Source organism: Nicotiana sylvestris, chromosome 2 (genome assembly GCF_000393655.2).
Source record: "Nicotiana sylvestris chromosome 2, ASM39365v2, whole genome shotgun sequence".
Lineage (NCBI taxonomy): Eukaryota > Viridiplantae > Streptophyta > Magnoliopsida > Solanales > Solanaceae > Nicotiana > Nicotiana sylvestris.
In genome coordinates, this window is record NC_091058.1 from 2,810,287 (window position 1) to 2,882,375 (window position 72,089).

Below are 72,089 nucleotides of genomic sequence, written 5' to 3' on the forward strand. Positions count from 1 at the left end.
TATCTTGCACGATCTATTAATTTGTCTGTATCCTCTTATCTATCCATAACTAGGCTCTTCCTGAATCAACTACTAACCATTCGTTGTCCCATTCTCATATCAATATTTTGTGTAATCTTTCTTGGGTCATTTCCTTTGTCATAACTTACCTCTCGCACTGACTCCTTATTTAACAATAACATCCCAAGCAGAAACCCTTACTTCCTTTCCTTGATGTCGTGTTTGCATAATGTTCTGGATTCGTAGCATATCTGTAGGATTTGAATAAGTGCAATTTCATCCCTTTCTTATTTTTGTCGCATTCTTTCTTTACCATTCCATAGTTACTTGAACCACTTAATTCTGACTTAATATCACGTCATTCCATATACCCCCCTTTAGGGGAGTACTAAGAGTTGGAGCTACGATAATCTGCCTATAGATGTTCTACCTTTTCATTTTTGGCATCCTTTCACGTCATCGATGACCCTTACTCTCCTCGCAGAAATCCTTCTGTACTAAGGATAACGAAATTCCTTACTCGCAAGGTGACAATTACTATAATTGGCACATACAGTCTCTTAAGCTTAACTTTGCTCACATTGCTTTCTTTAGGGAAGCATCTTCCTGAAAGACCATTCTCTGAATTTCTTATGAATCTTCTTCTGTTGTCCATTCTATTATTGCCGGTATGAAATCTGAAATTCTCATGATGTCGACCATTATCAAATCACAAAATCCCTAATCCATGTTTACTTTATCTTGTTCACCAGCCCATACTGATCTCTATTGTTCTGGGGTCTAGTTTTTCCTATTGGTAATCACGTTAGAGTCACGAACTTTCTTCTTGAAATGAGGATATGACTTTATGGCCTATACTCTTTTGTTGTCTTAAGGCCTATCACCTCTCGTCTCTTCCTTTACCTGGCTATGGACCCGGTAATACCGTCATCTTTTGGTCTACCATTGTCATCCATGTATTGCATCTTACTCATAATTCTTCCTTATCCCTTTTCTCATTACTCTGCTAATATTTCTGCCTATCTCTTTCTTGTGAAAAATTCAGCAAGACATTCTTTTACTTTTTGCTCCCCTTGCTTCATCCATCGGCTCTTTGGGTTGCTCAACGTCCTTGCTCTACTAGGGACGAGAGTCACACTAAGGTAATATTTATCCCTTCCAGGTTTTCTGTGCTTATCTACTGATTTTTTTTATCATGCTATTATTCACATCTAATTGTAATATTCTAGAGTGCACCATCTGGGTGTCTCACAAGAAGATCTATTAGCACATTTGTAATATCCTTCGGAAATGTCAACTAACACAAACAATCCATTCACCATGTTGGGTTAATCTAACCCCAGCCAGATCCTAATGTTCCGTCCTTTTCTTAACTACACCTGTTAGCCCCCATAGGGCATAACTGAGATGGGTACGACCAATTGTACATACCTATGTTACTGTTGAATATAACTCAAAAAGCTTATATTCCTTTGCCTGAATTATAAACATTGTTAACCTTCATTAACTTGGCGCCTCATACTCTTCTTCATCTTGCTTCTTTTGCTTGTTGAAACTTGTATTTATCTTCTGAATCTCTCATTGTCTTTCATCATTAAGGTGGATAGGTATTCTTGCCTGAAGACTCCTTATCAAGAGGCTTACACCATTCAGTACGCACATGATCTGCTGAAAACCTCACATTTACTTATCATAAGCATGATGCAAAGTCGAGTTCCTCTTAGTCAACTCTTCCATAGCCATGTCTTTTACCAACCATCTTTTTAGATGTAGGTATCATCTTATTATGAATAAAATAGAAGTTAGGAATTTGAATTCTTACAATTGAGCTCTACCACATGATCTAGAGTAAGAAGAAAGAGTGACAGTCCTAAATGCCCTATAGCCTCCTGCTTATAAGTGTGGTGCACGACACACCCATAAACATGACTCTACTAGACATGGCTTGTAGACTCCCTAGGATAGTAACTGCTCTGATACCACTTTTGTCACGACCCAAATCGATGGGCCGCGACGGGCACCCAATACCTTACTTAACCGAGTACCAACATAACATATCTTTCATATCATTCTATCATAGGTAAATGTATCGGAGTAAATCATGAGGGAATAAAAATTTATACATATGAAAAATGGGCCTATAAGGCCGGTATGATTCTTTATATACTTGAAACATAGGCCGACAAGGCCATACAAGTATCAGTATACATGACATCTGTCTACAAGCCTCTAAGAATACATAATATCATAAAGGTCGGGATATGGTCCCGCCATACTAATCATACTGATCAAATAAGCAACTCCGAAGCAAATGGAGCGCACCAACACCTCCCGCTGAGCTGATAGCCTACTTGGAGGGCTCTCGACCTGTCTATCAGGACTTGCGGGCATGAAACGCAGCATCCCCAGGAAAAATGGACGTCAGTACGAATAATGTACCGAGTATGTAAGGCACATAAATAAGTATATAACAGACATGAAAGGAAAGATAGAGTAAATGACTCAACCTGTAAGTCTGGATAACTTTGTAAATTATGAACTAATTATAGTGTCATGCATATGCGTATGAATGTCATGTCGTGCATATGTACATGTTTCATAATATCATCAAGCCTCTGAGGGTATCCCATCATATCATCTCGGCCATTATGGGCAACATCATCAACGTATACCAGCTGATCAGGTGGTGGTACGTATATAACGTTGCAACCTTTTTCCATATCCCATATACATATAATATACATATATACGCATATATAACGTCATCTGGTCATGGTCAATGTACATATATAAAGGCATAAAATGCATAAGAAATACGTTAATAAGATTTTCTCGGAATGCCATAAAAATCAATATACCTTTCAGATAAACTTTATCAAATACATATTTTTTTAGACCCATGAACAGAAGGTATAATAATAATTCACATGGGGAATCAAGAATATAGACACCCCTAGTATTTCTATGAATAAAGTCATTTATGAAAGTTGCGTATTTTGCTCATTTCATTGTATTATTTGGATCGTGCCAAAAAGAAAGAAGTGATAGCCTTAACATACTTGGAGTAGGGAAAAATTCGCATGATATTCTTGAGAAAGATTGCACCGTACTTCCTTAGAATCATATAATCCCGTTGCTATTATGCTAAGATGTCTAGTATGAATTCTTGTCGAATCAAATCACGTTACTATGAAGATAGATGTATCTATCTTTTGAATTTAGTCCTAATGTTGTATAATCTTTCTTCGTTGAAGCTCACCCCTCACTTTTGAAGATGATTTCATATAACTCACTATTTTGGAGATTTCCACCGTCCCTTTCTTTTGAAATTTAATCTATATCCCTCAAATGAATTAGGGAGGTAGATTTTTAATGTTGAGAGTGGGCCCCACTTTAGGGATTACTTAGCCACAAATTCTCCTAAAATATGCCACTAGTAACCTAAGATCAATAGTCACCAATTAATTTTTGAGCCTTATTTTACTTGCTGCCATGTGGGTTTAAGAGTTTATCCCATAATACCTTAATTAGTTTACCAATTTCTTAATTAACTTGGTAATTCCCCACTAATCCAATAATTAACCAATTAGCCACATAATTAAGAATTATCTCAACTTACTTAAAATATAACTAACTTTTAACATACCTTGTACGCCTTACTATCATGATCATGTAGTACCTTGTATGACACTAGTCCATAAATATCGGGTATTATCGCTCGGACCGTATTTTATCCCAAATCAACAACCTCCAAACTCGGGCTTCGAATTCAAACCCGGATCCAAATATCCAAAACAGAAGGAACGGACAACCGGCCTTGGGCCTCAAAGGGCCCAACACAATTGGGACGAAGACTCTTGTGAACGCAGGCGTTGGGCTGGAATGGCCCATAGCAGTTGAGCTTGCAGAGGTCTGGGGATCGATCCCTTGGATTGACAGACCACCAATTTGGACTCATCTCTTAATTAAATACATATTACATACCCCCAGTGAACTAACAGGCTATTACACTACGAATGACGAAATGCAGGCAACCATTTAACTATTCCACTATTGAGTCAACTTGAGCATTATTAAAATGATAAGTTAAGCCAAATGTAATCCTGAACTTATCATACTGATTCAAATCATATCACTAAGGCACTAAAACTCACAAACTAGTCATTAACAAACACCTGTTAAAATTAACAATTGCAACAAAGACATTGTTTAAAAATACTACTGTTTCGATGCCTCATTTTTATTTTTTCTGTAACCCATAATATACTATACTAACAGCATTCATTCTAAAACTAAAGTTAACCATCATGATAACTTAGTTACAATACACCATGTCTATATGCCATATATCAACTATACAGTTATACGACCCAGTTAGATGTCTAGAATATACAATTCAATTAATACAACTGTGAATATCAAACAGATGTGGAAATATCTAAACTTAATCTGTTTTTGTATTGCAATTCCAGGACAACCATGAACATAAATTGTATTCCATGTTCAAATTACATCAACACAGGCTGAGAACGTGTACCTGAGATTTGAAAGGAAACAGAAGAAGAATGGATCAGAAGCTGCAATGCGACAGTGCAGTTCAGGAGCAAATTCAGCAATCCAAACAGAGGAATCAACAACCCAGCAACTCAGAATCCAAAATTTTGACTCAACACTGAATTTTTAAATAGCCATAACACCCCAAACTCGAAAACGCAACAAATGGAACCAAAACAGACTGACTGAAACCCCAATATTACTTGAAACAACCAGAAATTTCTCTGAATACTCAAATCACCAGAAAAGGAACTGAGATTTGTAACTCAACTACTAAAACTAGAAAATCAATTTCATAGTTGAATGAAACAGTACATGTTTTTGAATTTTTATGAATCTATTTGCTTTTTTTTTTTGGTTTTTGAATTTCTAACTTCTACTTTGAATCTGGAACTAGAAAGGAAAATTTTCTGGAAGCTAAACTAGCTATGAAATAGTGAATTTTTTGTCTTCCCCCCAAAAAGAGAGACCCCTCCTCAAGGCATTTGATGCCCTTTTATAGGTGACAAAAGAGGGTAAATCAAATTTTAGGTTTTCTTTTTTAGTCCCTCCCCTATTTCCGTTTAGTCCCTCTATTCTTGACTTGCTAAACAAGTAAATGCATCACAATTACTGAAATCTACACTTGTACCCCATTCTAGAAGGTCCTATACCCATTACAATTCCTAAACTAATCTTTCCCTACTTTGAAAATTACTATTCTTAAAGAAACTACCCTTTTCCCCTTCCCAAACTACCTTATTCCCTCCCTGAAATTACTACCCAAACAAGCTAAGCTTCAAGCCCCTAACTAACTGACTCAAACCCTCTGTTAGCCCTAAACGGACCAATTATAGTTTCCCAAAGAATCCAAATCAGCCTTAATCAGACCAAAACAAATTAAACTAATTAGAACTAGCTAGACGACTAATCCACTGAAGCCAAACATGAACTAATTATTATTTAACTAAAAGAAAAACAGAAACTAATTCAAGCAAAACTTAACTTAATTAACAAATTATAAATCGAACTAATATCAAGAATTGGAACATATTCAAATAAACAGTTAATTAAATCGGGATACAAGATTAGAGCAATATTGACAAAAATTAAAACGTAAATTAACTAGACATTTAAACAAGGAATTCACACATGCAGAAATCAGAAAAGGAAAGAGAAATTTAAGATGAAAGAAAAATACCAATATGAACTCACTGACCACGAAGAGCTCCGGCCAGTGATTTTTCCACATCCCCGAAATTTCTGACCCTTAACATCCCTAACCATGTGTTTTCATAAGAAAACACCTGGTTAGGGTTGTTAGGGTCCGAAATCATGGAGATCCTGCCGTAGGTTTTTGGTCAGAAACCCTCGATCTGAGATTCGAGCCTTTTCAGATAGATTCGAGATACAAGGCCACGAGGGTTGGGGTAGAGGAAGCCCAGGCGGTCACAGAGTGTTAGTTCGGGGTTATTTGGGGTAGGTCTCGTCGTGGCCGGAGAATCTTTCATCGAAGATCCGAGGAGATAGGGAAAGATTCGAGGGAGATGACCATGAGGGTTGGGAAGAGGAGGGGAAGGAGAATTTACGGCAAAATTTTGGTGGTCAACGGCATAGGTCATGTTCGCCGGCGGGCGAGGGGGGGGGGTTCCGGCGGGGCTTAGAGAGAGTACGAGGAAGAAGCTGTCTGTCTCTAGGGTTTGTCCTGGCTTCAGACATTTATAAGGGGATAGGGAAATGATTGTGGACCGTAGGATTATGATGAACGGACGGCTCAGATCAAATAGGGAAGGGAAACGACGCCGTTTGGATTTCTTGAAGATCCAGACCTGGTAAGTTGGATTGGGCTCGGGGCGTGGGAAGGAAGAACAATGTTGGGCCCGGGTGAAATGAATTGGGCATGGCCCAAATCGTGGGCAACCCTTTCTCTATTTTTTTAATTTTCTTTTTCTTTTTCTTTTTTTTTCATTTGTTTCTTTTATCTATTTTTTGTATATTTTTTCTGATTTTGTAAAATTGCAACAATTAAAACTAAAGTCCTAATATCTCACTAATTAATTTCTAAAATTATTTTAAAAACTATTTTGGGATGAATTCACAATTAAACCATTAAAAATGCAAAAATGAATTATTTTTGTTGTTTTCTTCATATTTTGTTCTAAAACAAATTAACCTCTAATTAATACTAAAAATATGGAATTAAATCCTAAACGCAAATGCATATTTTTGTATTTTTCATATGAATTAGAATGCACATATAAATGCGACAATTAGCAGAAAATGACACCAAAATTCACAAAGACTATAAAATAATAAAGAAATTGTTTTGTTTGAATTTCTGGGAATAATTTGCTTTGGGCAAAAATCACGTGCTCACAGCTGCCCCTCTTTGCTCGGAAACGTGAAAAGTTTTCGGGCAAAGATAAGTGAGCAAATATGAGCGATTTTTGCCCGTTTGAATATTCCGTATAAAGCATTTTGGAAAAGCTGACCGCACCCTGCTTCAGAGGTTGCCTACATATCCTGAGCTGAACAGGAATCAGGTCAGTGTAGTTTGGGAGTGTCTGGTAGCTGGGACTACCAGGAACTGTGGTTTTACTGCGATTGTTGCTGCTACTGCTTGCTGACCTTACTTATTACACCATGGCAAAATAAAAGAAGCTAAACTAAACTATGACCTATGAATTACAAAATCCTATCTAAATTCTTCAAACTTGTTTTTGTACTTCCTCGCTGCCTTGTTGTGTTGTGTTTTCTCGGTAAAATCCCTTGTTGCCATTGCAAACTACAAACTGAGGTGTTGCTCCTTTCTTCAAATTGCTGAACTTGAATGTATCCCCTTATTGTACGGGTGGGCTCCCGATTACTGAAACTTGAACCGTATGTATTCCTCTTTTATCCAGGCGGGCTCCTGACTTCACAAAATGAACCAAACAAAGAAAACTTTTTGCCCCAGTTTGGAAAACTGGGTACATGTTACCATATACTAATAAGAACTTGAATTGCGATAAGAATGAAGTGTAACTTAAATTTTAAAGACTGAAATGTATTCCTCTGTTATAGGGGCGGGCTCCCCACTTCAAAACTTAAAATTTAGAAACTGAAATGTATTCCCTTGTTATAGGGGCGGGCTCCCCACTTCAAAACATAAAATTTAGAAACTGAAACGTATTCCCTTGTTATAGGGGTGAATTTAAAATTTAGAAACTGAAATGTATTCCCTTGTTATAGGGGCGGGCTCCCCACTTCAAAATTTAAAATTTACAAACTGAAATGTATTCCCTTGTTATAGGGGCGGGCTCCCCACTTCAAAACATAAAATTTAGAAACTGAAACGTATTCCCTTGTTATAGGGGTGAATTTAAAATTTAGAAACTGAAATGTATTCCCTTGTTATAGGGGCGGGCTCCCCACTTCAAAATTTAAAATTTACAAACTGAAATGTATTCCCTTGTTATAGGGGCGGGCTCCCCACTTCAAAACTTAAAATTTACAAACTGAAATGTATTCCCTTGTTATAGGGGCAGGCTACCCACTTCAAAACTTAAAATTTACAAACTGAAATGTATTCCCTTGTTATAGGGGTGAATTTAAAATTTAGAAACTGAAATGTATTCCCTTGTTATAGGGGCGGACTCCCCACTTCAAAACTTAAAATTTACAAACTGAAATGTATTCCCTTGTTATAGGGGTGAATTTAAAATTTAGAAACTGAAATGTATTCCCTTGTTATAGGGGCAGGCTCCCCACTTCAAAACTTAAAATTTAGAAACTGAAAGTATTCCCTTGTTATAGGGGCGGGCTCCCCACTTCAAAACTTAAATTTAGAAACTGAAAGGTATTCCCTTATTATAGGGGCGGGCTCCCCACTTCAAACCTTAAAATTTAGAAACAGAAACGTATTTCCTTGTTATAGGGGCGGGCTCCCCACTTCAAAACTTAAAATTTGTCCTAAACATGCAAACTTTGAGACTCCCCTACATTTCCTATATTACTCCTCATTATATTGTATTTTAACCATACCACACTTGCGGTCAAACCTGATTAATGCTTGCTTTTCCCTCATGGAGATTTCCTCCTGAACTCACAGCTCTTCTTCCCCTATTTCAATCACAACAAATTCTGTTAGTTTAAAATGGTGGTTAGTTGATGACATTCTTGCTGATCAATCCTTCCACTGCCTTTCTTGGTGTCTACTGACTTTCTCTGAACCGCTTGACTTTCTGACCGACTTTCAAATTCCCCAATCTCTGATAAACTGAATATTTTTGTACCCGTGATGTTGTTTCACTTTTCCGATCCTTTTTGCCTGAACTTTTACATTTTCCCCAACATTTCCCAATTATTCCATCGATAAAACTTCCTGCTACTTCCCCTATTCCACCTTATATCACATTGTTGTCGACATGCTCTGACCACTTTACGCTTTACCATTTTTGGAAGTTGGTAGTGGGCTTTGAAGTCCTTTCTACTTGCGTTGAACAAAACTGACATTGGAACATCTTAGACAGACGAAACCCCCAAAAGAGAATGAAATGCCATGATTTAATGAGTTAAGGATAAGAAAAATCCAAAACCAGATGAATGTAAAGAGGAAAAAGAAAAGAGACTTATCTGATCGGAACAACTGGCACCAATGATCATGACATGCATTTTGGACTAATCGGCCCGACCTGTCCAACTACCCAGCTTCCAGTTGCCATACTTTATTGCCCCAGAATTTCCATCACTTGGTTACTTTGCCCAAATCTTAACCTTGTTCATCCTCCGGTGCCTCGAAATAGTTTTTCACCAACAGACCTTTCTCCATTAACCATTTCTCAACTCACTTTCGCCTCAAGGTGCCCGCGAGGATTTTCACCAATAAGACTCTCTCATTTTATTCTTTCTCTCAACTCCCGTCGCCTTACGGTGCCTGTGCAGGTTTTCACCAATAAGACTCTCTCATTTTTATCTTTTGCTTTTCTTGCTTGAACCAGAGTGTTGCCCCGGACATGAATTAACTTTACCTGCTTGACTTGGCATTTCTCAAAAATTGATCAGAAGGTCTTTCTTTGGACTGTAATGTGGGCGTTGGACGGGGTTAGAAAGAAAGAGTATGAAAGGCTCAAAATAATTTCAAAATAGGTAAAAATTACAACTTTCGAAATCAGATTTCTTACAACAACCACGACCTCTGCCCCAGTTTCTTTGCTTGGGGATTTTTGGGTTTTATTCTGGTATGACTGAACCTCAGAGAGGCTGCCTACGTACCCTTTCGGGATCATGTCAAACGTAGTTCGCGACACAGGAATTACTTTGTTGTTGTGATTTTCTCTTTTCTCTTTCTTTTCTTTCTCTTTCTTTTCTCTTTTTGTTGTTTTCCTTCTTTTTTCTTTCCTTTTTTCTTTTTGCTTTTCTCTTTTCTTTTCTTTTCTTTCTCTTTCTTTTCTCTTTTTATTTTTCTTCTCCTTTTCCTTTCTTGTTGATTCTTTCTTTTTCTTTTAATTTTCTTATCCTCCGCACTTGCGTTTCTGAATTGTGTCATTGATCCCGAAAGAGGGGTATGAAAGAAAAATAAATAAGGCTCAAAATGGGTGACGAGGGATAAAGTATTTAGATAGCAGAACAAAATGCCTTCGTCATTCCAACCTTCAAAACATGCCAAGTACAAACAACACAATTAAACAAACCAAGGAAAACATTCGTAACATCTTTTGGTTGTGCTAGACTTGATGACCGCATCCACACATTTGCCTTCTACATTTGTCATATCCAAAGCACCATTGGACAACACTCTCACTCTCATTACCACGAACGACCCCCTACAAATTGGGGCAAACTTGCTTTTATATTCAAATTGATGTGGCATGATGCATTTCAATAGGGGTTCTTTATGTTCTATCTGCCCCAGTTTCACACAATTCGGGCTTGAAGTGATCTCAAAATGCCTTTATTTATTTCCCTTAAATATCCATACATCTTCAACGTTGTTTCATTGCCTCATGACTAAATTAACTTCTTAAGACCAGGCCGAGCATTACGCGTGCATGTCGTGTCACTAGAGTCAATCAGGAAAACAAATATAAAAGAAAAGAGAACCAAATGAAAATGACTAGAAATTACAGAAAACAGAAAGTTGCATTAGACAGATGGTAAAAGGGTTTGAACAACAAAACAAACAAACTAAACTGGGGACACAAACCTAGAACAAACCTAGACAACACTAGACGGGATACTATGACTAAACAAACTAGGCAAAATAAAAGGATAGAAGGGTTTGAGCCACAAGACAATGTCTGGATTACAACCCTAAAAATAACCCGGACAGCAGAAATGACAGCAACATGGACCACCAAAGCTCCTCCCCGGCTGACCTAGGAATGGAGCGTCTTTCCAATTACCAAGTACAACATCTTAGCCACTAAATTCTGCTTTACCAACATTAGGAACTTTACAAACTTTCATCACATCGTCCTCAACAAGTTGTTTTTGGGACTCCGAGGCTCTCAGAGAATCCTCACATTCCTTTTCAAAACAAATCATACCCACCATGTCTACCTTATTATGCGCAGGCGATGGATTTTGGCTGGTGTCCGGTGCATCCAGATTTTGTACGATGATGTTACCTGCGTTAATAAGCTCCTGAATTGCTTTCTTCAGCCTCCAACACTTTTCCATGTCATGCCCCAGAGCATCTGAGCAATATGCACACTTTAGAGAAAAATCACATTTCAGAGGGTTCAGCATTTTTATCTGAATCGGCTTCAGCATGCCCACTTGCTTCAACTTCTGGAACAGACTGGTATATGACTCTCCAATAGGGGTGAAAGCCTTTTCTTGTTTCAACAACTTCTCGTTCCTAAACGCCTGATTTGGCCTAAAACCTGACCTAGGGAGTTTCTGGTATGCTCGTGGGGGAGGATAAGCATGTTGCAGAGGTATTTGGAAAATGGAGTCTGTCTTTGGGAGTCCCATGGAGAGAAGTAACGTTGGGGAGGGTCATCCGGTGCCCGAGGATATTCACAGGTACGATATTCACAGGTACGATATCGGGGCAGCTGTTATAAGCGGGTAGAGATGGGGAGTATGGGGGATCATCCGGCATTGTGTTTGGGGTTTGGGTAAGGACAGAGCCGAGGAAGCTGGACGGTGGTGGGGGTAGTGCTTTCCCAGTCATCCATGCCCGATACATGTCTGCCACATGCTGTCTCAACATCTTAACCTCTTCCACCAACCCGTCGACCTGTTCAACCAGCTGCTTTTGGGTATTGGTACCAACCTACTTGGTTCCGTAGTTTTCTGCCATTATATTTGGTGTTGGAAGGGGCGTTACCTTAGAACCACAAACCAACCACCTTTCTCAAGTGACATGCCAAAATGAAACCATCATGTTAGCGTTAGGGCATTTAACACATTGGTAATCGCACATTTGGGGAATGAATGCACCTAAGCAGTTGACAATTTCTATTATGCATTTGCTCGGTTGCTTGCGTCATCCCGGCCTTTTCCCTATTTCTAATTGCAAAATTTCTCTCTTTTCTTTTCTCTTCTTCTTTTTTTCTTTCTCTTCTCTTTTTTTTTTCTTTTTTTTCGTTCCTGCCTTTGCTTTATTTTGTTCTTATTCTCTCATTCCCTCCTATTTTGCCGCAGTCCCTTTCTTTTGGTTTCTGTTTTCCATCGTCTGTTTTTCTTTCCTCTCTTGTTTTTTCCCCTTTCTCAGCTCCTCTCTTTTATTTTTTCTTTTTTTATTCTGACTTCTTTTGCCGTGATTTTCTTGGCTTTCTCATTTTCTCGCTCTTTTGTTTCTTTTCTGTTTTTCTTTCATTTTCTTCCCTCCCTCTTTTTGCTTTTTCTCTTAAGGTTATGGTCGAATCCGATGAGGATTGCCTACGTATCGTGACCCCGCACGAATCAGACTGAGCGTAGTTCGTGCAAATAAAAGGTAAATGACAATAAAACATTTTTGGAATTTTCATAATAAAACAAACTTGATTACAAAGGGTTTTTTTTAAATAAAAAAAAAACTGACCCTACTAACAGACTTTGACAAAAAGACGACCTACAGACTTGAAAATCAAACATACTTCATACTTTAATCAAAAGAATTACGAACTCAAAAACCAACGGCCAAATTCCTTTCCCTATTTGCCAATTTTAACCAAATGACTGTTTTGCAAACGTGGCCCCTTCCCAATTTCACATGAATTTCGAGAGGATTATTTTATGACACTTCACAAACTTGTCCATTCTTTTACGATAATAGCCTTTTGACAACTAAAAGATACTCTAGGGCTATTTCGGCAAGAACGGTTTAAGACGCCGCCGAAACTGGATCGGCTTATTTTGACCAAAATCCAAACGGTATTCACTTGACCAACGACTCTTTCTCTTGTTTTTCAAATTAAAATAAAAGACCTGGTTTTGCAAACACGGCCTTTCAGTACCCCGGGGACGAAGATTTTAAGGTGTGTGGGTCAATTGGCTAAAATCTAATAAGTGCCTCAAAAGGTGGCTGTTTATGCAAAGTCAGCCTTCAGGCGTCCCTTTCGGGAACGTTCGGCTGTATTGACAAAAACAGCATCACCCGATTTATTTATGACACAAAAATAAAAATTTTGACATATTTTGGCTATTTTTGCAAAGGGGAGGTTGGACCTGATGAGGGTTGCCTACGTATCTCACGTCTTGTGAGAATCAAACCTACGTAGTTCGAGCCAAGAAACTAACTATATTTTTGAAAACAAGGCTCTTTCTTTTCATTTTCCATGGCAAGACAAACTATTTTTCCTTTTCTATTTTTTGAAAACAAGACAAAATAACAACTCTCCTTTTTCTTTTTCATTTTCAATAAACAATAAACAACCTATATTTTTTTCCAAACTAAAACAAGACTCTTTTTCTTTTCTATTTCAACAAACAACTTTCCAAAAATAAAAGACTCTTTTTCTATTTTTCCTTTGCTTTTTAGTAAAACAAACTATTAAAAATAAAACATTTTTTATTTTTCCATTTTCTCAAAATTTCGGCAGAGTTTCGACAGTATTTGGTCATTGATTTTTCTAAAATAATCAATTAACTCCCTAACTGCTATTTCTCTCTTTTTCTTTTTTCCTTTTTTTCTCAATTTTCCAACATTCCCGAGATTCAAAAGCCGGTCAACATGCCGGTTCGGAACAAATATATGTACAAGTAGGATGCATCATGATGGTCTTTTCATTTCAGGTTGCTAGCCCTAGACGAACCCAACCCCTGTGTTGAGTCCCCTAAGTCGAATGCAGCATGATGCAATGAAGCGCTCCTACTAGGGATTCGGCATGAAGTCAAGTTATTCTAGGTTCAAAACCTCGGTATGTGTTCTAAACAGTGCACCCGAGCGGACAACTCGAGTCGAGGAGGGGGCAGCGTACCGGGGACCCGCGAGATCGTCCGGCTTTGCAACTTATCCGAGCCTCTTTTTTATTTCAGGATATGACACTAACAGAATAGGGAGTCTCAACCAGTAAGCACATCCCCGGAGGTGAGAAGAGAAGGGTTTCGGCACAGTTTATATACAGTTCAGATAATATCAAAGCGGTAAAGCATTTAGCACATTTAGCATGAAACATGTAAGGAGATCAGATAAAGCCAACACAACATTTAATAAGATTTTCTCGGAATGCCATAAAATCAATATACCTTTCAGATAAACTTTATCAAATACGTATTTTTTTGACCCATGAACAGAAGGTATAATAATAATTCACATGGGGAATCAAGAATATAGACACCCCTAGTATTTCTATGGATAAAGTCATTTATGAAAGTTGTGTATTTTGTTCATTTCATTGTATTATTTGGATCGTGCCAAAAAGAAAGAAGTGATAGCCTTAACATACTTGGAGTAGGGAAAAATCCGCATGATATTCTTGAGAAAGATTACACTGTACTCCCTTAGAATCATAAAATCCCGTTGCTATTATGCTAAGAAGTCTAGTATGAATTCTTGTCGAATCAAATCACGTTACTATGAAGATAGATGTATCTATCTTTTGAATTTAGTCCTAATCTTGTATAATCTTTCTTCGTTGAAGCTCACCCCTCACTTTTGAAGATGATTTCATATAACTCACTATTTTGGAGATTTTCACCGTCCCTTTCTTTTAAATTTTAATCTATATCCCTCAAATGAATTAGGGAGGTAGATTTTTAACCTTGAGAGTGGGCCCCACTTTAGGGATTACTTAGCCACAAATTCTCCTAAAATATGCCACTAGTAACCTAAGATCAATAGTCACCAATTAATTATTGAGCCTTATTTTACTTGCTGCCATGTGGGTTTAAGAGTTTATCCCATAATACCTTAATTAGTTTACCAATTTCTTAATTAACTTGGTAATTCCCCACTAATCCAATAATTAATTAATTAGTCACATAATTAATAATTATCTCAACTTACTTAAAATATAACTAACTTTTAACATACCTTGTACGCCTTACTATCATGATCATGTAGTACCTTGTATGACACTAGTCCATAAATATCGGGTATTATCGCTCGGACCGTATTTTACCCCAAATTAACAACCTTCAATAAAACTCTTTTTTTTTATTCGTTTACCCTTTATCTTTCATAGCACTTACTTATTGCTTGTTATGAATAGCATAATACTTATAATCCAAAAATAATCTCATTCCCAAGCTTACGTCGATTAACTTACGACGAAACTTTAACGTACAAAAACATGCAGGCTGTAACATCTCATTTTCGAGCTCTCATCAATTTATTTATGGTGTACTTTCACGTATGAAAATATGGGGTGTAACATTTTAATACTGAAAAGAACATAAAACTTTTCTCCGAAAATTTAAAAATAACTCTCCCCAATGTTGCTATCCTACATGTCAACCTTTGCATCTCTTTTTTGCTCGTCCATATATCCGGTATCTCTTCGATGGATTTAGTCTGCGTTGGATTTACTTGAATTCCTCTATTAGAAACAAGGAAACCTAAAAATTTACCTGAAGACACACCAAATGCACACTTCTCGGAATTTAACTTCATATTGAATTTTCGGAGAATCTGAAACGTATCTAATAGATGTTGGATATGATCCCCCGCCTGTTGTGACTTGACTAGCATATCGTCGATATAAACCTCCATGATTTTTTCTAGATGTTCTTGAAACATCTTCGTTACAAACCTTTGTTACATGGCTCCAGCATTTTTTAGGCCGAAAGGCATAACTTTATAACAGTAAGTCCCCCTGTCTGTAATAAAGGAAGTTTTTTCCTCATCTGAAGGATCCATTTTTATTTGATTATATCCTGAATAGGCATCTAAAAGACTCAACAATTCATGTCCTGTAGTAGCATCAATTAGTTTATATATGTGTGGCAATGGAAAAAAATCTTTAGGGCAAGCTTTATTCAAGTCAGTGTAGTCTACACAAACTCGTCACTTACCATTCTTTTTGGGTACCACTACAGTATTAGCTAGCCAATTAGGATATTTTACCTCACGAATAGACCCGATTTTTAAAAGCTTTTGTACATCATCTTTGTCACAACTCCTTTTTCACTACACCCCGCAAGGACGTAAAAGAGTTTTTCCACTTAAAGGACAATCGGAACGGGATTTAATTATTATTATTCAGAGTCGCCACCTAGGAGATTAAGGGTGTCCCATGTCACCAGTTTTGATCCCGAACCGAGGAAAAATATGACTCTGTTACATTCTGCGAACCAAAAATCCGAGTAAGGAATTTTGTTAATCCGGGAGAAGGTATTAGGCATTCCCGAGTTCCGTGGTTCTAGCACGGCTGCTTAACTGTAGCATTTAATTTTATCTGATTTTAATACATGCTAGCTTATGTGCCTTTTATTTGTAAACCACTTTTTATCATCGTTTATTTTAAAGAAATTGCGACGTCGTGAAAATGCGCTTCGAACCACGTCGCAATCAATGCACCCATGGTAGTCAGCACATTTTGACTTCGTCGAGACTTGGATTTGGGTCGCACCAATGCACACCCGAGTTTAAGGAAGTAAATTTTAATCAAATCGCGTCTAAAGAGTTTAACGCAATATTATTTTGGGGAAGGCCATGAAATTCACTAAACGACCCTCCCGAATTCTAAGTATTTTAATAACCACTTATTGAGGGCCCCGCATTTGTAATTTTATTCGGCGAGGCTTGTCTCATCATTTTTGTTAAAAGGCCAACCTAAAAAGTGACTATAATTTTCTATTTTTGGTTCTGTCTCTAAAAGAAAAAGAAAATCCTAATTGATTATTATCCAAACTCGGGCTTCGAATTCAAACCCGGATCCAAATATCCAAAATAGAAGGAATGGACAACCGGCCTTGGGCCTCAAAGGGCCCAGCACAATTGAGACGAAGACTCTTGTGAATGCAGACGTTGGGCCTGGAATGGCCCATAGCAGTTGAGCTTGCAAAGGTCTGGGGATCGATCCCTTGGATTGACAGACCACCAATTTGGAATCATCTCTTAATTAAATCCATACTACATACCCCCAGTGAACTAACAGGCTATTACACTACGAATGACGAAATGTAGGCAACCATTTAACTATTCCACTATTGAGTCAACTTGAGCATTATTAAAATGATAAGTTAAGCCAAATGTAATCTTGAACTTATCATACTGATTCAAATCATGTCACTAAGGTACTAAAACTCACAAACTAGTCATTAACAAACACGTGTTAAAATTAACAATTGCAACAAAGACATTGTTTAAAAATACTATTGTTTCGATGCTCATTTTTATTTTTTCTGTAACCCATAATATACTATACTAACAGCATTCATTCTAAAACTAAAGTTAACCATCATGATGACTTAGTTACAATACGCCATATCTATATGCCATATATCAACTATACAGTTATACGGCCCAGTTAGATGTCTAGAATATACAATTCAATTAATACAACTGTGAATATCAAACAGATGTGGAAATATCTAAACTTAATCCGTTTTTGTATTGCAATTCCAGGACAACCATGAACTTCAATTGTATTCCATGTTCAAATTACATCAACACAGGCTGAGAACGTGTACTTGAGATTTGAAAGGAAACAGAAGAAGAATAGATCAGAAGCTGCAATGTGACAGTGTAGTTCAGGAGCAAATTCAGCAATCCAAACAGAGGAATCAACAACCCAGCAACTCAGAATCCAAAATTTTGACTCAACACTGAATTTTTAAACAGCCAGAACACCCCACTCGAAAACTCAACAAATGGAACCAAAACAGACTGACTGAAACCCCAATATTACTTGAAACAACCAGAAATTTCTCTGAATACTCAAATCACCAGAAAAGGAACTGAGATTTGTAACTCAGCTACTAAAACTAGAAAATCAATTTCATAGTTGAATGAAACAGTACATGTTTTTGAATTTTTATGAATCTATTTGCTTCTTTTTTTTTTGGTTTTTGAATTTCTAACTTCTACTTTGAATCTGGAACTAGAAAGGAAAATTTTCTGGAAGCTAAACTAGCTATGAAATAGTGAATTTTTTTGGCTTCCCCCTAAAAAAAGAGACCCCTCCTCAAGGCATTTGATGCCCTTTTATAGGTGACAAAAGAGGGTAAATCAGATTTTAGGTTTTCTTTTTTAGTCCCTCCCTTATTTCCGTTTAGTTCCTCTATTCTTGACTTGCTAAACAAGTAAATGCATCACAATTACTGAAATCTACACTTGTACCCCATTCTAGAAGGTCCTATACCCATTAAAATTCCTAAACTAACATTTCCCTACTTTGAAAATTACTATTCTTAAAGAAACTACCCTTATTCCCTCCCTGAAATTACTACCCAAACAAGCTAAGCTTCAAGCCCCTAACTAACTGACTCAAACCCTCTGTTAACCCTAAACGGACCAATTATAGTTTCCCAAAGAATCCAAATCAGCCTTAATCAGACCAAAATAAATTAAACTATTAGAACTAGCTAGACGACTAATCCACTGAAGCCAAACATGAACTAATTATTATTTAACTAAAAGAAAAACAGAAACTAATTCAAGCAAAACTTAACTTAATTAACAAATTATAAATCGAACTAGTATCAGGAATTGGAACATATTCAAACAAACAACTAGACTTAATCAAATCGGGATACAAGATTAGAGCAATATTGACAAAAATTAAAACGTAAATTAACTAGACATTTAAACAAGGAATTCACACATGCAGAAAATCAGAAAAGGAAAGAGAAATTTAAGATGAAAGAAAAATACCAATATGAACTCACTGACCACGAAGAGCTCCGGCCAGTGATTTTTCCACATCCCCGAAATTTCTGACCCTTAACATCCCTAACCATGTGTTTTCATAAGAAAACACCTGGTTAGGGTTGTTAGGGTCCGAAATCATGGAGATCCTGCCTTAGGTTTTTGGTCAGAAACACTCGATCTGAGATTCGAGCTTTTCCAGACAGATTCGAGATACAAGGCCACGGGGGTTGGGGTAGAGGAAGCCCAGGCGGTCACAGGGTGTTAGTTTGGGGTTATTTGGGGTAGGTCTCGTCGTGGCCGGAGAATCTTTCATCGAAGATCCGAGGAGATAGGGAAAGATTCGAGGGAGATGACCATGAGGGTTGGGAAGAGGAGGGGAAGGAGAATTTACGGGGAAATTTTGGTGGTCAACGGCATAGGTCGTGTTCGCCAGCGGGGGGGTCCGGCGGGGCTTAGAGAGAGTACGAGAAAGAAGCTGTCTGTCTCTAGGGTTTGTCCTGGCTTTAGACATTTATAAGGGGATAGGGAAATGATTGTGGACCGTAGGATTATGATGAACGGACGGCTCAGATCAAATAGGGAAGGGAAACGACGCCGTTTGGATTTCTTGAAGATCCGGACCTGGTAAGTTGGATTGGGCTCGGGGCGTGGGAAGGAAGAACAATGTTGGGCCCGGGTGAAATGAATTGGGCAGCCCTTTCTCTATTTTTTTTTCATTTGTTTCTTTTATCTATTTTTTGTATATTTTTTCTGATTTTGTAAAATTGCAACAATTAAAACTAAAGTCCTAATATCTCACTAATTGATTTCTAAAATTATTTTAAAAACTATTTCGGGACGAATTCACAATTAAACCATTAAAATGCAAAAGTGAACTATTTTTGTTATTTTCTTCATATTTTGTTCTAAAACAAATTAACCTCTAATTAATACTAAATATGGAATTAAATCCTAAACGCAAATGCATATTTTTGTATTTTTCATAAGAATTAGAATGCACATATAAATGCAACAATTAGCAGAAAATGACACCAAAATTCACAAAGACTATAAAATAATAAAGAAATTGTTTTGTTTGAATTTCTGGGAATAATTTGCTTTGGGCAAAAATCACGTGCTCACAATCTTGAATCACCTGGTTTTTGAAGGATCCTTGCTTCCTTTTCTTCTGTTTGATAAGTGGATACGTTGGATCTTCATTCAGCTTATGGGTCATCTCCTCCGGTGGTATATCTGTCATATCTGAATGCAACCAAGCAAAACAGTCTGAGTTAGCTTTTAAGAATTCAATTAACTTACCTTTTTATCTCTGGGCTCTGGTTGGTGCTGATGTATACTTTTATGTCTGGCCAATGTATAAACAGCATCACCTCTTCTAGTTCCTCAATTGTTGTTTTGATGTTTTCATTCTCTTCTGGCTCTTGAATAGTATCAGGCCTTGAGTCTACATCTGTTTGTTCATATGCAGTTGAGGTTTGTGTTGCTAAATCCTCAACTGAATTCTATAATTGCTATTTTTCATCTGCAACGTCATTTTTTACTCTTGAATCTGCCACTGAGTTAATGCTTCAAAAAGCCTGTTGATCACTGGATTTGTCTTATTCCCCATTGCAAAGGGAACTTGATAACCTGATGTAAGGTAGATGGAACAACATCCATCTCATGAATCCAAGGTCTGCCAAGGATCATATTGTACGTCATGTCCATATTTATTACTTGAAATTTTATATCTTTGACTACTCTTTCTGCAAATGTGGTGAGCATTATCTCCCCTTTTGTAACAACGCTTGAATTGTCAAATCTAGATAAAGTACGTGCTTTGGGTACCAACTTGCCATCGGCTTGCATCTCACTTACCACTCTTGAAAGGATGATATTTACAGAGCTACCTGGATCAATCAAAACTCGTTTCACACATTGTGTGGGATTATCACGCCATCTGCGTCTGCATCATCAAATGTGATACCGTCTTCTTCCAAAACTTGGCGAACTCGCTTTCCTTGGGTAACACTGACTTTTGACATCTTTTTTGCAGTCGTATATGTCACACTGTTGACTTCCTCGCCTCTGGTTATCACGTTAACCGTTTTTTCGGAGACGGAGGTTTTGGCGGCTCTTGTATATTCTTCATATATGCTTACTTACCCTTCTCACTGAACAAATCGGTTAAATAGCCTTGTTTTAATAAGTGCTCTACTTCACCTTGTAGCAATCTGTAATCTGTCATTTTATGACCGCGATCATTATGAAACTCGCACCAGAAATTTAGGTTTCTTCGGTTGGGGTTCGATCTCATTTCTTTTGGCCACTGCACCTTATCTCCCATGCTTCTTAAAACAAATACCAACTCAGATAAGCTAACGTTGAAACTATAAACACCAATCTTTGCTTTTGTGCTTCTGTCGCTATCCCGTGTGTCTCGTTCCTTCCCAAACTTGGATGACGAACCTGCGTCTCTGTCCCTTGATCTGGAACCGTACCTCAGGTTCTCCTATTTAGATCGTGAATCTCTTCTTGATGGTTCCATGTAAGACTCATACCTATTTTTACCGGACCTTTTTTCGTTTCTGGTCGCCTCAAACTTACTCTTTCATCTCCCCGTGACTGAGTGATAGTGTCTTCTTCAATCCGCAACTTTGTGTTATACCTATTGTAAACATCATTCCAAGTTGTTGCAAGGAATTCTTGTAAACTTTCTTTGAGTCTCCCCATGGCTTCTGAGTTTTTTTCATTTAGGTTGCTTGCAAATTCCATAGCCACCCAATTATCAAGTATATGTGGTAACGTCATTCTTTCACACTGAAATCTATGCTTGAATTTCCTGAGTATCTCCGTATCTCTTTGTTTTATTTTGAAGATGTCTTCCATTCATTTTTCGACTTTTTGAGCTCTCTAGAGTGCTTTTATAAATGAATCTGCAAGCTCAGCAAAAGAATCAATGGAGTTTTTAGGTAAAAGAGAGTACCATGTTAATGCTCCTTTTGTGAGTGTTTCACCAAATTTTTTGACCAGTACTAATTCAACCTCTTGTTTTGTCAGATCGTTGCCTTTCATGCCAGTTGTAAATGCAGTTACATGATCTCGTGGGTCGGTGGTCCCATCATACTTCGGGATATCAGACATCTTAAACTTTTTTGGAATCGGCAAGTGAGCGACACTTGGTTTCCAAGGTTGTTGAGAATATTTATCAATATCCACTCCTTTGATTACGGGTGGAACACCAGGTATCTGCTGCTCTATGCGATCGTTTTTCTCTTTGAGCTGTTTCTGCAAAGTTAGTACGAAACTTTGTAAATCAGAATTAAATGGGATACCTGACCCTCCATCGCGAGATTCACTGGGAGTTCCTCTGCTGCCCGAATTGGCGCGTCCTGAGCGTGGATTCTCTATGGTTGCGGTGTTGTTTGGTGGAGGAGTTGGTGATACAGTTGGTAATCCGCTAACGAAAGCTTGAAGAGCATTGTTCACATATTCTGCAATTAGTTGTTTTGATGCCTCATCAACATTTTGATCGTCCCTTTGTTGATTATTCACATATGATGTTGATCTATCATGTGAATTGTCTCGGGAGTGTCGAGGAAAATTTTGGGGTGAAGGGATTAGGGTGGCATTCTCTTGTTGATTCTGCTGGTTTAGCTGATCTTGCTAGTTTTGTTGGTTTTTGTCGTTGGTCGACTTGATTTTTTGACAAAAAAATGAATTTGGAAAGTGAACAGATTATTAGAGTCTCGGCAAAGGAACCAATTTGTTTAACCAAAAAATAGGTATTTCGGTCAAAGCCTATTTTTAGAAGTACTCGGACTACTGATAATCAAGAAATTCAATATTCTCACAGTGATAAAAAAGCAAATCAGAATAAGAAATAACAAAGTATTCAATAGAAAGCAAAAGAAAATAATTATATTCCAATAATAATCAGAACATGTTTGTACAAATGATATCTCTTTCCCTTAAATAGGAGTCTGTAAGTACAACGTCTTTCCCTTTTTATGACTGAGTCATTATGAGCATTAATGAGATATTATAATAGCTGTTTATGAAGATTCTGTAACGCTTGAGACCATTCACACTCATTAATTGATGATTCATGAACCTTTCCTCTTTATTGTCTTGATTCATTTCGCCGGTGCCTCTTCATGTAATCATTTAAACTTGAGTGGCCGTACACTTTCTTCTCGTGGGTGATTTGCCCATGTCCATTGTGACCCGTGCCTCTTTTAATGTACCTTTCCAGTTGTCGCTTTCTTAATGATCCACATGTCTTGTCATATCAACCACTCATATAAATCCACGTGTAATATTTATTTTTACCAATACAACAACCAATTTCTAAAACATAATCGAACTCGCTCGAAGCCTCAAATCACATCAAATAACACAAAAATCACAAATCGTACATCGATTCAAGTCTAATGAACTTCCAACTTCTAAAACTAATGTTGAATCATATCAAACCAAATCTGAATGACCTCAAACTTTGCACACAAGTCATAAATGACAAATGGACCTACTCCAATTCCCGGAACTAAAATCTGAACTTGATATCAACAGAGTCAACTCTCGGTCGAATCCCTCAACCTTGCAAACCTTCAACTTTCTAACTTTTGCCAAAATGCAACAAATCAACCTACGGACCTCCAAATCCGCGCATACGCCTAAGTCCAAAATCACCATACGAAGCTATAGGAACCATCAAAACTCCATTCCGGAGTCGTCTACAAAAGTCAAACTCCGATCAACTCTTCCAACTTACGCTTCCAACTTTGAGACTAAATGTCCAATTCACTCCAAAACACCCCAGTACCAAACCAACCACCCCAGTAACTTACATAACCAAAAATGAACATAGAAGAAGCAATAAATAGGTGAATGAGGCTACAATATACAAAACGATCGGCCGGATCATTACATTATATTAGGCAATTTAAGGGAACAAGAAACTCCACATTATAAAAGATTCCTTAGTTACGTTGTCTAAGTTCTAATTTGAACTTTGAACCAGCGAGAATTGTCACTGGTGCTTATCGTATTTGGGAAGGCATATTCACTTCGACCTTACATGTCATGTTTGATTTGTTTATTTTTGAGAGTCAAGGATTCAAGTTCATAAAATATTTAACAGACCATAATAAATTCCTAACTAACAAAAGCACTAAACATAATAATTGCAATGATTATATGGTGTATCTTCTGTATCTTACCTTTAGTACGAGTCCGTTGAATTATACTGGATGGACGGGAAAAGGAGTTGGCCTCAACGACAAAACTAGCCAGCTTTTAAGGGACCAGGGGCATCTCATCAATTTGAGTATTAAAATAAAAGATACTTTAGTAAAGAAAAAACTTTAGCAATTAATATATAAGCCTAGAAATTTCTAAATATGAAATCGGACTGACCTACACCTGTTGATATTATGGTAGCTCTCTTTCCCTTGATTAGGGTTTATTTGGTTTGAGGTAAAAGAAAATGACTACCGGAAATAGTCTTTCTGTCTTTTTAAAAGCAGGGATAAGGTCAACGTACACTTTACCCTCCATAGATCCACTTATGGGACTACACTGAGTTTTTTTATTATTGTTGTTGTTGTTGTTAGATATAAAAAAATGCAAAATCCCTATAAAATTTTATATTTACGTATAGGATGTTTGATTTTCGGTATACAGCTCTGTATAACTAATATAATCTCTGGTGGTATGGCTAATACATCATTTGATTTTCGATGCTAAACTCCGCTTAAGTTATGCCAAATTTAATTCCAAAAACCAAACAATTTATTACCAATTAATTTTGATATAACTTATACAAGAATAATGTATTATTTTGTACGAAATAAAACATACATAGGATAAAATTGCATTAATACTATATGGATAAGAGTATTTAAAGACAAAATGCCTTAAATTAGATAATCCCTACATAACAATTTATGTATTCTTGTTCATCGTATAATTAAACAAGCACAATCGACCCCTTAGAGTTTTAAAGGAAAAAGCACAAAGAGAAGATGACTTTTGTCAATTGTTTTTTAATATAAATGATTAGCTAAGAAGCTGCCATGGCAATGTTGAAAGTGATGGTGGCTGTCCACTTTTTATTAATTATATATAAACACATCCTCCATGCGCATACCTTTACAATTTTTATTCCCCATTCAATCATGCATTAAGCAAGAATATCTCTTTTGTTATATGTCCCTCGCTTATCTGTTGGTATCTTTTATTTGTTTCGAATATAAATTCCTTTTCTTGAAACAAACGATTGTAATAATTATTAGTACCTATATATGTTGGCTTCTTCTTCTGTTTACTAGTTTCATCTCCAGTTTTGAAATAGACTTAAGAGTTGAAAATGGGAAGGCAGCCTTGTTGTGATAGAGTTGGATTGAAGAGAGGTCCATGGACTATTGAAGAAGACCATAAGCTCGTCCATTTTATTCTCAACAATGGCATCCAATGTTGGCGAACCATTCCCAAGCTTGCAGGTTTTCTATATATTTCTACTCTCTCTATATATGTCCCCATTTTGTTATATCCTTTGTTTCGGTTTTCTGTTTGCATTTCTTGGTGTTAGTTCCGTTAGTATTTTCGATTCGGTGTCAGATTTGGTTTGCTTGTTATTACCCTTCCATTTATCTTTCCTGAGCCGAGGGTGTACTGGAAACAACCTCTCTGCTTTCTTAAAGGTAAAGGTAAGTACTGCGTACACTCTACCCTCCCTAAACTCCACTTGTGGGACTACACTGAGTTTGTTGTTGTTGTTGTATATATGTCCCTATATTTGTAAGAGTACAACTATTATACACAATTAGGGTAATTTGATCAGCATAGTCAAATTTTTTTTTTTTGTATAAGCTATTAAAGATAGTACACTTGTAGTTGAGTACTTAATAGTGTTTTCTACGGGCTCCTCGCGTGTCAGTCAAACTATTTTCTTGAGCCAAGCACATAGTAATTCTATTAGACAAGCTATACTTGAACCCAAGGCCTCTATCAACATATTGAACTGCGTGACCATCTCATCTAAAAGTTTAAACGGTTAGACGGTAAACATTTTTAATTACTTAATTATATCCTACATGTCATGAAATGTGTGGTAGGTTTGCAAAGATGCGGAAAGAGTTGCAGATTGAGATGGATTAATTATTTGAGACCTGATCTCAAAAGAGGGGCACTATCTGAAGCTGAAGAAGATCAGATTATTGAGCTTCATGCTCGTTTTGGTAACAGGTCTTTATTAATTTTTCAATAATACCTTTGTTCTTTTAACCATTCAATATTCAAAATTCACTAGCACGAGCTGCACGACTAACCTTTTTTTTTTTTTTAATTCTTCTTATTTAACCCTTTAAATATTTTTTTTTTTGCAGGTGGTCTAAGATAGCATCACATTTTCCAGGGAGGACAGACAATGAAATCAAGAACCATTGGAATACTCGAATTAAGAAGAAATTAAAGCAAGTGGGAATAGACCCTTTAACTCACAAGCCAATTGACCAAGAAAAATACCAACAAGAACCAGATGATACAATCATGGAACTTAACTTACCAAATCATTATAAAACAGAGACATATGATAAAAGCAATGAAGCAGAGAATTGTACTGAAAATGCTACTGATTTTTCAGTGTCAAACAATGCATACCACAATATGTTGAGTGAAAATTTTGATGTGGATTTATGGAACAAAAGTTGTAAAACTATGTCTAATTGTTACAGCCCTACACTTTCTTTAGAAGCTGAAGAATCCATCAAATTTTCAACAGTATCAGCTGTTACTGAATCCTCAAGTAACATTGCACCTGCAGAAGAACAAGATTCTCTACAACAATGGATGGATTCAATTTTCTCATGTGCTGTCAATCAACTCGAAGAAGACCTTTTTTTCTTGAGAAAATACAATTAATAATTGTACAACTTTTCTTTCTCCCTCCTTGTTCTTCATTTTTCTTACTAATAGGATTGTTCTCCAAGAATGAAAAAGGAAAATTTTTTAGAGGGAGGCAAGTTTCCTCTTGTGTTATTACAATTTCTTTATGCTTCTTAGTCATTAAAAATTTGAACATGTTATTTTATCTAGTAATTTAATTTCTTTTTTTAGACAATAGGGAATATATATTATAAAAACTACGGATATTGTTTGTTACATCACCAGAGATACTATATGTCCTAAGGAAATTAATATTGCCCAAGTTGGCAAGCTTACAACATACTTCAGTACTTAGTTTTTTAACAAAATAAACATAGCCAACCCTATATGTTTCCAGCTTATTTATTACATAAGAATACGGCCTGTCTAGTAGTAGATGCTTCTTCGGAAGATTGAGAGCTTCCTTAGCCAGCTTATGGGCTACTTTGTTTCTTTCTCTAAAGTTATGTTGGATTGATGATTGCTTCAGCTTCAGCTCGAGCACTAACCGCCTGCAAAAGCAAACAATCATGTCATGAGATTCACATCTATATTAAAAAGCTTTGATTACCTTTGTTGCATCTGTTCTATGACCAATGGAGTAAATCCCTTGGTCATTGCTATGTTAAGGCCTTCTTTGAGCACTTCTAGCTCTGTTTGTAGGGATGATATGGCTGGGTAGTGATGTTTAAAACCTGCTATCCAGTGACCACTACTGTTCTTGAATACTCCATCTAATCCCCCTAAATATTCTTTTTTTCTAAAGGCATCATCGATATTGAGCTTATAAAAACCTTTGTGGGGTTTGTGCCATGCAACATTGATTGCATGGGTTTGAACAGTAGTTAGTTCTTTTTGCGTTAGTAGCTTGTACTCGACCGCTAACGCAGTAGAGTTCTTAATAATGAAATTTTAAGTGGTGTTATCATCATTATTTTTATTACGGTTGAGCCAAATGCTCCATAGAACAAAAAGGTATAAATCTACCCATGAAAGGTAGTTAGGTCCTTTATATTAGTGAGCCAGTGTGAAGTGTTATGATGAGGAGGGATCTTATAACCTATCATATCCTAGAATTGGAGAACTACATCACATCTAATAAAACTGTGGTCGACAGATTCATTCTCTTTTTTGCAAACATGACAAATGGGGTCTATATTAATCCTATATAGTGAAGGTAGGATCGACTGAGAAGTTTATTGTGAAGACATTTTCGCAGAAAAAACTTAATCTTATTGGGGCAGCGAAGATCCCATATCCAGCTAAAATCAGTGTTATTTTTTCATTGGAGCTAACTAGCTTATAGCAACTTTTCGAAGAAAATTTACTATCTCCTGTTAGGGCCCAAGTCAGGGTGTCTTTGATGCAATCCCTATGGTATATGGATAGGATACTATTTCTTATGGGTTGAGATAATTCGAATGAGATTTTTCCCAGATCCCATTTGTTATTGACCAAACTATCACTAATGGTCAGGCTACTATTCATCTTTGTGATAGGACCTTCAACGATTAGTCTAAAATTTGGAGATTTGGGAATCCAGCTTGAGTGCCAAATGTTTATAGTCGAGTAAGTGCTTGGAATCCATTTGATCCCCTTGTTAAATATATCCCAACCCTTGACTATGCTTTTCCATATGAAAGAGGAGTTTTTAAAGTTATTTGTCGAGCTATAAATTGAAGAGAGGATTATGGCCCAAGGTTTATTAGTGTTGTGAATTAATCTCCAAGTAAGATTAGCCAAATTTACTAGATTTTTATCTTTAGCTACATGGATACCAAGACCTCCATTTTTCTTGTCGTTAGTAACAGTTTTCCAATTAATGAGGTGAATTTTTTTGAAGGTATTGGTCGAACCCCATAAGAAGTTTATTTGAATCTTGTCAATATATTTGAGAATTTTTGTAGGAAGGTAATTGTATTATATGATATGATTGGGCATACTATTTAGAGAGGAAGTGTCCAGTGTAGTTCCACCCGCCATATTGAGAAAATTTGATTTCCACGAAGCTAACTTCCTAATCATGTTATCTAGGATGAATTGGTAGTCAGATGGTTTTGGTTTGGTGTTAGTGATCGGAATCCCAGACATTTTCCAAAGTTGTTGCTAATTTTAATGTTAAAATGTTTAGCTAGGGCTTTTGAGGTGGTGTTGGAGCAGTTTTTTGAAACGATGATTTTGGAATTTGTGTAATCTATTTTCTGCCCTGATATTGAGCAAAAATTCTTGAGGCAGGTAAGAATAGTAGTTGGGGATTTTTTGTCAATGTTCCACATTAAAGTAAGATCATCCACATAGAATAGATGGGATAAGAAGCATTAATTTTTTCCCCATTCTAATTAGAGTCCAAGTTCTAATATCAACATTATAAATTATTTGGGTGGATAGCATTTCCATACAGGGTATCAATATGTAGGGTGACAAGGGATCCCCTTGTCTAATACCTCTACTTGGATAAAAGAATTGACTTCTACTACCATTCACTAGTACATAGATTTTGCTAGTAGTGATGCAATTCATGACGAGTTTGGAGATCTTAGGAGGAAATATCAAGTGGCGGAGAGTTCTATAGATAAAAGACCATTCCAAACGATCAAAAGCCTTTTCAAGATCTATTTTCAGGACCATATTAGCTTTTGATCCTAATTGTTTATGCATTTTTATTATAAATTCCTCAATGATTATAGCATTGTTACTAACTCGTATGAAACTAAATTGGTAAGGGCTGTAATTGTTACTATGATTTTAATCTATTAGAAATGATCTTTGTAACCACTTTATAGATGGTGTTACATATTGGCCAAAATTTTTTAAGGTTGTTAGCATTTGAATTTTTTTTTGTATAAAACAAAGGTAGGTATCATTGATACCTGTTGGGAGAGTGCCTGATTCAAAAGCTTGTAGGCAAAGATTTGTTACATAAGAGTTGATTATATGCCATTACTTCTAAAAGAAACTAGGTGGAGTTAGCCCATGCCAGCACGGGCCCAATATGATAAAAGTTGAAATTATTATTTTTTTTAACTTTATTTGACATGAAGTGACAGGAAAGGTGATCTGACGCATATAAAGGATCACTAAATATGGACAATATCACTGGATATTAGTTAGATATAATTTGGAACAATTATCCACTCTCGGATATTGTATGATCACCAAATGACACATTTTACATCTATGAGAGCGCAACTACAATACTGAAATGATAGTTTTCTTCCATTATAATCAGCCACAATAGTAAAAGAGGTAGATTAGACTTGTTCAAAGTTTAGGGAGTTTTATTGTTTCATAGGCAAAAACAGAAGGAACAAAATCAATAAAGAGAGTTATAAGAAACTCAGAGAAAAAAAAAGATGTTAATGGACAACAACAACAACAGTGAAAATGCAGTCTTATGTCCTCCTGCAATGATGATGATGCCTCCTCCTCCTATAACTAATAATAATGCAGAAAGCAGCAATAATATTGGTGGCAACAACAACAACAACATCTTGTTGGACTTGCTCAAAGTTTAGGCTTGATGATCTTGACAGTCTTGCACTGAACATGTTACCTTTAATGTTTATGGGAAGCTTCCTCTCCTCAGTCTTGCACTGAACATGTTACGTTTAATGTTTATGGGAAGCTTCCTCTCCTCATCATTCTTTCTCTTCTATGCTTGACGCTTTCTCTATCATCACGCAAATCGTTCTTGTCATCCTTCTTTAATTTTGACATGTTCCTCCTTGATAAATAGAAAAGAATAACCGAAGTAAGACAGTCATCAAAGAAAAGAATTTACATGGATAATTATATTCTACAAAAATCACCCAAATTCAAAAAAAAGATGACTTTAAACTAATACAATACACAATCCACACATGGGATTTGCACTCGGTGAATAAAATCAAATTTGAGTTTCTGGCAAATCTTTTGTATGCGAGCGAAGTTCTTATTCTTCCCATGTTATTATTATATTGTAATCGTCATGTTATGTATTTTCAGTACAATTTTTATCAGCATTATGCTCTTGTGGTTTTAAGGGATCGAAGTGAATGTCTTCCAATATACTTCTATCAGATTCATACTCTTGTGGTCGCAAGGAATCAGTAGTAGCCATGATCAACTCTTCCGTCCACAAGGTCAACAATAGTCATGATCAACTCCTCTATCTAGTTCTATTTTCTGAGGGGAATCCCTCATATCTCAATATAGTTAACTACTCTATAAGATGAGAGTGTTTTTCAATATGTTTAGTTGTATTGTTTAGTTATACTTCTACGCGTACACTGAAGATCTTTCCACATATTTTCTTAGAGACAACAATCGTATGTGTTTCCCTTTCTTTCAAGAGTTTCTTTCTCTCGGAAATCTCCACTTGCTCTTAAAGCTCTCTTTGTTCTTGCTGGGTGTAGCTACAAGTGTGTTCCGCTTTTAACTTTGTCCCAGATCTTCTTCTCTTTTCTCTCTTTTTTTCCTTTCGTAATATTTTTGGGTTGTCTATACTTTTTCTTTTCAGTGTTTTTAGGTGCTTTTTCTGATTCTCTGAATACTTTTTAGTTTTGCAATTTCATGACTGTGGTGTGCTAAATCCGAGTGTGTTAGCGCTATAATTTTACTTGTTCATTTTTGTTACTTGCAGTACTAATTAGCAGCAAATTACCCAAGAAACAGAACCGCATGGTTATACATCCCTTAATGTCACTTAGAGCTCTTACCACAAGAGCATTATTATTTGCAACATCAAGAGTATGACAACAAAAGCATGAGACTTCATAAAAGAATTTAGATTTCATAGTTTCTATAAACTCAACAACCTGAGAAACCTCATCCACAATCTAAGAATAGTGTAAAATAAAAGCTGATAATTTAGCAACTTGCTTCACTATCGGACTCCTTCTAATAAATCATCTCTACACGATGACAGAAGATAAATTTATGGCTTCATGTCAAGAGAAAACAATTATAATGAATGTTCATTCATTTGATCATACTACACATAAAAAAAACAAGATAAATATGGGGTGCAGACTGTTCATTCTGGTCTCAATTTGGACCAGGGAGATTGGTATTTAGACAATCGTTCTAACACCTCATGAATTAAAAGGAGTCGCCTCATTATGATGATGAATATGTAAAGATAAAGTGAAAGTTTCATTTAAAATAGATCTGTACAATTATTTCGATTGATATTTTTCAGTTTTTTTCCATAATTTCCTTAAAGCAACACATTTTTGATCTCCTCCACCTTCAATTCTCCCCTAATAAGAAAAACAAATTAGATCCATTAGATAGCTAATATATAAATTATATAAGTCACCTGGAGTTATATAACAATAGGCGTGGCTAAGAAAGAACGGAAGGAAGATGCGTTGGATGCAGAAATAGTAGCCACATTATCTAATAGATTTAATGACTAAATTGCCCTCAAATCTTAATTAATTTCCACTAAACACACGTGTCGAAACCACTAGCTCTTCTAAAGAAGAGAAAAAAGAAAAATGGCGGGAGCCCACCTGGGCATGGTGATTTAAAAGGTTTAAAGGAGAAAATTGCGTCTCTTATTTCAACAACAACAACCCAGTATAATCCCACTTAGTGGGGTCTGGGGAGGGTAGTGTGTACGTAGACCTTACCCCTACCCTAAGGTAGAGAGACTGTTCCCAAATAGACCTCCGGCATCCTTCCCTCCAACAACTTCCCACCTTGCTCTTGGGGAGACTCGAACTCACAACCTCTCGGAGGGGAATATAATATTATGAAGAGATGAGAGGTCAATAGATTTATGGCTAGGGGGATCAGATTTAATAGATCTCCGATTTGAGTTGTCATGGTTAGTAGTAAAAGCATGGAAGTCGGAGTAAGTGTGATCCATTACTTTAGGAGGATCATCAATCCAATTTTGGTTATCAGAGCCCGATCTTTGGCATCCCAAATAGTTGACAAACAACGAAATCAGTCCAGTGATGACGGAATTTTGAGGGTGGAAGCTCAGCTTCAGGCGTTTATCGAAGAATCGGGAAGAGGATAGATAAAATTGAAGAAAAATAGGAGAAATACGATACGCAAATGGAGGAGCACAAAAAGGATTGAACTAATGTTGATAGATGAATACATCGAGCGGTACGGATTTTTCTCCCAGCAAATGATACAATTCCCCGACCATTGGAGGCCAATCTTCTGTAGCAGGTATTTGAGAGATAATTCTTCCCTAGTCACTCCTAATGCCTCTTTTTCACTTCGTAACACTCCCATATCAGCCCCAGTCCACTCGACTAGCTCTTTAGTGCATGCAATGGTCTCTGCTGGTGCTGGGCCTTCAATGAACCCACCCCTAAACCCTTCTGCAACAGCTTTTAGACCCTTATCGAACCCATATCCAATGTTCACCTAACTTTATTACCCCAATTTACCAGTTCCTATCCCATATCAACTCAACCATTTTGTTCTCAGAGTATGCCTTTTACCTCAGCCCAGGACTACACAAACACCAATAATCCTTGTGCCACTAACCTTTTTCCCATACCTCTCATATATCCCCTATCCTTACCTGTTTGTTCCCCTGTACCGTTTGGGTCAATTCAACCCATGAATGTTGGGTGGTCTCCGTCGAGTCACGGCGTGACAGAACCCCAAGGAGTTTCATTTTCAAAACTTTCCAAAGCTAAATTATCATTCCTAGACTTTGACGAACACAATCCTAGGAGCTGGCTGAGGCGCTGCACTAAGTCTTTTGACTTGTACCAGGTGGAAGATAAGGAGAAAATGACATACATGGCAATCCATTTGAAGGATTATGTTGATAGTTGGTTCGATAGCTATATTATGGACCATGGAGGAAGGGTCTCTTGGGCCCAATTCTGTTTTGATGTGTGTAAGCGATTTGGTAACACACGACCCGTTGAGATAGTGGCTGGATTTAATCATTTGGAAAAAACTACTGATGTTGAGAGCTATAAACGAAAATTTGAGGAATTAAGATGTTTAGTGGTTTTGATTAATCCCATGTTTCAAGAGTCCTATTTTGTTTATTGTTTTGTCGGTGCACTTAAGCCCGATATCTTACCCTTAGTACAAAATGCTAATCCTAAATCATTGATGGAGGCATATAAATGAGCAAGGTTGCATGAAAAAAAATCATTCAACGCCATTTACCAACAAATAACCTCCCAGCTTAATTCCAATATGATGCCCATGACTTTTTCTAATAATCCCAAGCCTGCATTACCCCTGATAAACCCCAGAAACTCCACTGTTGTGAACACCAAAATCTTGCAACAAAGGAACATGACATTAGATATGTTGAGGGAACAGAACATTTGCTTCAAGTGCTATGAAAAATACCACCCTAGGCACCAATGCAAAAATAGAGCTATCAACAACCTGGAGGCAAAGGATTTCGTGGATGCTAATGATAAAATTAAGGAACAGGCCATAGAACCAGAAGCTGAAGCCCACGATCAAGGGGAGGTCAAATTGAATGCTATTATGGGCCATGGAAAGGCCTCGTCTACTATCCGGATTGAAGGGAGAGTTAAAGGGCTAAAAGTGATGGTGTTGATTGACTATGGATCCACACATAGTCTTGTGGAATCCCAAGTGGCAAAATTGGGCTCAACAACTATTGAGGAGCTAAAAAGGCCCTTGAGAGTGAGGGTGGCCAATGGTCAATTCCTATACAGCAGGCAAGTGTGCAACAAGTTTAAGTGAAGGATGCAGCAATTAGATTTCAAATTTCAACTAAGACTACTCAAAGTGGGAGGTTGTGATATCGTCGTAGGGATGGACGGGATAGATTCTATGATGCCTATCCTATTGAGTACTCGGCCTAAATGCATCTCTTTCAACTATGGCACTGAGAGGGTCACATTAATGGGCGTTGAGGATGTTGGCAAAATGGCCCAAATAGATGTTAAGGCTTTTTCCAAGGCAGTACAAAAGGGGCCAATAAAACTTTGTGACTCAAGTATTTTTGGTTGAATCAACTGATGTCACACCCCAACCTTGGGATGTATGGCTGGCACCCGATGTCCGAAGGCCCGAGCGAACCAACCATGAGATATGATCTGAAATATAATAACCTGCAGGCAGAAGAGCCCAACACGACATATATATATATATAAAAAAAAAACTAGGCCAACAAGGCTGTAACAACAGTATAACAGCTATCCAGAAGGTCGATAGGGCGATACGAAAAATATATATATAAAATGACCGCTAGTCTGCAAGCCTCTAAGAGTGTAAGACAATCTCAACAGGGCGGGACAAAGCCCCCGACATGCCCAAAACCACACATATACATCTGTAATAGTACCTATGGACTCAAAGTCAGCAACTCCGAAGAAGTGGAGTGCGAAACCCAACGCTGATCCTGGGGGTCCTACTGAGGAGGCACGCCACTCTGTCTATTCGAACCTGTGGGCATGAACACAGCGCATAAAAATGCGTCAGTACGAAATATGTACTGAATATGTAGGGCGACAAGTGTAACATGAAAAATGTAATTAACAATAGAAGAGACATAGAGATAATTTGAATTCTGAAACTAGCCTCGGTAGGAAACTAAAATTCAACATGGATATAAATGTATGCTCGTGACACCGTCGTTCACTATCGCTACTTATAATATATCACATTATATAATAATAAATCCCTCTGTGGGGCTATAATATCCATAACATACCCGGCCATAATAAAGGCTCGGTAGAATCGTACCCGGCCACGTGGAGCTCGGTAATCCCAACTGATCAGTGGTTACACAATATGTGTCATACCCGGCCGTCTATAGTGCGGCTCGGTAATGAAAGTAAATACATACATGTACTAAATCATGAATTATATAGGTGCAATGCGAAACCAACCTTAAAAGACGTATTCTAAGAAGAGTCGAAGTGGCCTATCATCATTATTCCTCAACTATCATGGTTGTTGCTAAAATATATAATTTTTCAACTACGAGCCAACAAGTACTAAGAACATGAGAGTTATGTATTATGAATACCTTTGAAGTAAGTGTTCCTTATTCATGATTTATATGAATGTCGAAATGAGAACGAGTAAAAAGGCTCTAGTTCTTTTTAAGCAAGGAACAAGGAAATCCGAGAATTCATAGATATCCTCTAGAGTAAGCAATCTATGAGAAAAGATCAGGTCTAAGCATCTTTATAAGCTGAAGGTGAAATAACTCGAATCCGACGAGACAATTCGATAAACGTTTATTCGAATTCTAGTCATGCCGAAAAGTATAGCGAAAGCCCCACATACCTTGTCGATGGGGTTATATACTGTTTCCAAGACCTCAAAAGCCTTAGGAATGATTTCCTACATAATACAAACCATTCAAAATCAAATTCAAGCTCATAGCTTAAATAATTCTTCATTTAGACATTTACGCGAACAACTTGTGGCCATGAATTTGTAGACTCTTTTGTAGATTAATTTCCCCCCAACACACCACCAAATTTTTCTTTACTACATCTCCTCATCAACAGAATTCCATCCATGTCTTCACAGATCAAAACAACACAATAAAACCATATAGAACAGCCCCAACAATCAAGCCATATTAATAGAGGTTTCTTAAGAAAAATCAAGAATATTTCTATAGAGGTTTCAACTATTTCTTAAGAATTCTTATGGTAGAAGTTTACAAAGATCAAAGAGAAGTTAAATCATACCTTACGTGACCAGAATTACTCAAAATTCGAAATTACTTCAAGGCGGAGTCTTGCTATGAAAAGTGAAACACCGAAGAATTCACGATTCCGAAGCTACCATGGTGTTCTCCATCTTGAGGATGACTAAATTGTTGTTATGCTTGGCTAGATGGATGGGAGAAGTTTGAGAGAAAATCCCTAGGTTTTTGGTTCTGTTTTGGAGAGGATAAAACGCAGGGGTTCTGTTTTAAAAATTGACTTAAATAAGGAAATTTTGACTAAACCCGACTAGGCACACTGTTCCCGTAACAGTGTGCACCCCTGTACGAAAATGTTAATATCTCTCTACTCCGAAGTCGTATTAATGAACGGTTTGTTGCGTTGGAAACTAGACTCATAGACCTTCGATTCGGTAGGTAGAACACACCATAACTCCCAGTTTATTGAGAGAAACGCTCATCAACAATTTATCCAAATTCCAGTAAAATTTAAACCCGTAACTTGCGCGCGATCTTTGTCGAATTTTTAATCACAACTCAAATGACTTCCAATCTTAATGTATAACTATCACATCATTAAAATATTTCATAGAAATTATCTTCCTATCGAATTAGCCCATTTACAGCATGATAACGTCGAATACACAAGGTGTAACATTCTCCCCTCCTTAAGAACATTCGTCCTCGAATGTTAACGGTTAACCTAACTTCTGAATTTTTTTTTTAAAAAAATTTCGCCAGAGTTTCCCCTATAAATAGAAATATCCAAAACCTGTCATCAGCCCTAACATACATATCTAAGGCCACACAGGGCTACACATCATAATAATAACATCAACTTGGCCTCACACGACCATTTACTTATACAATAATGATAATAAGAAGGTTAGCCATAACTTAATTACCTCAACTGTCACTGGTTGATATATGTGCAACACCTGCCATATTTGTCTCAAGCATATCGCCTGAAGACTCAAATAAATGGGGGTATCTGGACTTCATGTCCTCCTCGGCCTCCCATGTCATTTCCTCTATATTATTACTCCTCCAAAGTACTTTTACTGAGGCTACCTCTTTAGTCCGTAGCTTACGGATTTGACGGTCAAGAATTGCAACAGGTATTTCTTCATATGACAAGTTCTCAGAAACTTCAATATCCTCGATAGGGCTGATGCAAGAAGGATCACCTAAGAATTTCCGAAGCATGGAAATGTGAAATACCGGATGGATTGCTTCTAATTCTGGTGGCAGGTCAAGTTTGTAGGCTACTCGCCCAATTCTCTGAACAATCTGATATGGCCCAACATATCTAGGGCTGAGTTTTCCTTTCTTACCAAATCTCATTACACCCTTCATAGGCGACACTTTCAAGAATACCCAGTCTCCCATAGCAAATTCCAAGTCTCGACGTCGGTTATCTGAATATGATTTCTGTCGACTTTGAGCTGTACACAACCTTTCCTGGATCAACTTTACCTTTTCTACAGCTTGCTGTACCAATTTAGGTCCTAGCAACTTTGTCTCGCCAACATCAAACCAGCCAATAGGAGATCTGCATTTCCTCCCATATAGTGCCTCATAAGGTGCCATCTGAATACCTGCATGATAACTGTTATTGTAGGCAAACTCAATAAGCGGTAAATGATCTTCCCAACTTCCCATGAAGTCTAAGACACAAGCTCGTAACATATCTTCGAGTGTCTGAATAGTGCGTTCGGCTTGTCCGTCGGTCTGCGGATGAAATGCTGTACTAAGGTTAACAAGAGTACCCAAACCTTCTTGAAAAGACCTCCAGAAATTAGCTGTAAATTGGGCACCTCTGTCAGATATAATAGAAAACGGAACTCCATGTAGCCGAACTATTTCCTTGATATACAGGCTCGCATAGTCTTCAGCTGAATAGGTGGTCCTAACTGGGAGAAAGTGAGCTGATTTCGTCAGCCTATCCACAATGACCCAAATAGAATTGAACTTACGGCGAGAATTGGGCAATCCTGTAATGAAATCCATATTAATCGATTCCCATTTCCAAGCTGGAATCTCAATATTTTGAAGTAGCCCTCCAGGTTTCTGGTGTTCAGCTTTAACCTGCTGGCAGTTAGGACACTGAGCCACAAATGTGGCTATATCTTTCTTCATGCCGTTCCACCAGTATAGCTGACGAAGATCGTGATACATTTTGGTTGAACCAGGATGAACTGAGTACCGAGACTGGTGCATCTCTGTCATAATTTGCTTACGAAGCTCCCCAACATTAGGTACACACCATCGACCTTTATATTTTAGAATTCCATTATCAGATTGGTCGAACAACTGCTTCTTCTGAAAAGGGATACTCTCTTTAATTTTGAGTAACTCCGGATCCTCAAATTGACGCATTTCTACCTCAGCTACCAGTGATGACCCCGCAATATTTTGGACTACTACACCCTGGTCACCTGTATCATGTAGCCGTACACTCAGGTTAGCCAATTGATATATCTCTTTAGTCATTTCTAATTTCCCAGCTTTTACATGCTTCAAGCTGCCCATGGATTTGCGACTCAATGCATCAGCTACCACATTCGCTTTGCCCGGATGGTACAAAATATCCACATCATAGTCCTTCAGCAATTCAAGCCATCTTCTTTGTCTCAAGTTCAAGTCTTTCTGCTTAAATATATATTGTAAACTTTTGTGATCTGTATAGATATCCACATGAACACCATAAAGATAATGACGCCATATTTTCAAGGCAAATATAACGGCTGCTAACTCAATATCGTGAGTCGGATAATTGTATTCGTGCTTCCGCAACTGCCTTGAAGCATATGCAATAACTTTTCCATGCTGCATTAGAACACATCCCAATCCAACCCTGGATGCATCACAATATACCACATAACCTTCAGATCCTTCAGGAAGTGCTAGAACAGGTGCTGATGTTAAGCGTTTCTTCAACTCATAAAAGCTCCTTTCACATGCATCAGACCATTGGAACTTAACGGCTTTGTGTGTCAATTTTGTCATGGGAGCAGCAATAGAAGAGAAGTTCTCAACAAATCTCCGATAATAACCAGCTAAGCCCAAGAAACTACGAACTTCCGTAGGAGTTGTGGGTCTAGGCCAGTTTTGTACTGCTTCAATTTTCTGACCATCTACCTTAATACCTTTATCGGAAACGATATGCCCAAGGAAAACCACTGAATTCAACCAAAATTCACATTTGGAGAATTTAGCATATAATTTCTGATTTTTCAAAGTCTGCAACACCACACGCAAATGATCCTCATGTTCTGCTTCTGATTGAGAATATACCAGAATATCATCAATGAAAACAATTACAAATATATCTAGAAATGGCTTGAAAACCCGATTCATTAAATCCATAAAAGCTGCTGGCGCATTAGTAAGACCGAAAGACATCACAAGAAATTCATAATGGCCATATCTAGTCCGGAAAGCCGTTTTCGGAATATCTCTCTTCTTAACTCGCAATTGGTGATAGCCGGATCGAAGGTCAATCTTTGAGAAATATTTGGCACCTTGCAACTGATCAAACAAATCATCAATTCTGGGTAAAGGGTACTTGTTTTTGATAGTCACTTTGTTGAGCTGGCGATAGTCAATACACATTCTTAACGAACCATCCTTCTTACGAACAAACAATACTGGTGCACCCCAGGGAGATGTGCTGGGCCTGATAAAGCCCTTATTTAGAAGATCCTTCAACTGGGCTTTCAATTCTTTTAACTCAGCAGGAGCCATTCTGTATGGAGGAATAGATATTGGTTGAGTATCTGGAAGCATATCAATAGCAAAGTCGATTTCTCTTTCTGGAGGAAGACCAGGAAGTTCATCAGGAAATACATCAGGAAATTCATTCACGACGGGAACCGATTGAAGGGTTGGAGATTTCACCTCCATATCATGCACTCGTACCAAATGATAGATGTACCCTTTCAAAATCATCCTTCGAGCTTTAAGGTAAGAAATAAACTTTCCCTTAGGCGCTGCAGCATCACCTTTCCATTCAATAATAGGCTCACTTGGAAAATTAAAACGAACAATCTTTGTCGAGCAATCTACATTGGCATAACAAGAAGCCAACCAATCCATACCCATAATGATATCAAAATCAACCATTTCTAGCTCATGCAAATCAGCTAACGTATGGCGGTCATGAATCTTCACGTCACAACTTCGATATACCCGTCTAACTACAACAGACTCACCATTGGCGTAGATACCTCAAAGGACTTTTGCAACAATTCAGGCTCTCTATCCCATTTACTAGCAACTAAGGGGGAGATATACGACAATGTAGAACCAGGATCTATCAAGGCATACATATCGATAGAAAAGACGGATAGTATACCTGTAACCACGTCCGGAGATGACTCTAAATCCTGACGACTCGATAAAGCATATATGCGATTCTGCTGACCTCCTGAACCAGAAGCTCCAAATCTTCCCCTACCCCTGCCAGCTGATGTCTGCATACTCTGTCTAGGAGGACGTACCGAGGAAGAAGAAGCCCCTGCAGATGCCGTCGGCTGAGCCATACCCCCTCCACCTGTCATCGGACAATGTCTCATAATATGACCTGGCTGTCCACATGTATAACATGCATCAAAACCCTGGCGACATGGTCCAAAATGATTTCGGCCACATCGATCACATCTAAGAAACTGAGGCCTCATCTGACTGAACTCGCCTCTAAACTGTGGACCTGGGGTCCGTGAACTCTGACCTGGACCAGAATAAGTGGTCCGATCCTGGCGCTGTCCCTGAAACTGTGGCGGTGCACTGGCTGCCGGATAAGACTGGCGCCGGGAAAATTGTGGCCTAAATCCACCTCGAAACTCTCCTATGTTACCTGCGAACCGCGCCCTCTTCTGTTGCCCTCTATCATGCTCTCGATTGGCTCGTTGTTGCCTCTTGCGATCCTCTAGACCCTGTGCATATGCTTGAATACGGGCAATATCCATTCCTTGATTTAGAGAAGCTGTAGTGCACTCATTTATCAAGTGTGCCCCCAAACCACTAACAAACTGGTGTACCCGATCACTCATATCAGCAACAATCGTAGGAGCATACCTAGCCAAAGAGTTGAACTGCATGCTATATTCCCGAACGCTCATATTACCCTGTTCTAAGTGTAAGAACCTATCTCGTCGGGCTCTTCGAAGCTCGATTGGCAAATATTGCTGTAAAAATGCCTCAGAGAACTCCTTCCATGTCACTGGTGGCACATTAGGCCCCCGAGTTTGCTTCCAAGTCTCATACCATGTCACAGCAACATCACGTAGTCTATAAGAAGTAAACTCCACTGACTCAACATCCGTGGCATGTATAATTTGTAAGGTCCGTTGCATAAGATCCAGAAAATCATGTGGGTCAGCATTATGATCAACCCCTGTAAATACTGGAGGATCCAAGTTGATAAAGTCTCGAACTCTCGCACTCACGGACCTATCAGCAATACCGAAGGTCTGGTGTTGGGCCTGGGAGGCCACTATTCGAGTCAGCAATTGTACAGCACTCCGCATGTCTAGGTCCTGATCAGGAACAACTGGGAGAGGGCCTGGAGGTATGTTAGCTCCTCTACGCTCTTCCGGGGGTGGTGGGGGTACTGCCCCGGAAGCCTGAGAATCAACCTCATTCTGTGGCTCATGTTGATCTACATTAGCAGGTGGCACCTGACTTGTGCCCTCTCCCGCCTCCTCATCCAACCTCTGAATAAATTTCATAGCCACTTGTCGTTTCCTAGTGTTAGGCATCACTGAGAAGGTAAACAAAAAGAGAATTAGGAATGAACACTTATGATTAGGCTCTATTGCACGATCTAGATCAAGAAGAAAGTAATAATCCTAAATGCCCAATAGCCTCATGTTTATAAGTGTGGTGCACAACACACCATAAACAAGACTCTACTAGACACGGCTTGTAGACTCCCTAGGACTGGCCTGCTCTGATACCAAGTTTGTCACACCCCAACCTTGGGAGGTATGGCTGGCACCCGATGCCCGAAGGCCCGAGCGAACCAACCATGAGATATGATCTGAAATATAATAACCTGCAGGCAGAAGAGCCCAACACGACATATATATATATATATATATATATATATATATATAAAAACTAGGTCAACTAGGCTGTAACAACAGTATAACAGCTATCCAGAAGGTCGATAGGGCGATACGAAAAATATATATATAAAATGACCGCTAGTCTGCAAGCCTCTAAGAGTGTAAGACAATCTCAACAGGGCGGGACAAAGCCCCCGACATGCCCAAAACCACACATATACATCTGTAATAGTACCTATGGACTCAAAGTCAGCAACTCCGAAGAAGTGGAGTGCGAAACCCAACGCTGATCCTGGGGGTCCTACTGAGGAGGCACGCCACTCTGTCTATTCGAAACCTGTGGGCATGAACACAGCGCATAAAAATGCGTCAGTACGAAATATGTACTGAATATGTAGGGCGACAAGTGTAACATGAAAAATGTAATTAACAATAGAAGAGACATAGAGATAATTTGAATTCTGAAACTAGCCTCGGTAGGAAACTAAAATTCAACATGGATATAAATGTATGCTCGTGACACCGTCGTTCACTATCGCTACTTATAATATATCACATTATATAATAATAAATCCCTCTGTGGGGCTATAATATCCATAACATACCCGGCCATAATAAAGGCTCGGTAGAATCGTACCCGGCCACGTGGAGCTCGGTAATCCCAACTGATCAGTGGTTACACAATATGTGTCATACCCGGCCGTCTATAGTGCGGCTCGGTAATGAAAGTAAATACATACATGTACTAAATCATGAATTATATAGGTGCAATGCGAAACCAACCTTAAAAGACGTATTCTAAGAAGAGTCGAAGTGGCCTATCATCATTATTCCTCAACTATCATGGTTGTTGCTAAAATATATAATTTTTCAACTACGAGCCAACAAGTACTAAGAACATGAGAGTTATGTATTATGAATACCTTTGAAGTAAGTGTTCCTTATTCATGATTTATATGAATGTCGAAATGAGAACGAGTAAAAAGGCTCTAGTTCTTTTTAAGCAAGGAACAAGGAAATCCGAGAATTCATAGATATCCTCTAGAGTAAGCAATCTATGAGAAAAGATCAGGTCTAAGCATCTTTATAAGCTGAAGGTGAAATAACTCGAATCCGACGAGACAATTCGATAAACGTTTATTCGAATTCTAGTCATGCCGAAAAGTATAGCGAAAGCCCCACATACCTTGTCGATGGGGTTATATACTGTTTCCAAGACCTCAAAAGCCTTAGGAATGATTTCCTACATAATACAAACCATTCAAAATCAAATTCAAGCTCATAGCTTAAATAATTCTTCATTTAGACATTTACGCGAACAACTTGTGGCCATGAATTTGTAGACTCTTTTGTAGATTAATTTCCCCCCAACACACCACCAAATTTTTCTTTACTACATCTCCTCATCAACAGAATTCCATCCATGTCTTCACAGATCAAAACAACACAATAAAACCATATAGAACAGCCCCAACAATCAAGCCATATTAATAGAGGTTTCTTAAGAAAAATCAAGAATATTTCTATAGAGGTTTCAACTATTTCTTAAGAATTCTTATGGTAGAAGTTTACAAAGATCAAAGAGAAGTTAAATCATACCTTACGTGACCAGAATTACTCAAAATTCGAAATTACTTCAAGGCGGAGTCTTGCTATGAAAAGTGAAACACCGAAGAATTCACGATTCCGAAGCTACCATGGTGTTCTCCATCTTGAGGATGACTAAATTGTTGTTATGCTTGGCTAGATGGATGGGAGAAGTTTGAGAGAAAATCCCTAGGTTTTTGGTTCTGTTTTGGAGAGGATAAAACGCAGGGGTTCTGTTTTAAAAATTGACTTAAATAAGGAAATTTTGACTAAACCCGACTAGGCACACTGTTCCCGTAACAGTGTGCACCCCTGTACGAAAATGTTAATATCTCTCTACTCCAAAGTCGTATTAATGAACGGTTTGTTGCGTTGGAAACTAGACTCATAGACCTTCGATTCGGTAGGTAGAACACACCATAACTCCCAGTTTATTGAGAGAAACGCTCATCAACAATTTATCCAAATTCCAGTAAAATTTAAACCCGTAACTTGCGGGCGATCTTTGTCGAATTTTTAATCACAACTCAAATGACTTCCAATCTTAATGTATAACTATCACATCATTAAAATATTTCATAGAAATTATCTTCCTATCGAATTAGCCCATTTACAGCATGATAACGTCGAATACACAAGGTGTAACAACTGAGGCCTGAGAGCTAATCCCAAAAGAGGTGTCCAATCTGTTAGAACAATTTGAAGATCTATTCCAAGAACCAAAAGGACTACCTCCCAAAAGAGAATGCGACCATGCAATTGAATTACAAGCTGGTTCCCAGCCCATTAATTTGAGGCCCTACAGGTACTCATTTGAGCAGAAAAATGCTATTGAAGAAATGGTTGCTGAAATGCTCAAAGCCCGGACTATTACTAAGAGTGTCTATCTTTTCGCTTCACTTGTCTTGTTGGTGAAAAAGAAGGGCTCGAGCTAGAGAATATGCGTTGATTATCGCAAGCTAAATGAGATCACAGTAAAAAACAAGTATCCAATCCCAATAATAGAAGATTTGCTAGATGAATTACAAGGTGCTCGATTATATTCGAAATTGGACTTGCGATCCGGGTACCACCAAATTCAAGTGAGGGAGGGGGATGAGTTCAAAACAGCTTTCAGAACCCACCACAGCCTCTGGGAATTAGTGTTAGAGATTTTTACCTATCTATACCATATATCAAATCTTATTACCAAAAATGTTCATAATTTGTTATTTACCCGTGTAGTCCACACTTTTACTACAAATTATATACCAATCCAAAAATAGGTAGATTTTGCCATTAAAAAAAGCCCTAAAATGAAGGCACCAGATCTGATGTGATTCTATCAACGATTTTATTCAAATTTTGAAACTGAAGGAGATCTCTCTTCCTGATGAAGGCACCAGATCTGATGAAGGCACCAGTTGCGTAATTCTCTCCTTCCTCAACAGAAAGAGATCTCTCTTCTCTCACGGGACTACAATTCTCAAAAATCGCAAGCTACTGAAGCTCAATACAAATTGTAGAATACAAAATTGCTCTTTGTCGATATCAGTACTCAAATTGTAGAAACTATATCTGTTCTTCGTCTTTTTTCCTATCAACTACACGAAATCATGTCAAAAATCCCAATAATGCTGAAATCGAATGGTAATTGGGATAACTATGGCAGATTTAGAGATTTTGAAGTTGATGCCATTGTGGTAGATGATAATGCAAGCTACGGAATTCTCAGTTCTACAATTGCAGAACAATTATCGATTGATACATCGGATAAAATTATAGAAATCAAATACATTGTGAACGAGAATTGTCCTCCAATGGAGATTAGGAATGATATGGGGGTTCGTGTGTACATGGAAACCAAAAAGGAGAATAAAAACTTAGGTTCGTATCCTTTATGTATAAGCGTAAGAGATTTCAATATGGAATTGGCAATCAACAATGAAAGCACCAGTGCAGGTATGTTTGATTCGACATTGCAGAGAGTTATGGTGTTACTATGTTATCTACAATATTACTACAATTACCTACAATTAAACTACAAAGCTCACATAGTACTGAAAAGGATAAAGCAATGTTGCTTTCAAAATTATCTACATAGAAACTACATTTATGAATTTATTGTTTGCAGGTTCGTCTGGATCCCTAAACTTACTTGAATTTCCATCCTCACCAGCTATAGAGGAATATCAAAGTGAAATAATAACTGAATCTACGCAAACATATATTGAAGAAGGACAAGTTTATCAGGACAAGCAAACAGTAGCTGCTGCAATGAAGAATTATTCAGTGATGCACAAGTTCCAGTTCAGAGTAAAAAGATCTAGTCATAGAAGGTATGTAGTTATTTGTGGATAATATATCAGCAAAATCAGTGTATGATTGAATATAGGTGGGTTTTATAAATTGTAGATAAATTGTAGTCAGTTTGTAGTTAATTGTAGTTTTTCATAAATTTGTGTAAATATTGTATTTCTTTTGTAGCTATTGACTTATATGTGTTGCTGAAAGCTGTAAATGGCATTTCAAGGCAATGTCAATTAATGATTCGGCAATGTTCAAGATAAGAAGTTTCAGCCGTCAACACACATGTTGCCTAATGGACGAAACATTCATACAGCGCAAACGTACTGCAGCAGTACTTGGTAGCATGGTCGTTCCAAAGTATTGTGATCCTAAGACTGTTTACACACCAAAGGACATACAAACTGACATGTTATCCGAACATGGACTGAACCTAAGCTACATGCAAGCATGGAGAGCAAAGGAAAAAGCTTTACAGTTTTTGAGAGGGAATCCGTGTGACTCCTACAACAAATTACCCAAATATTTTTATATTCTTGAGAAGAATTATCCTTGTTCTGTTGTTAAATTGAAGAAGGCAGCAGATGATTGCTTCTTATACGCATTTGTTGCTCTTTGTACATCAATAAATGATTGGCAACATTGTAGGCCGGTAGTAGTGGTTGATGGGACATTCTTAAAGTTAGCCTACAGGGGGGTTATACTGACAGCAAGCACCATGGATGCAGCAGGTAAATAATGGAATAATTTTGTACTTATTTTGTAGACAGTCTTTAAAATGCAGTTAAATTGTAGTTATGTTGTAGTTATTTTGTAGTTATATAAAAGAATGTAGTTAACATGTCTATATTTCTCAATATATATTGTAGTTGTTATTTAATCATATTTTATGTCTTAAAAATGTAGGTACTATTTTTCCCTTGGCATATGCTGTGGTTGATTCTGAAAACGACGCGTCTTGGAAGTGGTTCTTTGAGCAATTCAAGGAGGCATATGGTGAAAGACCTTCAATGTGTGTTGTTTCAGATAGGCATGAGAGTATACTGAAGGCAACATCAGTTGTCTTATCCGGGCATGGCACACTACTCTTGCATGTGGCATATATGGACAAATATAAGGTCAAAATTCAAGAAGGGACATCTACAATTACATGAATTGTACTTTGCTACAGCACGGTCATACACTCTGGATGAATTTAATGAAAGGATGTTGAAGATTGAAGAGGTAGACCTGCGTGTAAAGTCTTACCTATATGATATTGGCTATCATAGATGGTCAAGAGTACATGCAACGGTGAATAGAACTTTTACTATGACGTCAAACATTGCCGAGTCGTTGAATGTTGTAACAAAAGATCCAAGAGAGCCGCCAATATTTGATATATTTGAGTATATGAGGACTCTTCTTGAACGTTGGACAAAAGAAAAGTTATCGAAGGCAAAGGGTACTTTCACATACCTTGGTCACAAATACAACAAAGAAATGGAAGACAACAGTACATTATCTCAGAAACTAAGGGTAAGATATTTTTTTTTTGGTGCAGGAGAATCAAAAAAGTACTAGCTGCAGTGTTTCCAGATTGTAGTTAAACTGTAGTCAAATTGTCGGTAATAATAGTTTGTAGATGAGCTGTAATATATTTGTTGCTGATTTGTAGGTAAATTGTTGATAATCCATTTTAATGATTGATGTATTATTATTTCTGTTTGGTCTTCAATTGTAGGTGAGGGCTTCAACAGATCATATACATACTGTGTTAGATGGTGTGAAGCGGTACATTGTGTGTCTAGAAAACAAGAAATGTAGCTGTGGACAATTCCAACTTGATGAACTTCCATGTGCGCATGCTTTGGCAGCATTAAGGCATAGGAATGAAACATACGAAAACTATTGCTCTCCGTATTACACAAGGAAGAGCCTTCTGCTTACCTATGAAATGCCAGTAAATCCTCTTCCTGATGAAGGCAAATGGGATGTGCCACAACATATTTTGGATGAGGTAGTAAAGCCACCGGCGGGAGATAAAAGGCAGCCAGGGAGACCTCACAAGGAAAGATATAAAACATTTGATGAAATAAAGTCAAAGAAATACAAGGTGTCATGTGGCAATTGTGGAGGTGAAGGGCATAACAAAAGAACTTGCAAGAATGCGCCGAAAAAGAAATGAATATCATGTAGTTAGAATAGTTATTCAAAATAAATGTTAGTGAGCTCAAATTATCGGATTTTCTTGTGTAATTGTTTAAGTTTTTGAAGATGAATAAGAAGTATAAACATCAATTTGTGTATCTGCACTATTTATGTTTTTATGTATTCTGTCAAGCATCTAAAGTTGTCTTTTTTTATAGAATAGTTAAACTTTAATATTTACTATATACAAAAAAACTAATATTAATAAAGAATGCATTCAACGTTAATTGTATCCAGATTGTAGTGAATATGTAGTTTAACTGTGTTAGAACTGTAGTCTTGTTATTCATATGTAGAGGAGTTGTAGTTAAAATGTAGTTTAACGTAGTTTAAATGTAGATAAATTGAATTTTTTTGATAAACCTTGTTGATAAAAGATGGCTAAATTATTTATATGATTCCTGTATTTATTTTATCTTTATGTTGTGTAACAAATGACAGTTATATACAGATATTACTTGGCACTTGAAGGTATTTATAAAAATAACTTGAAGATTAAAGTCAAATTGTAAGACAAAGTTGTTGCTGTAAAAATGTAATCAGAGTACTCGAGTATAATGTAATCAACAAAAAGTGTTGTAGAAAACCAAAACGACATATTTCCTACATTGTTTTCCAATTCAACTACCAAATTTCACAGACCAAACTAGGAACACAATAGTCTATTTCTTCTTTCGTTGCACTCTAGTCCTCTCGTTTTTTGCCGGAGCACCCTTCCTCCTTGCTAGCCTGCCAGTAACCTCACTCTCACTGATTGACCCATCTTCTTGCTTCTTTGTTGCATAGTCCCACAGTAGAGCTCCATAGCGTCTACGGTGTTGGTCAATATCAGAAAGATCTTCCTTTGGGATTGCCAAATCTCCAAGGCTAACATACTCCGCAAATGCAGCCACAAATACACCACAATCGCTGCATAAGATGAGAATTTTTTATTATATAACAAATGATTAAAATAAAATAATTAAACATATAGAAAGGGAGATTATTTTTTTACATTGAGCCTTCCTTTTGTTGTGGAATCTCAGCAACCATCCATTGTATGTCGAGAGGGTCCGTAACTGGTTTCTTGATGTATGCCTTTGTGGTCTTGAAGTTAATGTCTTTACGTTTACCATAGAAACCAGTGCATGACAAATACAGAGGGATAATGATTGAAAACTTGTCAACCAATGTCTCAACTGTTTTATGACGGTTTGCTCTCACCATGGAATCATAAACATAAAGTTGTCTGTCCTTTATGTCAAAAACTAGCAACAACCAATGGAAGTTCTCTACAAGGTTCACAGGTATGAGCACATAGTCAACAAGATCCCAGGCAACATTAGCAAGAATTCTGTACCCAAGAATATATTCTCCAACATCATCCTCGGGTTTAACAACCGAATACCTTTGTTCCGGTGGAGAACTTATGAACTTGTCATAGATTCTTTCAATCTTTGTCTTGAACAAGCAATCCGTGGTTGTGAACCTAGTATTATTGTTGGGCCCATATTTGCCTCTTTTTCGCAGATAATACATAATAACATCAATGTGCTGCCAAAATAGAATAAACATATACAATAAGGTACGGTGTAACCACACTTGTCTACAAAACAGCTACAGATTAACTACAATTTGAATTTATTAAAAACTCTAACAGATTGCTGCAAATTAGCTACACTATAACTACAGAAATATAACAGTTAGTCCAAGTACCTCACAAAATGTAATTTAATTGTAGTTTGTATGAACCATAGTGAACAAGTACTATATGTACAATTGACCCATCAGACTACAAAACAACTACACATTAACTATATTTATGCACTTGTCTACATTTATTCACTATACAGAGGAACAAATGAAACATACCACCTAACTTAAGGTCCCAATAATCAGCAAGTTCAACCTACAGTTAATATTAATAGGCACAATCACAAGCTCTACAATATTACTACAAGGTAACTACAGTTGTGGTACACAGAGATTCCAAGTCAGTCAAAAGTACCAAAATTCCAGTTTGTACATACAATCATCATCACATATGATACATAAGGTCCATAAAAAGCAAAATTTCACAGCTGAGACATAAATATAGTAACATATATATGTTGTCTACAATATTACTACAATTACACATCATAGCTGAAAAATAAACTACAATTACACTACACAGCTGAAGACAAAACAGATATTGTGAATGATTATGTTCTTTATACTTACTGTGTTATTGATGACTTGTCCAGGGTGAGCAAGGGCATAAAACCAGTCCTTCTTATCAATCTTTTCACAACCAAAATCCAACCAAGGCTTGATTTGGTTATCCTTCTTGGAAAAGTAATATTTCCTCCTGTAATAACAAAAAAATATCAAATACAAAAAATTGACAAAATGAATTACAATTTTAAAGTATAAAAATGGTGAACAGACAGTGTAAAATGAAGCATTCATACCTCCTAGATACTTTATCACTACGAATGTATAACCAGTTGGTGAACCTTTCTGTCAATTCAGGATCTACATTTTCACCTATGACACTTGTGAAGGGGTGCTTGAGGTAAAAAAATTTAGGTCCGCCAGATGTGCTGCCTCCAGAACTATACAAAGATGTGAAAGGTGATCGTGCATGTTTTCCCAGTTGCCTGGTTCTACCGGGATGAACAGGGGTTGATTCATCTGGTATGGGCTCGCCATACATGTCCAACTGTGATAAGTTTTCTGGCAACTCAAAGTCATCCAATGTCAAACCTTTGTTGTCAATGCCTCTAGGAACAACTTTTTTATCAATGCCTTCAGGAACAACTTCAGTCACAGTCACACCGTGAATTGGCGACTGTGGAACTTCACCTTCTGTAGATAAGTGTAGATCTATGTAGATATGAACAATATTATGGAGTTATAGAGAATATAGAGAATATATTACCTGCTTGTTGTGCCTCAGCTACTTCATCAATTACTGGTTCTTCCTCAATATTTCCTTGTAGATGTTCTGCTGAAACTTCAGCTTGAATGAATAATTGGAAATGAGAATTGTAGATATATGTAGGAATATGTAGTTAAGGTGTAAATTATTAAAATTTTGCATAAAAACCTTATTGTAATGAAGGAATGGTTCTGTACCTGCTTTATATGCCTCAGCTGCTTCTTGGAAGTCAGGATATAAGTCAACATATGGTTGAAAATGTTCTGGAGAAATTGTAGCAGCAACACATAGTAAAAAAATGATTAGTATAATTAAATAATGCTGTCTTGAAATTTGTAGATATGTATGTAGGAATTTTGTAGATACCTGTATTGCTTGTGCTTCCATGCAGTTGATCACCAGCATTGAACTGGAATTGCTGGTTGTTCTCTCCTTGATGTTGGTAATTATTTTTTGTTGAACTACCAGCAAACTACAATTTTGGGGAATATTTGAGACTACTTTATTCATATGTCTTAATTAGTCTTAGTACAAAATTATATGTAAATTCTTACCTTTGACTCGTCCAAATCAAACCTCTTGTTTATCACATTCATAACACCCTTCAAAGATTGATCTATGAGCTCTCGAAGGCTTGAGAGTTCCTCAAAAACATCCTTCCTAAAGGTATCTAACTTTCCATCAACCTAAAAATTAAATATATAATTAGTTGGTAATCTTATTCTAACTGCTACAGTTACACTACAATTCAACAAACTATAATTGTTATAGATTTATACCACAAATTAACTACAATGTATAACATACTATAATTGTTATGTAATGAAGTCAAAATGTAGCAAATTATGTCAATATATTGTAGTTATTCATAATACCTGCACAATCCCCTTTTCCAACTTCCTGAGCTTGCTACTGACAGATTCAATGTCCTCTTGACAATCTGTATATTTGGGTTCAAATGATGGAGAAGCAGCAGTTGGAACATGTGATGGTTGAGCACCATGTTCATCTTCATATTGAATCTTGTCTGGCAGATTAAGCACTCCAAGCTCTTCTCCAGATTCAATCATGTTTGTGAACTGAATGATGAAAATAACAGTTAATTCAAGTGACAAAAAAATGTAGATTCAATGTAGTTATTATGAATGTAATTGTAGCATCATACAAAAGTGGAAAAAAATACCTTGATCCACTCAGGCTTGATCATCTTCTCTTCAATTGCAGTTAACCAAATCTGCCCCTTTGTAGCTGACCATCTTAAAATGCGAGGTATAGATTCAGAACATCTCGTAGCAAGCTCGGTGCTGACGGACGAGCAACACTCATATAGCCACACTTGCAAGGCTAATGAGCATCCCCGTATCAGATAAGAATGTACATGGGGATTAAGACGATGTCGGACAGATTCAATAACCTGCTTGAAGGATTTGATACCCCATGGGTATGACTCAAAATTACCAGACTCTATTAGAAAGAACATAAACTTGTCTATGAAAGTCACATGGTCTTTATCAGAAGGACAAACAAAAAATTCCAACATATAAAGAATGCACAACTTCACCGCATCCACATCGTTTGCCCATGCTTTATTAGTCACTACATTTTTCAAATGCCATTTCTCAACCCTTTCTTTGTTCGGAAAATATGTATTCATTAAAGGGCTAACATAGGTGGAAGTGTAACCATAGTCTGAAAACTTATTCACACAATTAAGACCAGTTATCAACCCAAATTCTCTCAAGGAAAAATTCAATTTTTCACCCTTAAATAGTACTGAAAAATATGAGTCAGTAGACTTTGTCAATTCATACTTCATCAGAAGATGAAGTGATTGGTTTTGCATACAGATTGTGGGGAGACCTAATAAGTAACCAAAACAAGTTTTTTTGAAAACCCTTAAAGCATTCGGAGAGAGTAAAGCTTGTATCTGGCTAGGTATGCTAGGATCACACAAACTGTGGAATCTAAGCACACCATAATCAACATTTTGTTGTGCAAAGTAAGGTCCATTCTGTAGAAAATATAAAATTAATGAACATTAGTAGTTTGCATAAAAAGGAAGCAGTAAGCTACATATAACTACATGACAAATACAAAATATAACTAGAAGAAGAATAGCCTACCCACACCTATAACTACAAAAAAATAACAGAAGAACAATGCACGTGTAAACATTATCCACAGGATGTAACAGTTACTTCAAGTATCTCACATAAATGTAGATTAACTGTAGTTAGAATGAAGTTAAATATATGAGCTATACAGGCTACAATAAAAAATATCATATCTACAATTTAACCATCAGACTACACATCAACTACAAACTAACTACATTTATACACTGTCTAAGAGTCACAGTTCCAATTAAACTACAAAATTGAGACAAAGAATCTACAAAACAGTTACTTCAAGTAACTCACAAAATGTAGATTAATTGTATTTAGAATGAAGTTAAATGTAGCAGCAATACAGGTTGCAATGAAAAATACCATCTCTACAATTTAACGATCAGACTACAAATCAACTACAAACTAACTACAGTTATAGACTGTCTAATAATCACAGTTCTATTAAACCTACAAAATTGCGACAAATAATCTACAAAATTAGGACAATACCACATTTGGCCAAAAAACACTTGAACACTAAATTAACACTTGAACAACAGATTTTTACAACCAAAAAAACTACAAAACAGTGAGGAAACATAAATAGTGTTTACCTTTATTGAAATTTTTTGGTGAACCAATTTTGGTACTTTTTTTAGGGTTTCTTCTTTTTTGGTTTTGATGAAGAAGGAGAGACCTTGTGTTTTTTCACAGATGGAACTTTAGGGGAATTATCTACAAAATCGTCATCTACACTCAACTCTTTCCCCTTGCGTTTGAGTTGTTTCTCGACTAGTTTATCAACTCCACCAACATCAACATCGTGCAAATGCTTGCTTCTCATTTCCACACGAATTTGTCTAGGAGATGAAATACCAGTAGTTTGTTCACTTGCATGCGTCGATTGTGGGTTTTTGGGTGGTGATTTTGGTGTTAAAACACCCAAATCAAAGGTTGGAATATCAGCTAATATAGCTTTTGATGATTTTTTTGGGGGAGTGTTGGTTTTTTTCATGATTTAGGAGTTGAAGACAAAGATGGAAGTGAATTCAAATCGTGGGGGATACAACTGAAGGTAATTAAGTGGAGAAGAAAGTGATGGTAATTGTGGGTGAGAAGAGACTGTACGAGAATGGGGGAAAACAGAAGGTAAATCGTGGGGATGGGGGGGAATTAACTGAAGGTAAATCGTAGGGGGTGTGGGGGGTGGGAGGAGAGAGAGGCGGGTAAACGAAATAACGTGAAAATACGGTCCTAAAATTACGCCTACAATAAATGAAGGAATAATTATACCCTTAATTTGAATTATGGTATATAAATGATAATTTGGTATGCTTAAATGTAATTAACACAATCCTTAAACAATAAAGGTAATAAGGTTTGATTATGGTATAGATAGGTAAAAATTCCTTAGTAGTGTTGCCGTTTGGGCTTACTAACTCTCCAGCCACTTTTCAGGCTTTGATGCATCAGATTTTCGGCCCATTCATTAGGTAGTTTGTGTTGGTCTTTTTCGACCACATCTTAGTGTATAGTGCTACTCTAGATGGTCACTTAAGTCATTTACAGCTTGTATTTGATTTATTAAGGGCCAACCAAAGTTGTCCAAATGCAATTTTGGCCAAAGTAAAGTCGAGTATTTCGGCCACGTGATTAGCAGTGAATGGGGTGAGTATCAATTTATCCAAGGTTGAGGCGATGGTGAACTGGGCTCAACCCACGTCTGTCAAAGAACTGAGGGCAGCATCAAGACTTGAAGGGTTTTCTGCTTTTTCTTTCTTTTTTAGGCTATAGCTGCCATTCAACTGGAGCCGGAGAACCCTACAAATCGTGATGCAATGCTTTTAGTCTTGTTGGAGGCAGAGCTAGGATCGGAGAGCACACAATTGGGAAACCAACTTCAAGGTTTCATAAACACATACTAGTTGTTTTTGTTAGTCAAGTCATTTAGGTTTTTGAAACTAGATATTTAATGTACCTGCTAGTGCTGCAAAATAAGGCAGTAATTTGTGTTATACTCCAGTTTAATTCGGTCAAAATAATTTTGAGGTATTTGGTTGTTGTTCAAGAGTGATCGAATTCTGTGCATCTGAGCACCAACGATGTTAATTTGTCCTATATTCCTAGTGTATGATTTGTGTATATTGTTCACGTCCCTTAAATTGCATATTAGATGTTAAAACCTTGTTTTCCTTAAACTGATACACATTAAGCAAGCTTCAGGGTGAAGTTTTATCAATCTGGCTTTCAAATGGTCATGTATATAGAATCATCTGTTAGAAACTATTATGCCAAGTAAAACACTATCTAATGTTAATCATATACTCTTGTAAATATCGCATCAGCATCTTCATGATTCTCTTTGGACAAAGAATTTTATCAGTTTTTCCTTGTTTTCTCCTCCCAACATCAAGTTATGAGAAGATAAAGTAGTAGAGCTTTTGGGTTTTCTGAAACTTCTACTCATCGTGGGAATAATACATGCAACATTGTTTATTTGTTCGAGTAAAAATCCTTTCATGCCTAGACATGCTAAAATTGCAACTGCAGAATCATTACCTCTAGCTTTGCCTTGTGCATGAATGTGTGCATGAGCAAGAATGTTTCGGATCTTGCTGTTATAGTATGTAGTATTAACACATGGCATCATGCAGAACTTGCTTCCATTTCTTGGATCTCTTCTTAGGAAATCCAGTGAAGCGTATCAGAACTTTTCCGTTATAAAAAGCGTGAGGGAAAGTGAAAATCTACAGGTATATTTCATTTGGGTTGTCTGGCTTCATTTTTACCTATTTCTTCTTCCTTTGGCCCCCCAGCCAGGGTTTAGGTGGTTAAAGGGCGGTTAGCTAGTTCTATCAATGTAGAGTACATTGATTTTCTTTACTGGTTTGAGAATCATCTTTTTCTTTTCTGTTTTTCTGTTTCATGGCAACAGCCAGTTGTTATATTTGCTATTTAATTGTTTTAGAGTTTATGTTAGAGAATTTCAGGGAATTTGTAATTAATCCTGGAGTATTTAATTTCTATTAGTAGATTATTTAGTAAAGTTGTAGTTAAGTATTTGTTGTCTTCATTACAAAGTTGTGTGTACACAACGGGTTAAAGATGAACTTTATAACTAAAGAAAAGCGGTCCTGAAGATCACAAGTGATAGCATGTGCGCTTCTTTGCAAGAAGAAGATTGGGACCAGTAATGAAATGTTGGCTATTCTTTGAAGTTATTTGCTGTAATGGTGTAAACTTGCTGTCTGTTTTGTTTTGAACATAAATGGATGTTAGTTTCGATATGTTTAAGATTTAAAACCTGCTATGGATTTACATGTTAAGGACAACTGGTCTCTATAGCAATTTCGTAACTAGAATTGTAGCTGATTTCACATGTTTGTTTAGATCTTAGCATGTATATCTCATTGTCAAATACCAGCTGCTTATATTAGAGTATTAACTACTGAAATTTGAGCTTGCTTTCATGATTTCTGATAAATTAAAGTCTAGTGCTTGATTTGAAGGTCAATAATTGTGGATCTGGCCACATGTTGGTTCGATTTGCAGTTTAAGGCTTGAGCGCAGTTGCATCTCTGTTGGATCTTTGTTGCTTGGGTTTGTTATCCATTAAGTATCAGTTATAGTCGTGATCATAGTGAGGTACTTTGCAGTCTATTCTAATGGGGAGAGAATTGTGCACTTTGTTTGCTTCAGAGACTCAAATATATAAATGCAGTTGGAAGAGGTTCCCAGTTGAGGAAAAGATGATAATGAGAACTTGGATTTGGAAGAATTTAGTTTTCTTGGTTGCTTTATATGGGGCATTGATCCATTTATTCCTGAAAGGAGGACACTTCTGCTGATCTACTTTCCGTGTTTCTGGAAGCGTTCTGGTGGTACAATTGTGCAAGCAAAGAATGATGCTTTTCAAAAAGGAATGTGTAATGCACATTTATGTTGTACATTATGTCAATGTGGAAGTTAATATAATCGATTTGAAGCTGTGTAATGTCTGTATTAAAAAGGATTGAAGCTTGTTGTTGGAGATGGTTTATAACTTATTTATGCAGAGTGTCTGTCTGCAATGCTTTATATGCAGACAGTTTTCTTTGTTGATCGTAGTTCCATGTAAAAGCAAAGAGCGTCTTCCTTCTTTTTTGGGCAAACCTCACTATTAAGCATGACAATAACATCAAACATTGGTTGACTCTTGTGAGTTTGCATCAACATTGAATTGTATGTTAGGCAGCACATGAGGGAAGTCAAAGACAGTAACCTTAGCACCACGAATTGCAGCAGCAGCTATCCCAATATCACCTGTTCAAGAATACGAAGGGGTGGATCCCCTTTTTCTTGACGTTTGAATAAGTCGGAAAGGGGAGTTGATGTAACATTGGTGTTGTCAAGAAGGGTGACCAATACTGGTGTTGGCAGGCGGACCTTGAGTCGGTGTTGCTTGCAGAGGCAGATTCACGAATTTAATGGGTTCAAACTTAAACTGAACTCATCATACTGGTAAAACTATGTGTTCAGGTCTAACATTTTGTTAAGATTTTAATAGGTTTTGTGGTTCATATGAGTCCGTAAACTCTAGGCTACATCTGCCTCAGGTTGCTTGATGACTATGTTCTAGGTATACAGAAATCAGATCATGTTCCTACTTATCGTGCGGCAGATTTAGTCTTCATTAGGAATTAGAATTTTAAGGTTGGTACTTGGTAACTAGGCTTCCATAAAAGCAAAATGGGACATTGGTTGGCTTGGTTAACAGATGATGGTCTCCTGTATTTATCCGACATCATGTAATCAATCTGATGAGTTTCTACAACACAGTTTAATAATATGGATCTGAAACAGCCTCTCTGCCCTTATAGGGTAGGGTAAGGCTGCGTATACATTACCTGCCCAGACCCCACGTATGGGATTAAGCTGGGTTTGTTGTTGTTGTAGTTTAATTAACATGAATGTTTGAAGTTGAACACTTGAAGATATTTGTCAATCTGCTATTTTTGTCATGCTTTATAAAGGAAAAAAAAATGAGGCAAGAGATTGAAGCAGAAAGCTATTAAGACAAATTTCACATTCTAGTTTATGGGGTAGCAATGGAGATAGGATAGGCGACTCTGAGTGCTGAAAACATGATTTCTGATTTGTGAAAGTAACAAACTTTAGACCTTTAATTTCTATGATTTTTGAAAGATCTTAGATTGAACACGTAACTTAAAAGATGTCCAGGAAGCCGTTGTTGGCTAGTTTATGTTGGAATAATGTGTTGGGTACCCCAAAAGGGACTTTGTCCAATATGGATTGGAAAAAGCTGGTTGTTTTTCACTTTATTTACAATTATCCTTTGTCTAAGGGGAAAAGACTGGAGTACCTATAAAAGTGAAACTATTTATCCTGCCCTACCCATTAAAGAATTCTATCCACTAAATAATTACAATCTCCTACCCATTTAATAAATAAACGGGAATATCAAAATAATTACCCCACGCTTAATGCCTTACCTATAAAAACGCAAAAACTGCTCAAAATTTCAGAAAATCAGCGCACAAAATTGAGATTTCCACCGACATTCCCTAATTTGAAGATCACTTAAGTGTGAAAAAACATATTGAAGATGTTGATTCGCATCTTCTTTTCGGATTTTGATTTCGCTGTTGTTTTCAGATTTTTATTTCGCTGTTGTTTTGATTTTGATTTCGGAGCTAAACCTCTGAATTTAGCTGAAAATTCTAATCTAGGTTTGGAGATCTAGAGGTTTGATTTCGAAAAATCTGTTGCAGCTATATACTGTTGAAATTTGCATTGTTGAGATTCAATTTTAGACATAAAAGTGATTATAACTTCAGAATCATGGAAAATATTCCAATTCTGCTGCAGCATAGTGGAGAATGGGATGATAATAATAATTTCATAAATTTTCCTGTTGATGCAATTCTAATAAAGACCTCTTGGAAATTTGAACAACTTCTCAGAGAAATTGCAAAGCAACTGCAAAAGGACAGTAAAACAATAGTTATTCAGTATGCTATTGCTCAAGGATATCCACCAATTACAATTTGCAGCGATATGAGTGTTAGTGTTTACATGGAATTGAAAAAATCAAGTGCATGGATGACAACACTTCCCATGTGTGTGTCGTTTGCTAAAAACACTATAGCTACAAGCACCTCCAGTTTCGATGTTGCTCCAATTTCATCAGAAATTGCACAATTTGAAAGCACTGATATGATTACTACGTTTGATGTGCAAGAAGGAGATGACACCATTTTAGAACTTGATGATGCAAACATCATAACTGATCAATTTCATCAAAATGTTGAAAAAGGACAAATTTATGAAGACAAGAACCTGCTGGCTCTCGTTATGAAACAGTATGCCGTTAGAGAAAAATGTCAATATCGGGTTCATAAATCATGCCCAAGAAGGTTCGTCTGCATGTTTTCAAGTAAAAAACTATGTGATACCTATATAGTATATAAGTATGCTAAATCAGTATACGTGCGAGTATGAAATTGTATTGGTTTGTCTGTGTTTTTTATTAGTGATACTGGTATAGTATATAAGTATGCTATATCAGTATACTATGCGAGTATATAACTGTATTGGTTTGTCTTTGTTATTATCAGTAAAACATAATACCAATATAGTATATATGTATGCTAAATCAGTATACTATGTGAGTATAGAATTGTGCTGCTTTGTCTATATTTTTTATCAGCAAAATATGATACTGATACAGTATCTAAGTATACCAACAGAGTATACCATGTGAGTATATAATTGTACGGATTTTTGTGTGTGTTTTTTATCAATAAAATATTATACATAACTGTATTTGTATTATAAACAGGTATATCCTTGAATGCGTGGATGAAAGATGCACTTGGAGACTTAAAGCATCAAGCCTGCGAGCATCAAATCTTTTCAAAGTGACGGATTTCAATTCTGTCCATAGTTGTTTAACTGATAAGAGATTTTGTTCACAAAAGCAAGTTGTCTCAGCTTTTGTTGCAGCTGTGGTACAAGATAAACTTGTTGAGCCGAAAACCATATATACACCAACAGATATCCAAGGAGACATCCAAAAAGCATATGGTATGGACTTAAGCTACATGCAAGCATGGAGATCAAAAGAAAAAGCAATGCAATTATTGAGACGATCACCAAGTTAATCATACAAGAAAATGCCAACATATCTTTATATGTTAGAGTACGCTAACCCAGGATCAGTGGCACGACTACACACTGAAGGAGATGAGAGCTTCTTGTATGCATTCATAACTATATATGCATCGATTAGAAGATGGGTCTATTGTAGGCCAACAGTTGTAGTTGATGGAAGTTTTTTAAAGTCAACATATAGAGGGACCATACTCACGGCTTCCACGCAAGACGCAGATGGTAAGAATACAATCCAATTACATTCAGTTAAAGAAACAAAAAACATTTTCAAATATTATATGATACCAGTTGGTATACAAGTATACCAACAGAGTATATAGTTATTTTGCTACACACTTGCGCGTACCTATAACTATACTACTATATGAAATGCTAAATTAATATTTTGTGTACAATCCAATTACATTCAGTTAAAGAAACAAAAAACATTTTCAAATATTATATGATACCAGTATGGTATACAAGTATACCAACAAAGTATATAGTTGTTTTGCTACACACCTGCACCTACCTATGACTATACTACTATATGAAATGCTAAATTAATATTTTGTGTACAATCCAATTACATTCAGTTAAAGAAACAAAAAATATTTTCAAATATTATATGATACCAGTATGGTATACAAGTATACCAACAGAGTATATAGTTATCTTGCTACACACCTGCACGTACCTATGACTATACTACCATATGAAATACTAAATTAATATTTTGTGTACAATCTAATTACATTCAGTTAAAGAAACAAAAAATATTTTCAAATATTATATAATACCAGTATGGTATACAAGTATATCAACAGAGTATATAGTTGTTTTGCTACACACCTGCACCTACCTATGACTATACTACTATATGAAATGCTAAATTAATATAGTGTGTTATAATTGATATTTTGTTCTTTGGGTTTACAGGACAAATTCTACCCCTTGCATATGCAATTGTTGATTCGAAAAATGATGCATCGTGGGAATGGCTCTTCGTGCAGTTCAGAGAAACCTATGGACAAAGAGAGAGAATGTGCATTGTATCAGACATGCATGATGCTATATGGAAAACAACTTCAATTGTCTATCCAGAAGTCCCTCATTGTGCATGTATGTTCCATCTGTGGAACAACATAAAGACAAACTTCAGGAAGAGCCAAAAACAAATCAAAGAAGTATATTTTGCGTTAGCAAGAGCATACACTGTTGAAGAATTCAACTGGCATATGGCAGAGTTAGAAGCTATTGATAGTAGAGTGAAAACATACCTGATGGATATTGGATATGATAAATGGTCCCGGGCGCATTCTAAGGCAAATAGAACTATGACCATGACATCGAATATTGCAGAATCAGTAAATGCAGCAAACAAGCACGCAAGAGACCTCCTAGTTGTGAATTTGCTTGACTTTATGACAACATTGATTCAAAAATGGAATTACACCAATCGGAAGGATGCAGTGGAATCATTTATGAAAATTGGTGCAAAGTATGAAAAAATATTGGCAGATAATACTATCTTATCACAGACGATGACGGTATGCATTTTCAAAATCATAAAAATACTGTATGTACTGTATTTTTACCTTTTACCTTAGTGATTTCACTAAACAACTTAATATTGTTATTTAAGAAATACTATTACTTCATATAGCTAATGACTTTTCTTAATTAAAATTATACTAGGTGTTGCCATCAAATAAATTCTTACATTTAGTAATTGATGGCCAAACAAGAAATGTGGTGCGCCTATATGAAAGAAACTGCACTTGTGGGAGGTTTCAGCTAGACGATATTCCATGTCCACATGCAATGGCAGTTATACAAAAATTCCATATGGATTCATACAAGTATTGCTCGAATTACTACAGCATAGACTACTTGCTGAAAACATATGAGATACCAGTAAATCCATTGCCTGATGAAACAACAAGGAAAATTCCAGAAGATGTCTCTTCGCAGGTGGTACTGCCACCAAAAGGAAAAATCAAACCAGGAAGACCTAAAAAAGAAGAGAGGCATAGGAGGTTGGGAAGGAAATACAGTTACATGTGCATTATGCGGGAGAAAAGGACACAACCGGAGAACATGCCGAAATATTCCAAAGAAAGATTGATATAATGCTTCAATGTTTTTATAGAACTCATATATCGTAGAATCATAGCATTTGAATTGCAAAAAAATAAAATGCATTTCTTACATTAGACATATATTTGGTATGATGATTCTTTGAGAAATTACTTTTTGGCAACAAATTTATATAGCTACTTGTATTTTCAATAAGAATCTATTTATTTTCTATTTTAGTATATAAAAGTGGGATGCATTTACATCTAGTTGCTGCAGGAAAAAAGATGCTAAAATATATATGTGATACCCAAGTGGTATATCTGTCTACCTTATTGGTATATTTGTATATCTTATTAGTATCAAAATATGTGCAGAAATAAAAGTGGTGCTGCAAATGAAACATTTGTACATACTTTGTTAACAAAATGGGCACACTTTGCAGCTCATGTCTGTATTGAAGTATAACAAATTGGAAGCCATTTACATGCAGTTATTGTACATCATCTTGTACATTAATACAAGGTGATACCCAAATGTTATATTTGTATACCTCGCTGGTATATAGTGGTATTGCACTAATATGGCTAAAACAAAATATGCGCAGAAATACAAATGGTGCACCAGATACAATGTGATACCCAAAATGCGCATGCTTTGCAACTCATGTCAGTACTTACATCTAGTTGCTGAAGGAAAAAAGGTGAGTCAAATACAACGTGATACCCAAATGGTATATCAGTATACCTGATTGGTATATAGTTCTACTACACTAATACACCATCTATGCTAAACCTACAGATGAACATTAAAGCTTAGACCATCATCATATTCGAAAGCAGATCATTTAACTCCTGTCACAACTACTTTGTATGTTGTTGGAAGTGTTCGCTTCATCTACCCCTAATTTTCACTTGCAGAATCCATTAAACCTTACCCTCTAGCAAAGGAATGGACCTCGGCATCCTAATAAACCAACAACTTTATGGAATAAGCCTAAGAAAAGACTAATAAAACAAGCTGAAATCAGAAACAAAATCAGCAAATTTTCAGCATCAAGAGACATAACTAAACTGATAACCCCCATGTACTTGAAGAAATCTATACCACATATTCTGAACCAGAATAATTAAATATGACAAAAGAAACATTAGCAGCGAGAAATATTTTATAAAGGCACAAGTTTCCTACATTCTTGAATCAGCAGAAGGTCATTTATTACTAATAATACCATACTTCACCAAAAACTATTAAAATCCTGCAAAGTTTTCATGATACGATTAACTAAAACCAAAAAGAGACCTATACTACTTCTTGCGTTTCTTTCCACGAGTCTTTTTAGGTGCTACTGGAGCCTCAGATTCACTTGATTCGCCATGCAACTGCTTGTTCCTCCCATAGTGCCACAACAGTATACCAAACCTAGCTCGAAGACCATCCACATCAAAATTGGCAACAGGAATTGGAAGATCTTTAATAATATACTCAGCAAAGCAAGCAACATATACTCCACAATCTCTGAAATAAAACAAATGAATAGACTATAAAAATCAATTAGAAGTGAAAATGTTAATATGAATGAGGAAAACAAAGTAAAAAAAGTAACTATTCTTACGAATTTTGCTGTGTTGGCAGATTTGTAATCAGTTCAATCTCAAAAGGATCAGTCAACTTCTTTCCCATGTCCAGACCATTTTCTACTACAATATCACTTCTTTGGTTATAAAATTCAATACTAACTAGAAATAGGGGGACCAACAGAGCATAAGCCTCTGCCACTTTTTGAATAGCTTTTTTGTGCTTTCGACTACGTAGCGAGTCATATACATAAAAACATCTGGAATGACACACACCCCAATATCCAATGCCAAATTTCTGCCAAATTAATTGGAAAAATGACATGATCAACCTGGTGCCATGGAGTGTTGCAATGCATCCTAAATCCTTTCATGTACTCCATGATATCGTCTGATCTATCAATCAAATGATATTGTTTCCCACCTTTTACAAATTCTGTGAAAACCCTTTGAATGATATTATTAAAAAGAGTATCTGTAGTTGTGACTTTGATTGGCATATTAATTCCATATTTCGCCTTCTTCCTAAGATAGTAGAATATAATATTCAAGTGCTGCAAAAAAGAGAGGAAGAAAAAATGACTACCACTAACAATATGAATTAACTACTACAACAACAAAAATAAAAAGCAGTACACATACCGAACTAGAGAGCGGCCTGCCAGAATAGTTTAAAGTATGGAAAAACGTCTTATCATCAATCTGTTCAACTTCAAAGTCAAAACAAGGCTCTAGCTTTTGATCACCAGGTAAATACACTTCCCTATTTCGTATAAAAGAAGATATGGATAAGAAATATAACAACAAACATTAAGAAAAAATAAAAACAAAAGTACATGGAAACGAATACGCACTCTCCCAATTGCATGTTTGCTTCAACAAAGTTTGAGAATGCAGTCGTAAGCTTAAAATAAACAGTCTCTGAAATGTCATTTACAAATGGAAATCTTCCTTTGATAACCTTCGAGGATCCCCCAACTGCACTAACACCAGATTGCCAGTCATTCCTATACGGCGACTGTTTTACAGCTGCGGGGCACCTTCTCCGTGCGAAAACTGCAGGAGTAGTTTCAACGTCTGTTTGTATCTGGACAATACTTCTTGATACTGACTGATCAGGTTTAGACTTATTTACAGCACGAGTTGTCAGTTCATTTCCATATTGATTTACATTACGTCTCCCTCCTTGTGTAATGGCAGCAATTAGATCAAGTTGAGAATCAGTATATTCAAAATCAGAATCCAAGTGAAGATCACCCCCGTGTCGACATGGAGCTTAAATTAGAAAATGCTAGTGAATAAATAAATATACAAAGTTAAGAAATTTAGAAAAAAAGAATGAAAAGTTATATATAGAAGACATTACCAGAAGGCAAATTCACATTACTTCCACCAACATCCACTTGACCAACACCATCAACCCGACATGCTGAACACATAAAAACATTATCAGCATCACTACTTAAATAAAAATTAAAAAACTATCAAGAACCTATCATTTACATACTAACTACAGAATTAGCAACATCAACATTGTACCTTGTGGAGCAGTATTAGACTCAATAACAACATCTGCTCGTGTCTGTACAGGGATTCCTGATGGCAGCGGAGTAGGACCCGACTTTTTAACATCATGAGATGACTGCTTATATGTTGCTTGTTGTGTAATGGCGGTGATTTGATCAATTGCAGATGCAGACAGTTCAAAGTTAGAATCTAAGCCAAAATCATCATTAACTACACCATCACTTGCTGTGACGTTCTTCACATTGACACCAGTGGCACCTCCATCTTGACCAACTCCACCAAAACCAGATACTAAACATATAAAAGTATAAGCAAGAGTACTATTTTCAAAAAAACAACAACAAAAAAATAATCAAATCTGTGATTTACATACTAGAAGGCGCTTTGGGCGTGCTATCTCCAAGAACTATAGGATCATTCCCAACGTGGCCACTTTCAAACTGGTCATAATCATTATGCATCTCACAAAAGTCAGGATCATTATCCTGTTGCTTATACTGAAAATGAGAAACTAACAATTTTAGTATTATGTATATTACAAGAATACTATGTGCACTAAAAGTAAAGAATGGAATAGTATCCTATAAGCATATATTGCATCTTTTGAACAATATACTATAGCATTATATTATATAAAAGATCAATACCGCTGAATTTCCCTCTGGTTTCATTGATTGCCTACCAATAGCTGCAAGCACCTCCTCAAACTTGGTCTATACAAAAAGCTTCAAAGCTTGTAACTCCTTCATTACCTCAGCATTGGTAGGTTGGGAATCACCTCCAGTACTTTCATGCATACTTTGTGTCTTTGGTAATTGAGTGCCAAAACCCTGAAAGTTATCGGGCTGACTGTCAGTGCACTCAACTTCAATTTCAAAGTTTAGACCACGCACATCAAATAGTTGCTTCTCATCATCAGTTGGGGTGATGTTTTTTAGCTGCAATTGTCACACCTCCTTTTTTGCGCGCCCCGCCCCGAAGGGTAAGATGCGCGGGTGGAGTTTTTCCAATTTAAGTGACAATATTCGAAATGGGATTATTTATTTAATTCAGAGTCGCCACTTGGGAAAGGTTTGGTTTTTGGTGTCCCAAGTCACCGGTTTATCTTGAATCCCAAATCGAGGAAATTTTCGACTTTTCCAAATGAAGTCTGCGAACCAGAAATTCTAAGTAAGGAATTCTGTTGACCCGAGGGAAGGTGTTAGGCATCCTCGAATCCCGTGGTTCTAGCACGGTCGCTTAAATTGTTATAATGGCTAAGTATCTGATTTAAATACAGGTTGTGACTTATGTGCTTTTATTAAGTTTAAACCGCTTTTATTATTATCATTTATTTTTATAGAATTGCAACGTCGTGAAAATGCACCTCAAACCACGTCACAGTCAATGCGCCCGTAGTTGTTAACACATTTCGACTCCGTCGAGATTTGGATTCGGGTCACATCAATGTGCACCCAAGTTTAACAGTGTAATTTATTAAGGGCGCCTAAGGGGGTCTAGCGCGTTATTATTTGTGGAAGGCCATGAAATTTATTAAATGGCCTATCCTGAATTCTAGATAATTATCAAGGTTATTTATTGAGGGCCCCGCGATTTTCATCTCATTTGGCGAGGCTCGTCTTATTTTTTTAGAAGGAACATCCTAAAGCGATTACATTTCTAATGTGTTTATCTCTTAAAAAATAGAAGAAAAGATGCGTGCTATTTTTACTATGTGTTTGGCCCAAATCCAGATTTTTAGCTAATCATCCAATTAATTATTTACGGAATGAAGAAACATTGTACCTCATGTAAACATGCTTTGAACTTGATAAAAGAAACGTATATGGGATTGATGAAATGCTATGACTGTTACAAGAGCTCCTTAACTTTAACTTATTCAGACAAGATTAATTAAGATTGCTTGTTAAGAAATGCGACTAATGGTATTTTACTCATCCTATAAACTGCTTCACGCAAACTGAAACTCAAGAGTTTGAAACTGTATTGTCTTTAGCTAAATCTTAAACAATCATTTGCCCCTACATATTCAAAACATGCTGAAATGGCGATTTTGAGTTAGCAATTGTATTAAAATGGCTGCACATTTCATGGATTGTATTTACATCTTATGTACTACCAAACGAATAAAATGTCACAGCTCCAGATGGGCATAAACTTTAATTAAGTACAACCTTACTAATGTGTCTCTATTAGGCTAACAGACCAAGAAACTGCATATCTTAACAACATTAAAAAAGCAATTCGTAAGCAATACAACAGGTGATTATAACTCCTTCAAATCTTTTGATTCATGCTTTCATTGTTACATCAAATGCGAGTCTTAGTATGTACCTGGATATTGGATACAACAGGAGAAGCAAGGGGTCAGTAGGGCAATAGAAGCGATACCAAACAACAGCAGTAACAGCAGGTGCCAAATAGAACAGAAATCCCAGTGCAAGAGGCCAATAAAGCCAATGGAGGAGAGGCAGAATGAGACAAATTCCCAGTAGTAATGGAGTCAGAGAATCAAGCAATCCAATTCCAGGGGAAGCCAACAACACAAATCCAAACAATAGACTTAACTGACACTTGAAGGAAAACAGGACTAACTTGGACAGTTTGAACAAAATGAGAATCGAACAAACAGTAGGGAGAAGACAATTCCTGATTTTTGTGATATCTCTTTCCCTATCTCCTTTCTTTTCAAGTTCTAATATCAGTCCTCAATTTGAAATCTATTTGGATTATCAAAGAGAAAACTTTTCCAGTTTCTGTTTTCAGAATTTGAAACTTTCAGATGTTCCCTCTCATTGTCTCTCTCTATCTCTGTATGCTTTTTCTGTGTATCTCTATCAGCTCTCTCTTTCAAAACTCCTCACAGTGTGTGTATTTTTCTTTTTCAGTTCTGATTCTCTCTTCTATCTATGCCCTCTCTGACCTCTATTATCAGATGGTCCTCCTCCCTCTCTATATCTCTATTTCTATCTTCTAATTCTGTCCCTCTCTATATCCCTCTGTGTGTCCTCCTCTCAGATGGTCTCCTCCCCCCTTTTATAAGCCTCAAACTCAACCTTTTAACAGCCTGTTTTCAGAATATCACCATGCCCCTCCCATGTGCATTTCCATTTCAGATTCCCATTAGTTATTTAAGTATTAACCTCCATCAACATTCCCTGGCAGATTTAGCTTTTAAAAGGTTTAATACTTTTTTAAACTTAAAGCAAGGTATGGGCAGTAGAATCTATCTGACAGCATATGCTGTCAACACATTTTAAAATTAAAAGCCCCTTTTATGAAGGAAACAGGCTGTGCACAATGCACATGCTGTGCACAAGTGCACATGCCATCAACTCAGATTTCAATTAACAGACCAAGCCTTAGGTTTCTGAAATCATATTAACAGCTATAAGTAACTGGACTTGGTTCTTAATTGTTTCAGGCAAATGTTCATCAGAAGCAAATTGATTTAACTTTGTTCGGGTAGCTGAAACTAATTGACGACATATGTCGACTCGACTATATTAGCATTAACATACACAATCGAAGCCAAAAATCAGACATTTAAAGTATGGGACACATGGTTTGAATTATACTGACTAAACAGAAATACCCTCGAGGAGTCAAATAATCAGTACAAATTTGGAATACAACCCAATACATATGTCTTATCAGAATATGAGGGGTTCAAACAAACATAGTGGTTCAAACAAGGTGGACAAACGGAAGTTGGTAAAAATTCAAAACACAAATTGACACAAAACATGAACAGACATCTAATCCCTCACATGGACCAAACAAATAAGGGAAGAAGGCAGACTCACCTCAAATCTTGAAAAATCGGAAACCTTGAACCGGACTTGGACAGACTTTCTTAAGGCTGAACGGACTTTAATCGAAGTGTTTCTCAGATGAGAAACACTTCGATTAAGGTCCCTTGGACCTTAATTTCTTTGGCTCGAACGGGTATGAACTAGTGACGAGGAACTACAAAGTTCCAAAACTCAGATCCGGGATTCATGTTTCCCTGGTTAGATTCGGACCAAACCAAGTATGGTTTGGTCACGAGGGGGGTCTGGGGAGTGTCTGGTGTGAAGCTGGGGTTGGTTGGTGTAAACCGAGTTTTAACTCGAATCTTCAAATGAAGATTCGAGGACCTAGGGGATGATTCGAACTGCATGGTTAACAGATCCATGTTCAGGATGGCAAGGGGGTTCTAGGGTGTTCAGGTGGAGGTCACCGGCGTTCAGGCCGCTGGGTTTCTGGTGAAGGTGTGCAGGGGCGGCTAGGGTTTGAAGGGGATGGGTTTGGGTGAAGACGACGAAGGCCGGGGTATTGGATAGGGGGGGTAGGGTAAGGATTTGGGCTTATATAGTTAGTGGGTGGGTCGATCTCAACCGTTAGATCAATCTAGATCTACGGTTTGGATCTGATGGTCTTAAGTGAAACGGTGTCGTTTCAAATGTTGAGGGTTTGGGTTTGGTCCGGGTGTAAACGGGTCGGGTTTGTTGATGGGTTATGGGGATTGATCTTGGCCGTTGATCACTCTGAGATCAACGGCCCAGATCAGGCACGACTCAAACGACGTCGTTTGGACGTCCTGGGCATCAGGTGACCTGGGCCGGGCAGGCCTGGGTCTTGGGCTGTTTGTTTGGGCCAATTTTGTTAAAATTGGCCCAAGTCCGAACTCCTTCTTTCTTTCTTTCTTTTTTTTTTCTTTTTAATTCCTTAAAATAATTTGCCAAATAATACCATGTAAACATTGGACAACAATTATCACACAATTAATTATACTAAACACTTAATGACAAAATACAATGAAGGACGCACATATTTTATTTTTATTTTAATAAACAGACTACGGTTCACACGACATATACACATATATATTTATATATTTTGAATAAAACAAACATGGACAAAATCACAAATAACCAGCAAAAAAAAAATGCCACGTAAAAATCCAGCAAATGTACAGCAAGACCAATTGCTATCATTTTGTTTCTTTTGGAGTGATTGTCGCGTAAAAGCAAAAATCACGTGCTCACAGCAATTATTAAGCACACTAGTTAGAAATAGAAATGATAATAAAGTATGGAAAGATAAAAGATCCCTATTACCATATGATATCAATATAGTATATGTGTATACCAACAGAGTATATCACTGAACTGAGATATAGTATACATGATACCAATATAGTATACATGTATACCAACAAAGTATATCACTGAACTGGGATATTTCTACAACTGTGACTAAACTACTGTACCAAAACATTAAGAGAGACAATAAAACTATGAGAAAATTACCTGCTCGCATTGCAAGCTACATATTTGCAAAGCAATTCGCTCATTCGGTATTTGACCCATGACTACCCAATTCAAAATTCGTGAAAGTTTGTTTCCAAGATGATCAGCAAAGTGACCATCCAAACTTGGGCAGCATTCATACAACCAAGTCTATAAAGCCAACGGGAAGCCACCGAGTCTATAAAAAGAAGGCTTATCTTGAAACTTGTTGGAACATGAGTCAATTGTAGCTTTATAAACATCTATACCCCAGGGATAATTATTAAAATCACCGCACTCAACCAAGTTAATGTAAGACCGTAAAATAACCTTTGTTTTGAGTTGAGAAAGTAAGAAGTTGTTCACAAAATAAAGAACTGCTATCTTCAACGCATCATCATCTATTTCCCATTTCTTCTTCTTAAAACAGTCTGCTAGTTGGGCAAATGTCACGGATGCAGTCCCAAAATATTTTGAAATCAATCTATTCTCTGCTATGCTCTCTATACTTGTATCACCCTTACATTTCAACCCAGTAACAAGTGCAAATTCACCCAAGCCAAAGCACAACCTAGAATCATTCACTACAAACCGCATCTCATTTTTCACCTCATGATGTACTTCTCTAATAAGCAAATGGTGTATAACCCGAATCTGCACAATAACTGGTGGCAGATCCAAAAAATAGCCAAAGCATGTTTTCTTAAACAGTCAAAGTTTCCTCTTTGATAAATTCGCTTTCAATTGATGAATAACATGACAGTTGGTATCCCAATCAACCTTTGGTTTATAATCTAAGTCCATAGGCACAAGAAAATCCCAACACTGCAAAACATATTCATATAAAATATTTTCAGAAATAGAATTCACTTAAAATGCAACTAACAACTAAAAAAATTACAACTACCATACAATACCAATACGATATATAACTATACCAGCAGGGTATACAATTCTACTGACTAATTTCCGGCAATTACAAATTTTACTTATAAGGAAACAAAAGGAAAATAGTGTGGGAACAATTTGCAGCAATATTAA

General features: G+C 36.9%; 3 protein-coding genes and 2 long non-coding RNA genes across 5 annotated transcripts; 3 read left to right on the forward strand and 2 right to left on the reverse strand.

Moving 5' to 3' along the window:
- Positions 1-24,953: 24,953 nt before the first annotated feature.
- On the forward strand, positions 24,954-26,899 carry LOC104215163 (transcription factor MYB20-like). Its single transcript, XM_009764911.2, has 3 exons — positions 24,954-25,239; positions 25,855-25,984; positions 26,125-26,899. The coding sequence occupies exons 1-3, from the start codon at positions 25,107-25,109 to the stop codon at positions 26,657-26,659; spliced, it is 798 nt and encodes a 265-aa protein (XP_009763213.1). The 5' UTR covers positions 24,954-25,106; the 3' UTR covers positions 26,660-26,899.
- Positions 26,900-34,794: 7,895 nt separating this feature from the next.
- LOC138886289 (uncharacterized) lies at positions 34,795-36,669 on the reverse strand. Its single transcript, XR_011404940.1, has 3 exons — positions 36,319-36,669; positions 35,906-35,962; positions 34,795-35,056 (listed from the first exon to the last, which is right to left on the reverse strand). It is a non-coding gene; the product is annotated as an uncharacterized lncRNA (long non-coding RNA).
- Positions 36,670-37,202: 533 nt separating this feature from the next.
- LOC138886472 (uncharacterized) lies at positions 37,203-37,652 on the reverse strand. Its single transcript, XM_070167583.1, has one exon. It carries the CDS (start codon positions 37,650-37,652, stop codon positions 37,203-37,205), a length of 450 nt encoding a protein of 149 aa, XP_070023684.1.
- Positions 37,653-47,551: 9,899 nt separating this feature from the next.
- On the forward strand, positions 47,552-48,407 carry LOC104224317 (uncharacterized). Its single transcript, XM_070167584.1, has 2 exons — positions 47,552-47,758; positions 47,964-48,407. Exons 1-2 carry the CDS (start codon positions 47,552-47,554, stop codon positions 48,405-48,407), a joined length of 651 nt encoding a protein of 216 aa, XP_070023685.1.
- Positions 48,408-55,033: 6,626 nt separating this feature from the next.
- On the forward strand, positions 55,034-57,546 carry LOC104236195 (uncharacterized). The gene is made up of 3 exons (XR_713371.2): positions 55,034-55,345; positions 56,095-56,193; positions 56,950-57,546. It is a non-coding gene; the product is annotated as an uncharacterized lncRNA (long non-coding RNA).
- The last annotated feature ends 14,543 nt before the right edge of the window (positions 57,547-72,089 follow it).

Bases quoted from the DNA above. Each gene is read 5' to 3' on its own strand.
- LOC104215163 (XM_009764911.2), top strand. From the start codon at position 25,107: ATGGGAAGGCAGCCTTGTTGTGATAGAGTTGGATTGAAGAGAGGTCCA. The intron at 25,240-25,854 runs GTTTTCTATATA...AATGTGTGGTAG, and splicing joins AACCATTCCCAAGCTTGCAG to GTTTGCAAAGATGCGGAAAG. The intron at 25,985-26,124 runs GTCTTTATTAAT...TTTTTTTTGCAG, and splicing joins CATGCTCGTTTTGGTAACAG to GTGGTCTAAGATAGCATCAC.
- LOC138886472 (XM_070167583.1), bottom strand. From the start codon at position 37,652: ATGAAGGGTGTAATGAGATTTGGTAAGAAAGGAAAACTCAGCCCTAGA.
- LOC104224317 (XM_070167584.1), top strand. From the start codon at position 47,552: ATGACGTCAAACATTGCCGAGTCGTTGAATGTTGTAACAAAAGATCCA. The intron at 47,759-47,963 runs GTAAGATATTTT...CTTCAATTGTAG, and splicing joins CATTATCTCAGAAACTAAGG to GTGAGGGCTTCAACAGATCA.